A 72089-nucleotide genomic window follows, 5' to 3' on the forward strand; every position below is an offset into this window, starting at 1 on the left:
GGGCTCAGGTGCACCCTACTCGTGCCAGTATCATCGCTGTGAAGAAAAGAAATGATCGGACTCAGAATTGGCGGTTTCTGTGCCACTCATCCAATCACTATGCGGTATTTGTGAGAGGTTTGGATGATGCTTATGTGATCAACCACCCTTTATGAAAATATGAAATATTCCTAATGACACCTTACTCGGTGCGCCAAAAACGAGTAAAACTTTCCGTTAGTTTGTGGACACCTGAACTAACATTCTCCCTATTGAGTCCCCTACAGGGCCATTTTAGTGACCTCTAAATACTCAGATCCAAGTGATCTGGAAACATGTCGCTTAAGTGCTCTGGACCTGTGCCACGCGTCGTACAAGTGATCCTTGATTATGCCGCGAATCACTTAAGTAATCTGGGAATGTGCCGCGGATAACTTGAGTGATGTTGAACCTCACTGGTGGTCGCGCGCGCGCGCGCACCAGTGCTCTAAAACTGCCACATCTCACTCAAGGGATCTCTAAATGTGCCGCTTGGTTCATATTATATGAATAGTCTGGAAATGTCTCTCACACACACACGAGCGCACTAAAATAATCTACAAAATATGCATCGGGCCACTTAGTGTTAATGTATTGCAGACCATTAGGTACTTGTGTGCTGCGAGGCACCCAAGTGATCTCGAAGCGTGCTGCGGACCACTCAAATGATCTGTAAATGTGCCTCCAGCCACAAAGTAATCTGCAACTGAACTGCGTGCCACTTAAGTGAACTGGGAGTTTGCCGCGGGTCGCTCAAGTGATTTGGAAATGTGCTTGGGATCACTTAGGTGATCTCGATATATGCTGTTGGCAGCTTAAATTATCTGGAAATGTGCCCCACTTAAGCGATTTGATGTTCGTGGGCCACTTTTTGTTATTCGTCCTGGGCCACATGAGATAACTCCGAGAGCCATGGGTTAGCATGTGTTTTAAGGCATACTAGGTTCGTGTTTATGCTATTGACGACTGCCTCGTCTTTGAAAAAATATATTCATGAACATATATAAGCCATTCTAATCATTGTATCCTTCGGATGTAACGTAACTCCATGAGGTGTTACATCAAGAGTGTTCAACATTCAGCAGAGTGTGGGCCATTTCATTGATTTTGGAATGTGTCGCGGTCACTTAAGCTGACCTGCATGATGTCTGGGTCAATTGAGCACCCAGAAACTGTGCCGCAGTGATCTGTAAATTTTTCGCGGCTCACCTAAATGATCTGGGAATGTGCCGCAGCACACTTAAAGAATGTGGAACTGTGGCGCAGGTTACTTGAGTGATCTTTAAAAGTTTCATGGGTCGATTGAGTGCTCTGGAACTGTGCCGCGGTGATCTGTAAATATGCTGCAACATCTTTACTGATCAGGGTATATGCCGCGAGTCACTTGAATGACCTGAAACTGTGCCGCAGGATTTCTTGAACGATCTAGAAGTGTGTCGCTTAGTTCATTTTTACAAAATTAGGTTTGAAATGTGGGCCATAACAGATGACAGGGGCCCGTGGGCAATGGGCTCAGCATGCAATGTGCTACATTTCTATGGCACCTAGATAGGTTTTTTTCTTTTCTTTGAAAAGCACGGGAAAAAATGGATCACGATCATTAATTGGACTTTCAAGTAACAGTAGCAATTTGATATTAACTTCTTTTTAGTTATGTTATTTTACATTGTTTTTGATCCCATATTCTGTGGAAATGAAAGATTTTTAAATTCGTTAGAGAGAAAAAGAAAAAAACTGAGTTCCTTAAAATATCAATAGATAATACTATAATTAAAATACAGCCTCTGACAAAGTTCGGTGAATGAAGTCAGAACGGCCGATCTGGCAACACTGGCGAAGCAAAACGCTGCACATGCGTAGCGGCAGGTGTTGACCATCTGCCGCCACCGTTGTTCACTTGAGCGTCGTTTGTGTTCCGTGAAAGACTTGTTTTACAAAGTGCTTGTTTAGTGCGTTGGTTCTTAACTGAGAACAGGAAAATGAACGAACAAAAGATCAATTTAAAGTACCTGAGGGAACGACGATGAATGCTGCAAGGTACATTGAAATTTTGACCCGTTTCATGAAACGTCTACGCAGGGTACGACCTCAGTACGCACAACAAGGTTCATGGTTTCTTGTTGACGACAATGCTCGCCCTCACACAGCCAATATCGTCAAACAGTTCCTGGCAAAAAAGGGGGGGTGGGTGCAAATTGAACATCCACCATACTCGCCAGATCTCAATCCTCCAGACTTCTTCCTATTCCCACGACTCAAACTCGCTTTGAAAGGCAAGAGATTTGACTATGTTCCTGACATCCAACGAAACGTGACGAGGCTTTTGGACTCCATCCCAAAAGAAGACTTCTTGCAAAGTTTCCAGGACATGTGTATAGGAGATCTCAGCGGTGCATAGTAATGGGAGGTGACTATTTCGAAGGGCAGTAAGGTAACTTTCGTTAACATTTCATCTACGTTAATGTTATAGGACTATTCACAGAACTTTATTGTCAGAGGTTGTATATAAGGTGTGAAAAAATCTCAACGGTACAACATTTTTACATGCTATGATATAATTTGGCAACATATTCCATTTCTTCCCTCCTATTTTTCCTGTTTTTTGTCGATGGTGTTCCTATTTTTCCTACTTTTTTTTTTAAATTTTCACTTCTAAGCCTGAGATCGTATTTGAGAGCATAACAGCTGTGCTAGAATCTGGTGACTTCATATGAAAAAATATAAGCCGAAGCACAGATGGCCATTACGAAAAGGTATTTCGCGTAGAATTAACGATCGAAAAACAAATGAATCGCTCAAAAACGGCCTCAAAGCACAACCAATATCAATATAACCGTGTTTAAGGTTAAGAACACGGGGATATACATTTATTCTTCGCCGTTCTCTACAATCTCTCTAAGTTTGTGGATTTCTAGTTTCAAGCTTTCATTTGTCGAATCGAGCTTCAATCCCGCTTCCAGTTCAATGAGCCCTATTAGAGAGGAAGAGATACAAATTTCCATGATGGGATGTATTCAGTGATTGAAACAAAATCATATCTATTAAGAAATATTTATTATATCTTTATACAGGGTGGGCAAAAACTCCGTAGAAACTTTCAGAATTAATAAAAACCGGAGAAATAACCGAAATAAAAAACGGTTTTGCATGGTTAGCATCGCTAGGTCACGGGAATTTTTTTGACAGGGGAAAAAACACTAAAAACAACCGATAAGTGGCGCTGGTACGAGCGACTTCGGTGGAAATATGCAAATGAGACGGTTATAAGAACTTGCGCTCCTAATCCACAATCAGTTCACCGTTGTAAACCGTGTATGTGTACCTGCTGCACTATGCCGTTGCTGGACTTGTGACTCGCCTGCGATGTGTTACTCATGTGGAACACATACTGCTGTAATAAACGATTTGGAGGCATTCTTTTCGTTATTTGCGTATCTTTTTTTTGACTTGTGTACGTCAGCGTCACCTATCGGCTGTTTTCTTGAGTTATTTTTTTTTCCTTTCTTAAAAAAATTCCCGACCTTAGCGATGCTAACCCTGCAAACCGTTTTTTATTTCGGTTGTTTTTCCGGTTTTTTTTTAATTTTTAAAGTTTCTATGGACTTTTTGCCCACCTTCTATTTATCTGGCATTGTCTGAGGAGGGTTTATGGTTATGCCGCCCTTCGTCCATTGTAATCTAATTTTTTAGCCACAATTTGCTGCCCTGGGCTCAATCGCGTAGCCAGAAATTTCGTTCGGGCGGGGGGAGAACCAAAGTGGTAGAAAAATACATTTGGCGAACTTTTCCCCCTTTTTTTCAGTTGTTTTCTCACATTTCGGGGGGGGGGGAAACCAGACCCAAAAGTGACCCGCCTCTCGCTACGATCTTTCCTGGGATATAGCCTATGATCACTAAACCCCTATAAATACACTTCTGACTCTAAGGCCGGTCCGGTATTACCCTATAAAAGTTTCATAAAAGTTGAAAAGTTCAACCAATAAGAGCATCAATAACATTCTAGCAAATGCAATCGATCACCTTATTGGTTGCATTTTTCAAGTTTTATAAATGAACTTTTATGAAACTTTTATAGTGTAATTCCGGCCTAAGTCTTTTTTTTTTCCACTCTCGTGCTTGGACACCTTCTTGGTAGTCTTTTGGTTCCTCTCTCTCCACACACATGCTTACACATTTACCTCTTACTAAGAGCCTATTCCTTGCTCTCAAAGTTACTCTTTTCATTACTCCAATGCTCACAAAATCTCTATCAGTCATTGACACATGATCCACTGTTCTCTAGGTCACACTTTTGGTGATTCTCATTCTTGCACATGCTCCAGGTTCCTCTTCAGGCCTTAACCTCTTTAACCTTAACCTATTTGTGGCTACGAGTATTTCTTCCCGAAAAAAATGTGCAACACATACGTTTTCTTGCTAAGCTGTACACAAATGGGTTAATCACTCATGAGCTTACACAACGTTTTGGTCACTCACTGACCCAAGGAGAAGGGGATTCTCGATTTTACCGATTGTGGCTACGAATTTTTCGCCGCCCTTCCCATTCCTCAAACTAGCCGTCCTGTAAATACGCTTTTGGATATTGCTTATGAATCTGACCACAATCAAGCAATTGGGGATGATGTTTTCAAGTAACAGATTTTTCAAGTGAACGGATTGTGTGTGCTAGAAAACCCTTGAATGACACTTACCCTCGGCGTGAAGCTCGAGACCAGACAGCGCCTTTCCTCTACATATGTGGGATTTCGCACGACTTTCGGTGTCTTTAGGGTTAAGAGCTTCCAGAAGTTCTATTGCCTAGAATTCAAGGTCGCACTTTCAATAAACTTTTAAAAAATGGATGCATAAAAAGCAAAATAATAAATAAAAATATATAAAATTTCGGGCTCCTAGTGAGAATCCCATGAACTTATTTACTGAGTATTTCGCCGCCGAATGGGATTAAAATTGAGAAATTTATCATACACCTTGATTGTGTAGTTGCGAATGAAATATGTATTACCTTGGATGAATCTTCCATAGCTTTATGAAGATTGCGGAGCTTTAAGTGACAGAGTGCTCGATCCAAGTACATGCTGCGGAATGAAAATCATTGTATTAGTGCACCAATCGAGTGTCATAAATTTTTGTTATAAATTGTATAAAACTTAAATATGTACAGGGAGTCCCATAAATTTTTCAATAGTTTAAAAGTACATAATAAAAATGAAGGAATTGGTGTATTTGAATGAGGTTTGTGGAAAAAAAGCTATTTTCAAGAAAGGGGATTTTTTAAGTATAAAAAAACATCTTTTTTCTTTTTGTTGATATAGAGGACGCTGCACGAAAGCGAGACGAGAGTTATTGCACCTGAACCTTTGTTCAATCTCTTCTGTGTCTCGAACCACGGCCGGATTAAGATGTTTGAAGGCCCTAAGCACTTAAAGGATTTTGGTGCCCCCCCTCCCCCTTATACGTATATTTTACGCAATGTTGAAAATAAACAATCAGTGGAAAATAAACATTAAATGAAACTTTTTATTTCAGAAGTAACTAATCTAAGACCAGCAGTGGATCCAGAAGTAGGGTGGGGAGTAGTCACCCCTACCAAAATCTGGATAATATGGTAAAACTTGGCCTGTCCCGTAAAATACAGGACAATCCTGCAATCTTACACAATTAGCCACCCCTCCTGCCTCATCGCTGTGGATCCGTGACTGTGTCTAAGGTTGGATATATGATCTGGATATATTTCTGAGCACTCACTTTATTTATCTAAAAGCTTTCTCTTAAGTTTTCTAGCTCAGAGTCTTTGATAACATCTTTGAAACGAATGCTACTTACCACATTTGTGTCTGCACTTAGTAGAGATGAGCCATCATATATTTTTACATACTTTAATTAAGAAAAAAAAAAGGGACCCTCAATCAAAAAGGGTTTTTTTTCCACATTATTTGCTTCTGAACTCAAAGCATCTTAAATTTTCCTTTCAGTGTTTTAATTCTGGCTTTGAAATTACAATTTCAAATTTTATTTGTTTCCCCCATCCCCCAAATATTCGGCTTGATCTCTGTACTTTTCTTGATTGGAAATTCTTCTGAAAAATTTATTAAAAGATTAATTTTTGAAATTATGCAAGATAGAGACATGTGCATGTCAATTTTAACATTTTTTTTTTGAATTGCCAAAATGCACGTTTTCGAACTTTTTTTTTCATTTTTTAGATAGACCATGGATTTACTATATAGGGTGTGGCCTCTATTAATTCGCCCTTGATCTCATCAAATATTTGTCGTAGAGGTATGGTTCCAATTTGAAAAATGCTAAAAACGTGTCCAGAAACCACTCTGTTTCAGTTTTGAGATGGAAAATACAGTGTGTCACAAAATAAAAAAAATTGATTTCACATGGACACCCTGTCCTAAAAACCGAAATTAGAAAGCTGTTGGAAATTCAAAAGTCTGAAAAAAAAGTTGGGAAGGAACATCGTAAACTAAGGGACAACGTCTCTTTCCCTCATTTATGCTGTTCTTTCCCAACTTGTCTCCGATCAGGACCAGACTTATGGGGGGGTGCGAAAGGTGCGGTCGCAAAATTTCAGAGGCCCACAATTTTTTCAAAAGAAACCACCTTCTTTCTCGGCAGATTTTTTGAACATTTTTATTAAAATTTAATTTTTTTTTCCCGTTAAACCATCATTGATTGTGAAAAGAGGCTTTTAGTTTAAAGCCCCAACAATATTATTTTTAGCGTTATTAGGTATGGCAGTAATTTATTTCTAAAGAAAAAAAGAGTGTATGTTATGCAGGTGGTCGTATTCTTTATCCCAGAAAAAAGTCTCGCCTTTCTTTCTGCCGTTAAAGAGTACCTGGGCTATATTAAGGTGAATGTTTGTAGATTCATTCGGCGATGCTTCCACTATTGATGTTCCATAGTAGACTGTAGCATGGATATCTCTAGATCAGTGGTTCCCAACCTTTTTCAGTCCGCGTACCCCCCCCCCCCCAAATCCTCCAGACTCCTCCCCCCCTCCTCCAATCTTTTTCACCCATTACAGTTTTCGAAAAACTTCAAAAGAAAAGGTACATGTTGAATTAAATTAAATAAATTCATTATATATATATATATCTGCTTCCATAGCTTAGATGGTAGAGCATTCGTCCAGCAAGCGAGAGACCGGGGTTCGAGTCCCCGTGGGGGGACAGCTGTGGTGGTCGAGTGGTTATAGTGACGGACTCGCGATGCGAGGATCCGGGTTCAAACCCCACGGTGGTGGTCGGCTGAAGTTGGTTTTCTGTGGTTCCCAACTTCAAGGCGCAAATGCGAGCCGATCTCCCCGTTAAAAAGTCTCGCCACAGAGAGGAACAGTCCTACAACGATAAATCATTCAATCATAACACTTCACTCATAGTTAGAAAAACTGGTGGCAGATGGCAGCACTACACATAACAAGCATTACAGAGAAACAAAAAAAACTTCACGTCAGGTTTCCGCTGCACGTACACGCACATTCCCGCATGTACCGATTCGTTGGGGGTTCGGGGGGGGGCGAGTGTAGCAGTAGTAGGTAGGGCCTCCAAAAAAATGGCTCGGGGATCCATGATGTTCTTAAGTCAGCCCCCTCGTTGGGCAATTTGCCTGTTGTGGCGTTCTATTTGTATTTATTTGTATATATATATATATATATAGCTTTTTTTATTTTTCAAGTAAGCGAACAAATTAACACAAAGACTTGGAAACAAAAACTGACTAGGTTCACCATTCCGTCATTGGAGAGGATCTTCAGAGTGGTATGTGATGCGAGCTCTAGCAATTTCTCTTTTTTTTGGAATCAACAATGAAGCCGGTTCAAAATACTCTTCTTTGAAAAGATTAGATATTCACCGATCACCCATTTCCGGCACTGAAAAATATTTTTCAAACGAGGATTTTAATCCTTCCAAGTGGCCGACTGTTAAATTTAGCTCAGCTTGTGACAAGAAATCGTGAAGTGTTTCAAACACTTCCCAAAAAAAAAGGCTACTTCTTGCCGAAGTTCGAACAGCAACGTCAGGACTTAACCTCGGGACAACCACCTAACTTCAGTGTGCAAAAGCAAAGCGTTGTGAAGGATGTTCATGTCTTCACATAACAATTTAAACAACCTGTAGTTGGTAGGATTCACCTTGATATAAAATTGACAACCTTGACCGCTTCATCAAGAACGTTTTGCAAATTTGGTGACAACGGTTTCGATGCAGGGATCTGTCTGTGAATATAGTAGCGAGTCCATTTCATTTTGTGAGCGACTTCTGCCACGACGGCCTGAGTAGCAACCTTCCGGGGATTTTCCTTCATCTGTTGTGAGCTCAATGCGTTTTAACAATTAAATTCTTTTTTCAAGGAAATAATCATTAATTGCTTCAAATAAGTCTTTAACAGTCGTACGACCCCCTTCAATGGATGACAAATAAAAAGATTTACTTCGAATTCTCTTTTAAGTACTTAGCAATTATAAGTATCACAGAATATTGCGCAACGTCGGTACTTTCGTCGACTAGGATGGAAAAAAATTCACACCTTTGACATGACTTATGATTGTGCTCTCAACATCGTCTGACATGTCCTGTATTCTTCGAGACATTACATTATTTGACAGAGATATTGAACTCATTATAAGAGCACTTCCCTCTTCAAACATGCATCTGACAGCATATTTTCACCAATGGTGAGGTTTTTTCCTCTAAAACGCCGAAGACTCCATTCTGTACCTCCACTCCATTCGGAGCTGAATTCTTGCCTCTGCTCCATTCGCGGCTGAATATATTCACCTCTTCTCCATTCGCAGCTGAATATATTCACCTCTTCTCCATTCGCAGCTGAATATATTCACCTCTGCTCCATTCGCAGCTGAATATATTCACCTCTGCTCCATTCGCAATACGATAGCTATTGTAGTAGGAGGTCTCGGTAGCTTTGGCAGAATCACTTTTGGAAGATTCAAAATACGTTTTCACGTTTACAGGTGCACGGTATTTCATTTTGGTGTTTCGCTTCCGCACAGATCTAGTTTTTAGCCGCTGATCCATAGCGCAAATCACGTGAGTAGTAGGTGTTTAGTAGAAAAGTTGACGTAGAAAATAGTGGGAACAACATGCACACGCCTCAATACAAACGCCTGCAACAAAAGTTAAATACAACACGAATTAATTCTTCACTTTTATGCACAGCCCCGCATGTGTCAACAATCAAATCTAAAACGCCGAAGACTCCATTCTGTACCTCCACTCCATTCGGAGCTGAATTCTTGCCTCTGCTCCATTCGCGGCTGAATATATTCACCTATTCTCCATTCGCAGCTGAATATATTCCCCTCTGCTCCATTTGCAGCTGAATATATTCACCTCTGCTCCATTCGCAGCAGCTGAAGATGTCTGCCTTTGCTCAGGAACGGATCCAGGGGTGGGGGCGATAGGTAAGAACCGAATAATATTGGGAAATTTTCCTGTCCCGTAAAATACGGGACGATCCAACGAACTTACACAATTGACACATCGACCTGGATCCGCATCTGGCGGTGCCCTGGTCAAAATCACCGTGCGACCGCACGGCTAATGAACTGTCCCTAGTTAGAACACCGATTATGGTTTCTTTTCTGAATTGTTTCCAACTCTGCTTCAACATTACAAGAGGGTGCCAAAATGCTTGCCTGACACAACTGACCAAACCTCCAGTTGTGGCCCCGGGTCTACGATGGTCTTAAGGTGGCCTTGATGTACAAATGGGTAGGGGCAGAAAAGAGAAAGGAATCTCTGCCAGTGCGGGATCTATTTTTGGTGCCCCCGATGACGGTTTTCAGCTCAACAAAATTTTTTTTTACCTACTAACTCGGATTTGGCACACTTTCCTAGAGAGGTTCCCAGTGTGGCTGCACAGGTTGCAACGGCCTCTGTGGGGGCTGAAAGGCTTCAGCCTAGTTTCTTGTAATTTTTGTTTCTTTTTCATACTATAAATTCTTTATCGAGGGACCAGTCAAAAAATCTGGCCTCTAAGGCCCCCAACAAAGATCCCAGCCTAGCGACCCCTGCTGCAGGACGTGTGTGCGATAAATGCATCTAGTCTTCCCGCTAGGCTAGTACATCCTATAGATATTGTATCTAGGAAGTAATGAGCCCGTGTATACCGGGTGACTCGAAACGTTACTCCGTCCGCAAATAGCAGTTTTTTTTTTTGCCTAATGCAGCATTTGCCGCGAATTCACAATTTTAAGGGGAATTAAAATTAATTTAATACTGTAAAGAATACTTTAAGACATTCATTTTTAAAAATAATTTTGGCGTTGCTATGTACTTTCAAAATCAGAATTTGCCTTATATGGTGATGGCGAAGCTCAGGTACAAAAAACTAAATTCTTCATTCAGCTTTGCCCCTCATAAAAGCTTATAAACTAACCTGAAAGATCAAACCTCCAGTTCAGTTATTTTTTCAAGACCCAAGGAGACATCCAAAACAAAGAACCTCCAGACAAGCAGACGACAGGTAAGATCGAAAAAAGTGAATTTTTCCACACTCCACTTTATAGTAATGTGCTGCCATCTAGTCTCAAATTTAAAAGTGACTGATGTGGTGATGATGAAGTTTAAAGTAAAAAAAACTATATTCTTCATTCCGCTCAGTTCCTTATAAACAAAGGTCATAAACTGAACTGGAAATTCAAACTGAAAGTTCGGTTATTTTATTTGAGCATAAGGAGACGTCCAAAACAAATATCCTCTTAATGAGCAGACGACAGATGAGAAGTCGATTTGTTTGGGTCCCTACAAGCCAAGCTCACAAACAGAACTGGAAGCAGTAATTTTTTCAGGACACAAGGAGACGTCCAAATCAAGTGACCTGGAAAGAAGCAGACGACAGATTCTGAGGCTTGCATCGAGCTTATATTACTGGAGGGAGCATCCAGCCGCCGCGACTGCAGCGACATCAAATGCAAGGAAATCACTTGACTCGGTGAAAACAGGCGGGAAAGGGCGGGGCGGAAATTGCCCGTAGAAATGTACAGTTCGGTTTCTAAATATTGGGTTTTAAAGATTATTAAAGGATAGAGAACTCTTCTAAAGGTGAAAAAAATATCAAATTATTTATTTCATTAATACTGGAGAAACATTTCTTTCTTCAATTCTTGAATTTTCCTTTATTAATTCTGAAAATTTCCTTTATTATTTTTTGAATTTTCTTTCATTAACTCTGGAATTATTTACTTTATTAATTATTATTTCTTTCATTACTCCTGGAATTATTTCTTTCATCAATTCTGTATTTGTTTCTTTCATTAATGCTGGAATTATTTCTTTCATTGATTCTGAAATTATATCTCATTGATTCTGAAATTATATCTCATTGATTCTGAAATTATATCTCATTGATTCTGAAATTATATCTCATTGATTCTGAAATTATATCTCATTGATTCTGAAATTATATCTCATTAATTGTGGAATTGTTTCTTTCATTAATTTTAGAATCATCTCTTTTTCTTCATTCTGGAATTATCTTTCATTAATTTTATTATCTCTTTCATTAATTCTAGAATATTTTATTTCATCAATTCTAGAATATTTTATTTCATTAATTCTAGAATATTTAATTTCATTAATTTCATTAATTCTAGAATATTTTATTTCATTAATTTCATTAATTCTAGAATATTTTATTTCATTAATTTCATTAATTCTAGAATATTTTCTTTCATTAATTCTGGAATTATCTCATTGATGCTGAAATTATTTCTTTCATTTATTGTTTTAAATTCCTGTGAATGCCATAAGAAAATAACGAGAGATTGTGTTTGTTTTCACCGAGTCACGTGATTTTTTAGCAAATACAGTTTTTTATGAGACGAAAATTTTAGTAACATAATTCGTACATTTGCAATAATCGATCTTATGTAGAAAAAAAAATGATTATTTCTTTCCACAAAAACATTCGGACAATATGGATGATCGAACAAATAAGTGAAAATACGGATTATGTGGTCTTCAGATACGGTTACCAGATTCAAAACTGAAAAAAGGAGGACGCCTGATGCGAACCTTAGGCAGTGCCGTCTTAACGCATGCTTCCCCTACCCCGGGCCGTGCCCGAAGAGCCTCAAGAGAAGAGGTGCCTCAGAAAAACGAGACGTAGTTGAATTTTTCGAGAATTTTCCATGTAGGGCCTCCAAAAAATCCCTTGGCTCGGGGTGGGGGGGGGGGGGTGGGGAGGCTATGCTGCTATTACGATGATCCTGCCTGTCAGCCCTACTCTTGTGGGGGGTCATGGAATTCCAGTAATTGACTGGATCTTTACTTCAATTAATTTACATTATTAACACAAAAATAGCAATAAAAAAATTCTAAAAATGATCAGTCATCGAATTGCAACGTATATTTGATAAAGAGATGATGAAGCGTTTCAAAAGTATGACAAAAAACTGATGTCTGTTCAATAGGATTCGAGCCACGCTGAAGTGTCAGCAGGTGGACCACGCGCTAATTATTATTAATAATTTATGAATTTTGCAAAATTAATTTAAATGCCATTTTCTCTCAATGGATCGTGTTTGATTAATTATCAACGCGTTCCTGAAGTAATAAAAAAAAAATGAGTGTGTGTGTGTAATAAAAAATTCGTTTATTCTGAAAAAAAATTTCTCCTTCAAGATTTATGTTCGTAACTCGAAAAGTCTGTAAGTCTGGGAGCAACTACATACAATTTTTTAGAGGGAGTCGCAAAATGTTTTTGCATTGGGCCGTGAAATTCTCCTAAGCCCGGACCTGTCTCCGATTTTTTGAATTTAAATATCTCAGAGAACAATGCAGTTAAAAACATGTAATTTGTTTGTTGGGCTCAGAAGAGAAAGAGTAACAACTGTCTAATTGTAAGTTGGGGGGGGGGGGATCGTATATAAAATTTCATTTTTTATTTTGCGTATTTTCATCTTTAAAACTCCTACAGGATGATTTCTGGTCACATTTTGAGACTTAAAATTAGAACCATATACCACCATATATTATAACGGACGGTTGATGAGATAAAGGCTGTAGCAACACTCCAAGGAGAAACCATTGAATGTTAGAATGGCCACCATAATATTACCAATAGGCACGGCTGCAACTAGTCGGGGGGGGGGGGAAAGCAGGAGGGTTTGGTGCCCCGGGGGGGGGGCGCAAATTTCACTATTCAACCTATCCTTCAGCGTTACGAGGGGGATGCCTAAATGAGTGGTTGCCCCGGCTAACCAAGTATCCAGTTGCGGCCCTGGCAGTAGGTATCTTACTTCTGATGAATCACCTTTACATTGGGTATTTTTTCTTTTAGATACATTCTCAAGTTTTTAATTTACACCTGGTAGCATTTCTTTTACTTTTATAGATCACACTACACACTTGATCCACTAATGACCCACAAAAATCATGTCTTTATTCTGTAGAACTTGGTTTACTGCATGGGCCCATCTGGGCACTTCTGGCACCAGGGTATCAAGTGACAATTAGATCTGGTTCCGATTTTCAAGAGTAAATATGCAAGTACATAGGTAGGAAGTTTTAGCTATATAGGTAGTAGTGCCTCTCTCAGAAAAATCGCTTTGTATGTGGGCGTATGATAATGTTAAGACAGCTCTGGACGTACTTTATGAAATTGCAATACCATTAGTGTCTCATCTTTTGTGCCATCCTTTGTGATAATGATCTTCAACTATACAGTCAAGTGTTCTTAAATTTTTAGGATCTTCTATCGGATGATCGATGTTGAAAAAAAAATTACAAAAAAAAACCATTTGCTATCTTTTTGTGGTGCCCCTTTGGTACTGATGCTCTAAGCACTTGTTTATTTTGCTTAACGGTTCATCCGGCCCTGTCTCGAACATTCATAAAGCTTCAGTCGGCGATTGGTAAGCTGAGGTAAAACAACTTCACCAACAGTGCTTTGTGTCAACATCACACTTATGCAAGTGCCAGTAAGAAGAAAATTCAGGAATAAGCTGTTAAAATTACATCCTGCATCACAACTGCCTCTGATTTATATATTTCTCGTAATTTGCTTTCACGCAGTGTCCTCTATCGACAAAATATTGAACTAAATCCGGCTTCGCGAGAATAACTTTTTCGCAAACCGCATTCAAAAATATTCAAATTCCTTCAATTTTTATGAATTTTTTAACTATTAACGAATTTATGGGGCACCCTGTACTGTATTGAGTGATAAAAAAAACGCAAATTCAGCGCAAGAAAATCGATTCATTGAATGAAAAATCTACATGACGTACTGACACATTAAAAACACACATGATCCTCTTCGCTGTATGTCTGACCTCACGCATGTTTTCTTTGTAACTGTATATCAGTGTTTCCCCAAAGTGGGTAATATCGCTGGCTGAGGGCGATGGATATAGACCTCAATTATTACTTTTTTATTTCTCCTTGTAACTCAGTATTTTCTCCGGCACGACCACGCCCTCCGATATAATTAGATTATATCGCGTAAGCGACAGAGTCTCTAGTTGCGTGCTCGGTCTGTTCTGTTCTGTACGTATGATACGCTTCCCTTCACTATCTGTTATTCTCACTAAGCGACTTAAAATTTTTCTAAAATACATATGAATATATTTCTGTGGAAAGGAAATATTTTACTCAAGGCCCCCGGCAAGGGTGGGGCTGACAGGGCTCCAGCCCTGGGCCATATTTTTTTTGTTTTTTTCCGTGCTATAAATTCATCATGGAAGGGCCCGTAAAAAGTCTGACTTGGGCCCACCGAAGATCCCAGCCTAAGGGGCCCTGCTCCAGGATGTGGGGGGGGGGGGTGACATGATTTTACGATAATAAGTGAAACTTTCTCAAGCATAAGCAGTTACACAGACGTTTGATTAGTTGAAATAAACAAGTGAGCACTTTACTCGTATGATGATGGGCACATCTTCAAAGCCAGGTCATACGCACTAACTGCCGACTGGTAGTCTTCGTTTTGACAAAATTTCCTGGAAAAAGAGCACAAAAAAGAACGTCAAGTTTTTTAGATCTTCGCTCTGCAAGGATGAGAAGATGGTTTACTGACAGCAGCATCCGAGTCCCTAATGTGAACCTTTCTACATCTACTTAACGTACGTATCTTAAGCTCAGGACCCTGAGAAAATGCCCATATTGCCCTGTGTAGTTACGGCCTTAGGTGCGCTCCCATGATGCGCCTCCAAGAAATGAAAGATTTGTCTAAGGAAGTTAGTTTTTTGTGATCGTTATTGAAAAATGCAAGCTTACCGACATAGAATACGGGGTGCGTGCGAAGTAGCAGCTTTTCGAATTGAAACTGGTAAAAGCCATCGAGATGAATGAAGTAAAATTCTAAGATCTACCTATATAATTACAGTGGGAAGTGAAATATGGGCATGCAAAATCCCGGTAAAATCCCTACATGGAGATGCAGAGGAATATAATTATAATGGAACTTACTTTGCCTTTTTCTTGAGCCAGATTGGATTACGCTGCTCAGGAGGAAGATCAGATAAATCAGCTTCGATCTTCACCCTTAAAGATGTTTGCTTCGCCAACCACTTCAAAGGAAGAATGACAATTCATTAACAACCAATATATTGTTATGTAAGATTACAAAGGCCACAACAGGCAAATTGCCCAACTATTGAGAACTAAATCCAAAATAGAAGTTTCCCTAGTTGCTTCTGATACCTGCCGATGCCGAAAATTTATCGAACACCAACTTAAGAAAGCCTTTCTCGTATTGATCTCTAGCCAATAGGTTCTTCCTGTTGATACCAGGTTAATTGAAATCCTCTAATATGACAACCCCCTTATTCTTACACATGTAGGAAATTTCCTCATGGATTTTGGAGATGTAGTTCGGATCAGCGGGACTGAAAATCACTATTCGTCCAGTATGCAGGGGACGGAATGGTGTACTACATTGTATGTTAATGAATTTTCGGGGGGGGGGGGGGCAAATGACCTCAGGCCCCAGGTTCGAGTGCCTATGGTTCGGATCCTTATTCGGTGGATTATAACAAACTCCAACCGTAAGCTTGTGCCGCTTTCTGTTCTCAAGCTCAACCCATTGGAAGAGATTCCCGCCATTTCTCCTCAATGCAGGGTTTAATGAATGGAAAACTGCACGAAATGGTGGAAAATACGATTACCTCGGTCTCTTCTTGTTCTTTCGATTCTCTGGCAGCAGTTGGGAAAACCCTTGGACTGAAGTTGACCGTAATGCTTCCTCGGCTTCTTGGTGCAGGTACATTCTTGTAAAGATCTCTTTAAAAATTACCAATGATTTTATTATAATAATAAAAAGTATGACACTACACACAAACAATGTGAAGTTATTTTTATGCTCACGTGAAAAGTTGAGCTTTTTTTTTTTTACTTATTCATAAAAAAATGCATCGTAATCAAGGTAATCCTTTAGGCGTCATTGACGAGATATCTCGTGTTCATAAAATACTTTTACTTTACCGCTGACAAGCCCACACACCACATATTTTGTAAAGTTGATTTCTCAATTTAAAACTTTTCCATATACCCCTTAATTTGCACCAGCTAAAAATCGGAAGAATGCCTACTTCACACACATTAAAATAGATATGACATTTTGAAGGGAGGTTTAGGGATTTCTAATTGCCGCTAGTGAGTTAATACACAATCCGAAACGTATTCTATCTGGGATTAGTAGATACAGTGTACGTACAGTGGTACCTCGCAATTCGAAACTGATTGTCGTCATATTGCTATTATCGAACTGTGAAACTGTCGACAATATTCACAAATCTAAGGAAAGCAGATTAATTCGTTGTTGGGCGCTCCCCAATTTCATTACTCTTGACGAGAAGAGATGGAAAGTGTATCATAATATGCATATATTTACTTCGAAGTGAATCATTTCAATTCAATTAATCAGTAAAATTTTTATAATAACTCACGGAATCGATTCTTTTCCCATTTTCCCTTCTTTTTGCTTTTTCACCGAATTTTCCGCAATCATTTCTTCTATTTCTCGATTCATCTTCTCTTTCTCTTTCATCTTACAATCTTCTATCCTTTCTCTTTCCAAATTATCGATCTGACCCATAGAAACAATCGAGAAAAATTATCAGTAACTTGTCATCAGAGTTATCTAAATTTTGAAACAACGTATTGCATGTGCAATATTTATAGTATACAAATAGTATAGTATACAAATAGTATAGTATAGTATGTTCAATCCATAGCCAAAATGCCCTCGGAGTCACGTGGAATGAAATGGCCGGCACTCCCCTGAAGATTGAATAGCCTTGCTCTAGAATTCTATTCTTACCATGGCCACTTGGTCTCTTCCGAGTTATGAATTCCCAACTAGATGGTCAGTCTTATGTTTATACATATACTAGGGGGGCTCTGCCCCCCTTCCGCCTTTGGCAGCCAACCCCCCCCCCCCCACTTCTCTTCACAACATATCTTGTTTATTTCGTCCCACTTCATCAGCGTGCTATGGAAAGAGACGTGTGAAAGCACCAGCTTAGTGAAGAAGCGAATTTTAATAAAAATAATAATGAAGCAACAAAAAACCAATGAGATTCATCAAGCACCCCCAGAAACTGGAGCCCCAGATTCAATTCGCTGAATTTTAGTGGGGCCCACACTGGATATATCTCGGGCTACCGATGTGTTGCAAATTTTACAATGTTAAACAACAAAAATCAATGAGATACATCCAGGGGCCCCGAATTAGAACCTATCAACATTCCCATGGAGCACTGACCTGGAAGCTTGTCGGACACACCCCTGTAAGGGGAGAAAATTTTTCATTTTTTTTGAATTTTGCAACGAATAAAATCCAGGGCCCCACATCCAGTAGCGGGAACACAATACGCAGATTTTTAGTGGGGAATCCAGACTGTATTTATCTCGGTCTTCCGCTGTTGCAAATTGTATAATGTTAAAAAACAAAAAGAATCAGATTCATCCAGAGCCCCAAAATGAAACCTGTAAACATGGGGCCCCCGACTTGGAAGCTTGTCGGTCATACCCCCCCCCCCCCCATCGAGTGCCATGAAAAATTTTCATTTGTATTCGTTTTACCAACGAATGAAATCCAAGGCCACCAACCAATTACCCGGGACACCAATTCGCATAATTTTGGTGGGGCCCCAGACTGGCTTTATCTCGGGCTTCCGCTGTTGCAAATTCTACAACAGAAAAGAATGAGATTCATCCAGGGCCCCCAAAATGAAACCTGTAAACATGGGGCCCCCGACTTGGCGACTTGGAAGCTTGTCATTCATATTCCGCTGCGAGGGCCATGAAACATTTTCATTTGTATTCGTTTTACCAACGAATAAAATCCAGGACCACCCACGCAACTACCCGTGACCGCATTCGCAAATTTTTTGGAGCCCCCAGACTGGATATATCTTGTGCTTCCACTATTGCAAATTTTTCAACGTTAAAGCAGCAAGAAAACAATGAGATCCATCAAGGGCCCCTGGAAATGAAAACTTTTAACTTTCCCATGAAGGTATACGTACAATCCCCCACGGGTACCCCGACCCTGTGTGTTGGGAGCACTGTTGTTATATGTATATTATACATATTCATACATCTCGGCATGACCCCCCCCCCCACCCCCACAAGGGCAGGGCTGACAGGACCAGAACGATTCTTATCACTTTTTGATTTTTCACACTATAAATTAACCATAGAGGGGCCCTGAAAAGCTGGTTTGGGGGCTCGAAATCTAAATTCCAGTCTAAGGGCCCTGCTGTAGGATATGGGAGCCTCTCGGTTCATGCACCTAACTTGATCCCTACAGGTCAAGCGGTTCCTGATGTCCTCAGGTGTTAAATGAAAACTCGACCCAAAATCGTAACCGACTTCCGTAACACAAAAACGTAACAGATTTCCGTCACTCAAAAACTTCACCCACTTCCGTCACTCGGTTGCTTAGCAACAGGACTTTTTCGAGTTTGTGATTTTATATTATAGAGTAGATAACCACACTTAATGTTTAAGAAATGGAATAGGGATGTTTTAATGGACTTGGGGGAGTTGACAGGAATGGAGAAATGGGAATTAGAAGTCACACACACGCACTCAAAGTAAATGAACTTTATCGATGTTAGGAGGAATTCGGGGAAAACGAACAAATTTTGAGGCCCTATCTGCGCTTTGAATGATGTTAATGTGTTGATAGAAGCATTTCAAATGCCGAGAGATTGTTGTCAATCAACAGTTACAGAAATTAATTCACTAACTATAACAAGAGTCTTAAACCTCTTTTAGAATTTCGAGTACCGTGTTTGTACCATCATAGAAGGAAACGCACCTACAGTGTACGCCAGCACTGCCATATATATACTTTAGTGATCATATCGGCACTCACGAGCAACAGACTGAAAATGACAAATTTACTATTTTATGAGCTCTAAGACGATTAAAGGAAGGCAATAGTCAATACCTTCATCTGTTCGCGAACCGCTTTCCTGGTCGATTGGACTTTTTCGGACGATTTGACGTCAGCCTCGTGCCTTAGAGCCTTTTCCGTTTCATCCAATGCTCTTTGACATTGCTCCCTGCAGAACGTCTTGTCACCTTCGGAAAGATTGAATGCATCATTACAACTATCATTATCTAAAGGACGTCGCAGATAAACAGGGTGCATAGGTAACGGCATTTTACTGGCGAACAATTGATTCTAGAGCCATACTTCCAATTAGAAAAAATATCAAAACAACGTGTCATCAACTCAGATATGTCATTCATGTTGCTAGGGGTTGTATAGTTATCAAAATTAGAAAAAAACATTAACTTTTTCTATCGTCCCCGTGTGCCCCGAAACCCAGTTAGAAAGTTGTTGCCTTGTCTCTCCTGATGCCAACTAAAAAAATTCCAGATTTTAACTGCAATATTCGCTGAGATATTTGAGTTCGAAAAACGGAGGAAAGTGGGGGGGGGGGACCGCATTAAATGCGGGTGACACGGTTTATCCATGGTTAATATTGCCTTTTCTCAATCAACCTTTGAACCGCCTTATGACCCCATTAGAAGTTGGAATTTGAAAAGTCCCTCCTTAGTGAGTTTTTAGATCACAAAATAAAACACTGCTGACTGAATTTCATATTTACAGCCTCAGTGATTTCGGCTAAGTGATAATTACTCCATATAACCTTTGAACCCCCTCCGAGGATAAATTTGGAAAAAATCACTTCTTAGTGAGACTCTACATTACAAAACAGAAATGCTGATCAAATTTCATATTTGTAGCTCCAGTGATTTCGGATCGGTGCTGAATCCTCTTATGACCACCTTAGGGGGATCGAATTTCGAAAAACCCTTTGTTAGTGAGCTTTTTCACGTCATGAAATAAAACTACTGCCCACATTTCATATTTACAATTTCAGTGGTTTTGGCTCGAGGATGATGAATCAGTCAGTCAGCAAGACATGTGGTTATGTACAGGGTGCATAGGGTGACAGGGCATATGTCATTTTACTAGTGAATCATGGCAGAGCCGAAACCGCTGAAGCTTTCAATATGAAATTTGGTCAGTATTATATTTTGTGATGTAGGTATACCCACTAATATGGGATTTATGAAAATTTCATTCCCAAGGGGTTCATGAGGAGTTCAAATATTATATGCGGGGGGAGGGGGGGGGGGTCATCGCAATGTAATTTTCCGATTACCAAATCCACGCGAGCGAAGCCGCGGGTATCAGCTAGTTTTATATATGTTACTGCCAAAGCCCGAAATCGGCCAATTCCGTTAAATATTAACCCGGCCAATGTCCGAATTTCGGAAATCATTTACGAAAATTATTTTTTGTTGTTGTGTAAATGCGGTTTTTTCATAGTTATAATATTTATTTTTAAATACGATACACTTGCCAATGCAAAGACGAGAGAGAGAGAAACCAAATTTTATAGAAACACAGGTTTCAGGTTTCTACCATGTTTCAAATTGCAATAATCCGTACATTAAAACTGGTGTTTCATATTACCCGAATGTACTCTACGTATCATAAACATCGGGGTTAGTGACCAGACAAATGATAGGTACGTCAACTCTTGGTTACACGGCTATTAAGTAGGGTTACCAGACGCCCTCATTTTTTATGCCATTCCGAGTGTTCCCTTTCGTCCTCATTCTCAGAGGTTTTCCAGAATTATTATCTTTTATTTTTTTCGGGAGTGGGGGGGGGGAGGAACTGCTAAACAAATATCATCCTCACCAGTGTGTGTTTATATGTGTTTTCCTGCACATAGTATTTACACGCTTTGACCAACCACCCTCGAAATTCGGCGAAAACGTCCTCCAATCGCTCAAAGTGCCTCCAACCAGAACAGATGCTACAGTCCGAAAACAGCTCTGGGCGAAGAAAACTACAACATAAATTGTGCTGATAAACCATTGGTTGCTTTAGCAACAGATAATGCAGTGCACTGGGACTGTTGCAGTGTACTGGGTGGTTTTCTGTGGTTCCCAACTTCAAGGCGCGGATGCGAGCCGATCTCCCCCTTCAGAAAGTCTCGTCACAGAGAGCAACAGACCTACAAACAGTACAAAAGTAATTCAATCATAACACATCACTCACTTCACTTCTGAATTACAGATGGCAGCACTGAAAAATCAAATACAACACTACATACTACACTCAGACTGTTATATACACACACAGTTACACTTCCAGCACAACTCACTAGGTAGTAAATTGCCCATAGATGGTGATAGACCTGAGTTGTGCTCGCTTTGAAAGAAAGAAAGAAAGTGTACTGGGACGGAGGACTATCCAATGCCGTCTCAACAGCCGTAGCTTCACATTCTGTGAGCCAATCTCCCAGTTAAAAAGTCTTGCCGCTGAGAGCAACAGGCCTACAACGGTATACTAATCAATCATTACACTTCATGCATAGTTGGAAAATTTGATGGCAGATGGCAGAACTACACATAACAACCATTACACAGAAACAAACTTCACGGGAGGCTCACTACGCGTACACACTCACACACACACACATATTCCAATATGTGCCAATTCGTCGGCTCGGTATGTAAAGAACTCGCTTCTAATGTTCTTCGCCCGCATTCGAACCCGTGGACCGTGATGGTAACCTTCATCGCGGAAGCCGAGCATCTTATCACTGCACCACACTCACGTCCCACCCCCACATTCTACAGCTGAGATCTTTGTCGTGCCCCACGCCAAATTTTTCATTGGCCTCTGTGTGGGGGAAAAAAAGATAAATTATAAGAATCAGCCCCGGGCTGGAGCGCGTTGTCAGTTCCACTTCCACCCTTGTGAGAACCATGTTAACAACGCCACGGCACCTGGAAAAACTGATATTCCGGGGCACCTTACACCTGGCTGAAAATACCAACCTACCAATTTTCATACTTTCAAAATCACAGCACCAGATCTTATTTGCCATGGAGTCCTTTAATGTACCCGTTTTTCGTGTATTCAGAAATAAACAAAAGGGATGGAAAAACACCCGTGAATGTACGATTTCTTGAAAAATACCTACATTAAAAAGCAGGGGAAAAATGAGAAAAAATGAGGGGAAAAAAGTGGTTGTTTTTGGGAGGGGGAAAAAGCAATCACTATTCTTTGTTAGAACAGTAGCGTCATCTGTAGTGAAGACATCATCGAGGGTGCATATGAATGCGTCTTTCATTCATAAGTTTCGGAATCTGATATCCCTACTATTACGGCACAAGGGAACCCATGCATAAATACATTTTAAACATTGGCAACGGTATTACCCTCTACCTTTCCCAATCGGAAGTGAGGAATGACAATATTAAGTAGCCTACATCACTGATACCTGATTTTTCGTGCTTCAACGATCCCCATAATTTCTGTTCTTTCTTCAGCAAGACGAAGGATACTAACTCCGGCTCTATCCTGGCCACGCTGTTCTCACTGTCGACTTCGTCGCGTAGCACACATTCCCATATGTAAGGAGGGGAGCTCACCTGCAATATCGGTCATGGAAAATTCGGAACTAAAAGTATTATTCATACATACGTTTTTCATCATTAAAATTACAAGCTTTACAAATACAAATATTTTTGGCAAGCATCATATTACACATTGTTGTCGGGTTGAGTACTTTTACGCATTTTGCAATCTGTCACTTGATCGCGAGTCCATGGGCGGAGTTGCCCCCCCCCCCACTCGCCCCAGCGTCAAAGGTGGAGTCGACTGATGTAATGTATATATGTATATATGAATTGACATCATCATCGTGCCCCCCAGACTTCCAAGTCTGTCTCCGCCTATGCGCGGGTTACGTAAAAGTACAGTAGAATCCGGACTATCCGGCCTAATATGGTGGAAGGGTGGGCCGGATAACACAAAAACCAGATAGGCCGGAGTTCTATAAATTTTCTCTTGCTACCCATTCCCCCCCCCCATATCATAAAAAAAAACACCACTTTAATACCAAAAACTGCTCTTATTCATTTTTGGTGGCCCTCTTGGTACAGGTCAATACTTCGTACACAAATGTAATGTACTTAATACCTAAATGTATGCATAATGTAAATCTGTGTTAATTGCTGTACGGTACGTTTTAAAAATGTAATACAGAAAAAAGAAGTCCAAGGATATAAATATTGGTACGGAAAATTATGTAAATAGTTCTTATTTATGCATTCATTATGTAACTTTTCGCCCGTAAATAGTCCTGTGTTATGTAAAAATAAAAACTAACGCATTCCTTTATAAATATGGCCAAATTGACAACAAACTTAGTGAAGTTTGGCGATAGCTCCGATGATTTGGCGACGTCAAGGTGCCAAGAGACTAGGTCGAATAGTCGCAAGCCGGATAGTCGAGATTGTAGTGTACGCATTTAGTAGATTGCGGTGGCGAGTTTGTATCGCTTCTACATGAGATAGTACTATACTACGCAGGTATATATAGGTATATAGGTATAGGTTCTTACAACAATTTTACTGAATGACTGAATTCCCGCGAAATTCACGAAAAAACAACCGCTACACGCATGCGTATGCAGTGAAATATATACATACGAAATACATACATTGTGTTAACACAGTTGCGATGTCGGAAGAAAGAAAGGCTCACCCGAAGGTAGCTGTCACAAGTCAGCAAGGATATGTTTTTCACCTCTCGGCAGGGCACCTGAACTGAGATCTGGACCTTGGACGTTGTTTCGGACCAACGGACGTGTTTGTCTTTTATGAACAGCGGCATCTCCTCCCTCCTATAGGTTATTCACGATCGAAAGTAATAATCTCCGACCGCTTCGTGTCAAAACACAGAATGGAGATGTAAATAAAGAAATAGACTTTTTTAAAAAGACATTAGTTTACATCAGTTTCCATGGTGACTGTATTAGTAGTTGTTGTCATCGTTATTACGCGAATTTTTATTTTTGCAGTAGGACGGTCTAACCCCGTTGTAAAAAACTTCAAGGGACTGACAATTCGGCTCATTACATTCACAATACCTCCATGACTACATCCGATCTAATAAGAGAAAATTCTTGGGGGTGGGGATCATAAATTTAGTTTGTTTTATTCGGAGGTTCGGTTTGGTATAAGCCCGAGTAACAAAGTTAGATGTGTTATTTATAATATGGTACACTGATTTCATTTCATGTATCAACATAAAGGGTGTCCCATAAATTCGTAAATAGATTAAAAATTAATGAATTTTTTTAAAGGAATTGATATATTTGAATGCGGTTTGCGTAAAAGTTATTCTCACGAAGAGAGGAATTTTGTTTTTGATACAGAATGAAATATGTAGTTCAAATTTTAATCTATAGAGGACGCTGTACGAAAGCAGATCACAGAATTCTCGACCTTTCTTCAATCTATTCTGCGTCCGAAACGATGAAAAAGGTTCAGCCGGTGATCCGTGGCTGAGGCACAACAATTTCATCAGTAGTCCTTTATCCGCTAATGGCAACATCACAATGAAAAACCTTATGAAGCGCCAGTGACAGGACAATTCAGAAATGAACTGTTAACCGTTGACCCTGCATTTTATAGGACTCTGATTTGTATATTTTCATTGATTTGCTTTCCTGCAGTGCCCTCTATCAACAAAAAAATCTGAACTCCCCCCCCCCCCCACCAACAAAAAAAAAAATTCCTCTCCGTGAGAGAAAACCTCACCGCATTCAAATGTACCAACTCCTTAGATTTTTATGGATTTTTTTAACTGTTTACGAATTTATGGGACACCCCTGTATATACTGTAACTTAAGTAATAATATTACTATAAACACTTTTACGTTGACCATCACACCTCTCTCTCAAAACTATTTATTTTTTGAAGTCATAAAGCTATACAAAATCCATACTTTAACCAATGAAGTTTTTGGCGAAAATCATGGAGGATTAATGCCTTCGACATCCTCGTCCTCCATGTGTCACAGTGAGTCAAAGTCACGGACGTCCGTAGTAATGTCACACAACAGCTGAAACAACAACGTCAGCGATTACTCCATTGAGAGTTCGGTCGGTCCTTGAACACCTTACGGCAGTGGCGGCCATAGGAAAAAAATGCGTAAAAAAGTATTATTCAATAGGTGTGATGACGTATTTCGTAACGAAAGAAAAAGAAATGACAAAGAGCACAGACACGCGTGTATACGCCACTGTATAACGGATGTAATCATATGAATACACATGAAAATTGGCTCCATTAATATTTTATTAGTTGCTGTTTGGATTGAATTAATTATGAAAATACGTGGGGGAGGACCAAAGCCGCTGTATATTATTTTAATTCATAGAAATCAACGGGGATTCACAACCAGTGGCGTGCCTGGGACCGTCGTAAATCGTGTATGTGAAATTGCTGCACTCTGCTGTTGCTGGATTTGTGACTCGTAATGTGCTATTCCCTGCGGTGGTGGTGATGTGGAACACATACTGCTGTAATAAACGATTTGGAGGCATTCTGTTCGTTATTTGCGTATATTTTCTTTGATAAGTGTACGTTAGCGCCACCTATCAGCTGTTTTTTAAGTTATTTTCTTTCCCTGTCTTAAAAAAATTCCCGTGACCTAGCGATGCTAACCCTGCAAACCGTTTTTTTATGTCGGTTATTTTTCCGGCTTTTATGAATTTTTAAAGCTTTAACGGACTTTTTTGCCCACACCTATATATAGAACATACACATCATTTCACGGGAATCATGATGTCCGGTGATTTGATTTTCATGCAGCTACCTCTATCGACGAAAATTTGAACTAATTTTTTTTTAAATGCACGGAAAAAAAATCGACGTTGGTGAGAATAACAATTTTAGAGGAGAGAAATCGCATTCAAATACAAATTCCTTCAATTTTCTTTTTATGAATTTTCAAACGATTAACGGATTTATGGAACACCCTGTACTTCTGGGCTCAACGACGTAAGCGCCGTATTGATTTAACCACCGCAGCAGCTTAGAGTATTTTATATCTTCAAAAAGGGGTGGTTGATGACGTAAGCAACCTTCAAACACCCCCCTTGTCATCAAAAGTCAGCAAATCCGAAACCCCTCCCCTCGATGCTGAAGTAATACTTGAATGATCCCTTTTTAATGAGCCGATTAACCATCATGATATTGTTAGGAAGGGTAGGAATTTGAAGAGGCTTGGGATTCGCATGCAATTTCGACAGGACGAATCTGGTGACGGGGGTTCGACGAGAAGCCCCGCGACAGATTATTAATGTCATATTCATAAATTGGAGAAATTACAACTATTTACTAATAATTTACAAATGAACTAAAAAAAACTCACCACGATCTATAATTAGTTCCTGATGCTAATTAATTAATTGATAGTTATTATTATTAACTAATTATATTTAATAAAATTACTTCGAACAGTAAAATCCCCGAACTTATCAGTTCGTGACGCTTATAAATTAATTAGTAATGACAATTTTTTATAATAATTTCAAATTAACTAATGAATGACGTTGATGAATTAATTGAAGTTATAAGTGTTTAAGTATAACTTTTATCATGTCGTGACGACTCTCTATACTCGTGCTGATGCGCAGGTGGGCGCGCTTCGCGACATCTCACCTCTCCGGGGATGTCTGGACACTAACTATCGGTCTTGAGTACAAATGAACCTTGACTTAGCTGCTGACAGCATTATTATTAATTAATGATAATTTCAATTACTGTGTTATGAACGAATAAGTTCATATGGTGGGTTGGATTCATCAGTTAATTATTAACTAATTATAATCATTATATAACTACAATTATTAATTAATAATCGTCACTAACTCATGATGGTGGATAGATTCATTGAAAACGGGAATTTTTTAAAGCGTATTTCGGCTTTCAACAATTCTCCTTGGTAAAATCCAGGTTTTTTACGGTTTTTTTTACCGTTACATATCAATAACAATTTTAGTGCATGATTATTTTACAAAAAAATTATAATTAGGAATCAATTATTAATTAATTAATTTGAAAAATTTCTGTTTATTAATTAGCATAACTACTATTTTATCACTTGAACACATGACAGATTAGAAGAGAGATTTCGCTACGAAAAAGTACATTTCGACGGCTTTTTGACACAAGGTGGGTAAACTTTTTGGGCACACGATAATGAATAAAAAATTTTTGACAAACTTCCTCATTTGATAAGAATTTTCCCTTGGACTAAAATTAAATATAATATTATCAGAGTTTCGTCTCTTAATTAGGTAATCGGTGATGAATCTCTGCAAGCGTTGAAGAGAAAACACAGGTGATGACACACGTGAATGATCATTATAATGAGACAATCGTCCTTCGAGAACATTTTCCTGCGTTTTGACGAGAGAAAATCTTCAATTTTAATTGAGTTAAATTTTTTCAAGAGGCGATTCCATCTTTGGATTCGCGGATCTTTTTCTTTGTTTGGTTTTTTAGCAAATTAGTTTGGTATTTTAAAAATACTCTTTTGGAACTGTTGGCTCTCCCTCCAGATGTCTGGTCGGGAAATGGGTATATAAACACCGGAGCGCAACACTGCAGATCGACATTGATCTGTCAAGATCTCGAAGATGCCGTCAATGAAGGTGTTGCTCTTGTGCACAGTTGCCGTCGCCATTTGCTGGAATGGTAAGTGTCATTTACATTGTATTTTAATCGGTAACTGAATAAAAGTTTAATTCACAAGCTAATACACGAGTATCGGTGAAAATGTATGCCAATCGAACATAGGGCCGCTGTGGTGGTGGACTCTCATCTCGAGGTCTCCGGTTCGAACTACACCGGCACCACAGTGGTGGTCGGCTGAAGCAGCTTTTTCCGTGGTTCCAACTTCGAGGTGCAAATGCGTGCTGATCTCCTCGCTAAAAAGTCTCGCCACAGACAGCCCACAAATGGTATAAATATCCAATCATTACTTCTGAAATATAGATAGCAGCACTAAAGAAAATCACACATAACACTAGATACGCACTCAGACTGTTAGGTATACAAACTTACACTTCCGGCACAACTCACTAGGTAGTAGTAAATTGCCCATAGATGCCGATAGACCCTGAGCTGTGCTCGGTTTGAAAGAAAGAAAGCCACAGATTCTGAAAAACTGTGAAATATCTTGGTTCTAAAAATCCATTGAATTGGCTAAATTTTGTGCGCACCAGATGGCAAAATGTAGTAAGTCACTTTGACGAACAAGACACCAGAATGTGCAACACACAACTGTGCATTTCTACTGCTCTTCCTGTTCTTTTATTTTATTCATTTTTCATGTGCCTGTAAATTTTTGGTCACCCTGTTGATATATGTTTTTTGTGTGTGTTTTGTGTGCACAGATCTAATCTGTAATTATTCTGTTTTGTTTCGTTACAGAAGTCCACGCCAAAGGTAAGTGATTGTAAATTGGAAATATTCATACATGTTTCCATTTTCTGGATTCAACTTCATTTATTTGCTTGTAATGTCAGGGGCGGCTCAAGCTTACGTGCCACCCGGGTGCAAAGCGTCATGTGCCGCCCGTAAATACGACCCTGGCAAGAGGCTGACAGGGCTTTTGCCTAGGTGACTCTGGGATATACCTGATTTTTTTTTTTTAGTAATCCCCCGTACAGCATTTTTTTTTATTGAAAAAAATGTCCATGACCGTGAATTCATCCCGTTTTAAGGAATCGAGCCTGCATTTTGTGTGGTCCAGGATTATTTTATCGTTCTTAACTATACCGGATAACTTGATCCACATTACAGCTCTCATTGGTGAGCCATTACAAGTTATACTTTTCCTCTAAAGGGGAATATAACGATGCGATTTTCATTCAGAAATTTATTTCAATGGCGTTTCTCTCTGGTGCTTCAGAGACGGACAAGTAAGAAACTGAATTTTTCCTTTGCCTTGAATCTGCCGTTTGCCCCTTATGACAGAGTATATTCTTGTTTTCGGGTACAGTATTACGGCATCAGGTCCTGTCAGTTCGCTCGGGTTTCTCAAACATTCGTTGTCAAAGTATGGCTCAAAAGTCATATGATGTCATAGGTTAGTTTACGCTATTGTGGAAATTAAAAAAAAAAAATCGTATCAAACACTGAAGCCTAAGATGCCTCCCGGGTACACCGCTTAATTCTTTACCAGCCATAACGGCCGCAGACGACTTTACAAGCAAACAGCCAAAACGGCCGAATCTCGGGGTATGGGTACATAAAAGGTTATTGTGAAAGGGCAGGGAAGGATGATCCTTATCCTCTCGTCAGGGGCGGGAACGGGAAGGACAAGCGTAGACGCCCCATAAATTGGATTTAAAAAGCTACACTCAAGCTTCACGATGAAGTTCGCTGTTGTTTTTTACAATACAATATAGAGAACTGAATGGTAAGAAAGGATGGCGGGGTTAGGTGAGCAGTAAAAGTTTTGACGAGTCCATTTCAGAATGCAAAAATAGGTCATTTTCACTGACCTCCCAGTATCCTTCAAGAATCTGTAAAGGGTTAAGCCGCCACTGTGTGACTTGTTGATGCTTTAGTGATCAGCAGAGTTTCATCACAAAAATGAAACGTTTCATTCAAAAAAGTAATATAAAGTTTCACGTTTCATCTTACGGGTCACGTAAAACGTGATAAATTACCATTAGAGATGTTGAATGCTTTGTTAAAATGTGATTTGCGAGGAGGTTGTTCTCACGAAGGGGATTTTTTTTTGGTGCAGAAAAGATATATTAGTTCAAACTTTTGTAGATAGAGGGCGCTGCCCGTAAGTTAATCACTGGAAATGTAGAAATCGGACTCCTTCAAAAAATGAATTTTCCTGTAACTGGCGCTTTTATAAGGTTTTCATCGTGATTTTGGCATTGGTGGATAAAGCACTATTGGTGAGATATATCTAGAGACAGATATATCTATCTCTAGGAGGTGCTGCTTTACCTCAGCCACGAATCGTCGGCTGAAGCTTCACGAACATTTCGTACACCATGCATTTTATAGGACTCTGGTTTGCATATTTTTCCAATGATTTGCTTTAATGAATTAATTTATTGAATTTTTTCCTCTTTAAATACCACAAAATACTGGAAAAATAGTGTTCAAGTATTTAACTTTTTCAATTCACCAATTAATGAATTGATTTTAATTAATTAAAAACATTAAATATACCGAAGTGCTTAGTGGAAGGGTGCTCAGTCTTTAGGAAAGTACGCGGGACCACTTTATTCGTTTAAAAACGTATCGCGGACCAATTGGATCATTTGGAACTGTGTCGCGGGGTAGCATAAGTAATGTGGAACTGCACCGAGGGCAGCTTAAATGCTTTGAAACTGTGTGATCTGTAAATGTACCGCAGACTGCTATGTGGAACTGCACCACGGGCCAATTAAGTACTCCGGAATTGTGTCGCGAGTTACTCAAGGGATGTGCAAATATGTCGTGGGTCACTGAGTGAACTGGAAAAATGTGCCGCTTAGTTCACTTTTACAAAATTTGGTCCGAATTAAGATTAAATCAGAACTCCAAGGACCAGATTTGGCCCCCGGGATACGGGTTGAGCATGTATGGCTTATTGATTCAATGATTATTGATTCGGGATTCATAGTATCTTGATACTTATTGAAATAAAAACTGCGCTAATTTTACCGGAAATATTAACTCTAAAATGTGTTGATTATTGCGTGCAACTTTTTCAATGGCGCTCATTTTTTTCATTTTCTCAAATACAGTAAGTATTTGTTGAACGTATATTTTTGTGCATTTTCGATTATATGAGATTGTAGTCTTGATATTGCATTTCATGGTAAATATCGATTTTCGTAAGGAATAAACATTTTTAGAGTAATGTATAACAATGTCATAATATTTCTACCTTCAGCCTGTGAGTATAAGTGACTTCCATATGAACAATGATTTCTCTGATTACAAATGCATTATACAGCCACTCCCCGACTTACGAACGTTCGCGTTACGGTCATACATTTGGTGCTTTTGGCGATCTCTTATAACGATCTTGGCGATAGTTGCTTTCGATCAGACTCGCACCGTATCTCACTTGTGGCGTTTATTAGCAGAATTAACGGTAGTTTCGTTTTTAACGGAATTGATTGCCTTATTTCTGACTTTCATCTTGGAGCGATCTCGTCTTACGAACGATCCGACTTATGCACGACGTTCTGGACATGAAAGTATCATATTTGTAATGTGATGAGTGGCTGTACATGTGTAAAGCGGGAAGTTACCCGTCTGTCATTGTATGTATTCCGGTCACGTGATATGCATAATTTTTGTCGATAACACGTGGATCATGGTTGGTGCCTCAACTTATTCGCATCCGTATACATACGTGATACGGGACAGATATCGAATTCCCGATTTTGGTGTCGCAAATGGGTTAATTTTCGTATAACTATACATTATTCTAAGATGATGGAAATATCTACTAGACCATAGGTCTCCAACTGCGTTCCGCGGAGCCCAAGTGTTCCGGGAGAGCTGTTATGGAGTTCCACGGTAACAAAAGCTCCACGGCCAAGGAGTTTTGGCCCCCGCTTATTGCGTGAGGACCTATTGAAGACGTGGCAATGTAGTGGAAATTCCAATGCTGCCAAAGACGCCTACAGTCCAACGACGGGTCCGGTCCTATGAACTTCCACCGCCTGATAGGTCTTGTCAGGTTCTTGGAGAAGAATTTGCATCAAATGAGCGACAAAGCCAGAGGAGTACGCAAACCAAGAAGGGACACCGACCCGACCTATGTGCCATCAAGGCAATGTAGCAGTCAGGTGAGGGAGTGCGACTTGCGGCCAAGACTGAGAGGAGTTATTGACACCACATACCCGTCCACGCGAGAGTGCAGCAGCCAGGCGAGGACATATAACTTGCGGCCTAGACGACGGGGAACCTATGACTACTGAAGACCCGATACCGACAATCGAACTGATACGTGGAAGCTCGGCACTATAAACACATGGATGACAGTGATTAGCTGATTAACTGCGATGCGAAATTTTGTTCCAAGACCATCGACAATTATTTCATTAATTGACTATTGCTAAGTATATTCTTTATGGGATGGACTATACGCACTACGCCATCATCTGATAATCCTGTTTATAATTTTGATTGCCCATTGGCGTTTGTTGTAAGATTTTCATTATCTGTTATATGATATCATATTGACGATCGTTTTATTGCTGCTTTCGTCTGAGACAACAATGTTTTGTTAATAATAAAACTTTCCGGATGCGCCCATCCTTCGGGAATGCTTCGATATCTCTCTGAGACGGGAGGCGTGGTGTGTCCGGTCGTCAAAGGGTAGCAGAAGCTGTAAAATGTTTCATTGGATTGCAATAAAAATATCTATTTTGAAGATTAAAATTGTATTGAAAATAATGCATCTCTCTTTTCATTGATTTCATCTCAGGAGGGAGTAAGTGTAATGTTTTGTGTTTTTCCTGATTTATTGTTTTTATGAGATATCTTAAATTAAAATCATCATCATCAGGACCGCTTCAGCTGCAAAGTGAGGCCGGCCGTCCACTGGAAGCTGCTACGGGTGAAAACAAGTCACGTGCATGCGCAAGACTACTATAGCGGTTTTGTGCATACACGGGACTTGTTTTCGCTCGTAGTAGCTTCCAGTGGACGAGACCGGTCTTAGAGCTTAACATCACTCTTGTAAGTCGTTATTAACTCATATATATGTGAGCCATTCATTAATATCATTTATCGCTCCTCTCTCTTCAGATTGTAAGTATATCAAAGTATTTGAATGGAACTAGATACAAAATGAAACCCCGATTTGACGAACCCACTCGTTTAGACAAATTCTGGCGCTGTAACGAGTTTGGAAAAAAAAACCCTGTGCTATCGAATAATGGAAGATTCGTTCGCCTCAGAAAGTTTCCAGTGCTGAATTGGAGGTCACTGTATCGGGTTTCGACTGCATTCGAGAGAGATCTGATAACATCCTCATACATTTTATTTTTCTTTGAAAAAATTATGATGAATTTTCTAATGCAGAACATGTCATATCGAATGAATTCAAAGTACCCTTGTGCCATATTAGGGCAAGGGAGTGTTAGTCTGTCATACGTAGCATTTTACTAATTTTTTCTCTCTCCTCTAAATATGTAGGTTGTAAGTATATTTAACTGATACAAGTTTTTAAAGCGCATATGTACCGAGGGGAGGGGGAGGATAAAAATTTCAGCAATACTGCATTGACAGGCATCATCGTGTGTGACACGTGATTGAAGCACCAAAAAATCGACCACTGGAAAAACAATAAAACTGTGACGTATAAGAAATGCGTCGTTAAAACCGAAGTTAAGATTTTCAAGGTACTTGTTGACCCCTGATTTATATATTGTATACAGTCTCTGAAGTGAATGCCAGAAGTCCTTCCAAGCAAGCCTTCATTGCATTTTTAAGAATACGTGAAGCTTAGTAGTCATTCTTGAAGATACCAAAGTTTCTTACATATTTATAGGGATATACAAGCTTCCAGTACATATTTCCAGGGAGCAAGCCTCCTATGTTTTTCCAAGAACACTCAAGTGTCCTAGCCATTTCTAAGAATACCCACACTTCCTACATATTTCTAAGGATACGGAACCTTCCTTCATATTTTTAGAGGTATACAAGTTTTCAAAGCATATTGTAGCGCAGTGTTTCTTAACCTTGCTCACTAGCAAGCTTGCAAAGCATATTGTAGCAAGTAAGCTTACAAGGCACATCTTGTGAGCAAGCCTCCTATGTTTTTCTAAGAATACGCACGAGGTGTGCGTATTCATCTCCTAGCCTTTTCTAGAAAGCCTCAAGCCATTTGTAAGGGAGGGTATGAAAGCCTCCTAGCTACTAAGAATACACAAGCCGCCTATGTTTTTCTGAGAATATGCAAGTCTCTCAGGTTTTTATAAGAACACGCAAGTCTCTCAGGTATTTATAAGAATGCGCAAGCCTCCTAGCCCTTTATGAGGATTCGAAATCCTCCTACATATTTTATTTCTAGGGATACTCGAGATTTGTTCGTATTTCCAACGTACAAGTCTTTCAACACCAGAAGAAGAAATTAAAGCTTATGAGAGAAGCATGTTATATAATACCATCTCCAAATTAAAACAAGGCAAGGATGTTTAAAAAAAGGTTTTCGTGCATGGGCGAAACCGTAGAGCATTGTTTCCCAAAGTGGGTGATACAGCATCTTGGGGTGCGATGTAACGAGCCGGGTGGAGGTGAAAAGGTACTCTAGCAGCTACAGATACAGCATGGGATTCTATGGGTTGCCTTATTAAGGGGTTGAAGAGGGGATTTAGAAAATTCAACCTGAATCATGAAGTGCCCTTATCCACTTTCTTAGCATCGGGAAATATTTGATAGCTGATTCAATAAATGTGAATTTCCCATGAGGTAAAGGGTTTTTAAAAATATCTAAAACTCAAGAAAAAGTCGGAAATCATGACAAATAGTTCTTTCTGTCCATATATAAATATGCTAAATATAATTTTTTTTCATTTACAGCCTGTGAGTACGAATCCATGTTGATATTTCTATTGAATTCGAATATCATTAGTATCATATATTCAACGGATAGATCTGTTTTCAGTGTACTTAGTATCCAGTCGTGTGTTAAACGGATGGGACAACAGATTCCAGGTTACTGATATCATTGCAATCTTCCATTAATAAGGATGCAATTATTTCTTGCATTGGTTCTGAAACTAATTCCTTCATCAGTTGTAAATTCTTATTCATTCTGAGATAATTTTTGGCATTGTTTTTCAAACTGCTTAGTTGTTTCATCAGTAATAAATTCCTATTAATTCTGAAATTATTTCTGCTGTCAATTCTGAAAATATTCTTTCATCAACTTTGTTCTTATTTATTTTAACTATTTCTTTCATCAATTCTTATCAATTGTGAAAGAATTTCGGTTCAGAAACTAATTTTTTCATTTATTCTAAATTCTTATTCATTCTGAAATTGGTTTTTTTTTTGCAAAAATTCTGCAGTCATTTTTTGCATTGATTCTGAAATTATGTCTTCCATAAAATTCTCATGTAATTGTTAAACAATTCAAAACACAATTATAACAAACACATCTGAAATTATTTCTTGCCTTAATTCTGAATTTTCTTTCATTTCTGTATGTCTTTTTAGTTGTCGACTTATTGCCCCAAAAATTTATAGTTGGAGCTGAAGTGGACTTGGCTCCGAAATATTTGTTCTATCGTGTCGGGCACCTGAACTCGTAAAGACGACCCTGGTGATTTCGATGAAATAATTCTATTTTTGATGTGTGTTGTATTTTAACAAGCACACTGAAATTAAGTCATCAACAATTTCAAGTCTGAAATCCAATCATAAGTGTGTCCTGAATTACGATAACAATACTAATAATCGATAGTTATCGATACACGTGCATGCAAGCGAAAGTATACAAAATGGCTTGTTCATTAACAACAGCTTACGAGTTTCAGAATCATTTTATTCCAACTTTACATCTCGTTCCGTTTAGAATGTAAGTATTAATTTATTGTGTTTATTTGGAAACTGGATTCATTCTCAAAAAGAATATTCCCAAAGAGTCCCGCAGGGATACGGCATGGCAACCCTCTTTGCTGGTTAAATATATTCACGTATGCGTTCACGCGTCAACAAAATGTTGATACGTGATAAATGTTTTCGAGTCGAGCTGTTATTCTAAAAGATAGATGACAGAACCTACTGACATTTACACACAATCATGAGCGAGTAAGGACACTTGTCTGAAATTGATTGTCTGTGTCTGAAAAAGATGGCGCCGCCTACAACAACTAAACCTTAAACAAGCCTACTAGGGCTGGGAATATTTAAAAAGAAACCGGTCTCGAGCTATAATGGATTAATGATAAAGTGTACGTTTTATAAGAATGTTTTTGCTGTTCTATTAATAATACAAAAAAAAAAAAAGAAAAAATGTATAGCTGAGCCAGAGTTTGCAGACTCAGCGAAGAGACGAGACAGTCATTTCGATGCATGTCAAACGCGGGCCACATGCATAAAATACCGGTTTTTTTTTGTGGATCAAAAGGAAAAAATGTAACAAATGCTCTTCGTCTTTGGAAGGGTGGGACTTTCCAGAATTTTCTCTACGCGCCCTGCCAGTTCTCCACCAATCGCGCATCCGTGCGCTTAACCGAAACCGGCATGAGCTCCCGTTGCCAACAGAAGATTGTGCTGAAGACTTGCGCCATCTATCGTTTATAGACCGTAACAGTATATGGTTAGCCGATAACGACGACCCGACCATGTATTATCATATTGTTTTTATTTCAAAATAAAAATCTCCAAAGTTAATCCAGCCCCAACATAGGAACAAAGACTGATACAGTATATTCAATAGGTGATGTAGCCTGTGCCTGTTCTTGGTTGGTTTGGTATGACACCGTCAAATGAATAGGCATCCAAGATCAACCGCTCCAGAACCACGTACACGCATACTCTATGTTTGGCTCACAAATAATGCTGAATGAATGAACGCTAGAACACTGCCGCCGAACTCATCCCCTTGTCGAGATCTCTTCCAGCACAGCTTCTGGAACATTCACAAATATGCTGTAAAAATATTTGAATATATTATTGGTACAATCTAACAATTCAGTGAATCGTATTTACTTACGATCATAAAATGTCTTTGCACAGTTCGTAAGTTGTTTCCTTTAAAAACATTATTTTCTTCTTCACAATTTTTCAAATATGAATTCAATTTTTATCCTAGGTTAGGGGCTTTCGACGAATTCCACCTCTTCTTAGTGTAGACTTTTAATGGTCTCTTACATCTCTATGTTATTGAGAATGTTTGATGAAAAAATTCAAGAAATAACTATCAAAAATTTGATTTGATTCCATTTGTGTGTACGGTTTCTAAAACACACCAACACAGAGATAAGTCACGAAAAAAATGTAATTGGAAATATGTGTCTAAAGTTAAGGGTTGCGGAGATTAACAACTGTACAAAAGTACAGCTGGTAGTGGACATGTATTTTCTTGTCGACATGAAAGTCATAGTTGCTAATCAAATATCAAGTGAATGTGTTTTTTTCGTTCATTTTTAAATTTAGTTTGGTGGCGTTGGAGAAACTCTAGGAAATATGGTGAGTAAAATCTGGCTCGATCTGGCGACCATTGTCCTACTAAAATTAGCTTTTGACAGAGCTAAACATACTTGATCGAATTCTATACAATTATTATAAAAAAAAAAAAAAATTCAAGCATTCTTTAATTTGTATCACGTAAATTATCAATGTATATTGATTTATAATACAATAATCAATTTCTTCACAGGCCGGTAATATTGCGCAAGGGGTGAAGGATCTTGTAAGTATACAATACACATAAATTTTGATTCTTTTACTTATACTTAAAAAGAAAAATAACACCACAAAAATTACTAATTACTACAAAATTACTACAAAAAATACTGTTCAGTGAAAAATGTCATTGAAATAACTACCTAGTAACTGGTTAAGTTATCTATATCTATGATAACAACTGTCAGATGGCGAGCATTCGACCAACTTGTGAAAATATTCCGGTGCTCGCCAAACATCAGCAGCAACTCGTTGGAAGACGTTACATCCTCTTAAGCTGGTCGTCTATAGGAAGAATATTATGAGCTATTAGAAGTCACGCGTATGCGCAAGACTAATATCTACCCTTAAGTCATAATCGAGGCTACCATGACCTCGTACAATTAAAACCTGGCACACGAGATCCATGACCTCACCGTATTGTGAACCTTTCATCTGCTTGATCAGTGCCATAAGTACGGGAAAGCGCTAGGGGGTTTTCTTGTGCCTCGTGCACTGGTTCAGGAAGGGGCACTCCCCAGCGCGACCCAACCCGCAAGGGTAAAAGGCTTATATCCCTGGAGGGACAGAGCCTGGGCCGTGACTGGTTTGTCGGTCCAGGAAGGGAACTGAGTTTGCCCCTTTTCCGTTAAAAGGGACCCCGTCATTCAGCTGGGTTGTAATCTAAGCAAATGTCTGGCATCGATGGTGAGTGATATCTGAGTTAACTCTGACCACAACCCTTTAAGAATAAGTGTCTTTTGAATATTGCCCGATTACCTCCCTCATTCTTATCACGTGATCCTTGTATTCTCATAGTTTCTAAACGATACATAGTAAAAATGGCCTATCTTTTTTGAAACAGTGCCAATATTTTTCATATTTTTGTTTCCCCTTTTATGTTTTTCGTATAATCAGTCATTCTGTAATTAAACGTTGTTCGTGGCATCGCTGATGAAACCGGTTGACCAACGCAGGGCGTAAGTATACTGAAATCTATTCATTTTAGACACTTTCGTACATATTGTACATACGCAATAGACGATATTGTAATTTTTATAATACTATGTATCAGCATTTTTTACTTTGGAAATAATCTAATATTGGATACAATTCTAACCATCACTGCCCAGTTTCTGTTGTAAAAGGTCTGAATGGCCTTCTGATTTTGGATGGATGCAGTTCTTGCTTCGGCAGTACATGCACTGAAATTAGAAACGCTACAGAAAGTCTATTCAGATCAGAGTCTATCGTTTGATGTTCGTTCGAGACAACTGCTCAATAGCCTCCATGGTCTCTAGCGATTTGTTAACTCAAGCATGTCTGTCTATCTAGAGTATATAGTGGCAATTGTTCGGCTGGTACTCTGGTTCCAGAATACTGTTAACCCAAATTCATTAATTTTTCACAACAAAAAGAATCAGAAAGTTGCACTAAAAGCCTCACAAACCTACATTGAAAGCCTTACAAATAAAGAATCTGTATCTCAATTCGGTAGAAATGCACTTCGGTGTCTAATTTTTTGTATAGGGTGGTCCGGAATTTCACCGACAAACTGCTAGGTGATCGTAAACACACAAAAATAACTTTTAAAATGAATCCTTGGGTCGAAATACGAGTTCCGACCATCCGTCTATACAACTTTCAGGTTGTGACTCGATCCGAGTGCATTGGTAACTCGATGCTGCTATACTTTTTCATCGATTTATTGTACTGGCGGGTATTTTAGCCCACCTCTGCAGAAAGTCGCCAAAAGGGAATCAAAGATCTCGTATCCATCTGTTCCCGCGTCGAAAAAGAAAAAAAAATAATAATAATGGGAGAAAAATGCTTTTTCCTTTTCATATCAGGGTTTCCGTAGACCGATATTGCCACTTTCGCGCCAAGAATTTGGCTAAATACAGTCTTACCCCGTGCTATTTTAAATTCACCCCCTACAATATGTATCCCGAAGAAATATTCATTTTAAATTTCATTCTTTCCATCAGATGTATCTTGACGGATATTGAAACTTTTTTCTTTTTTCTTCATTGCAGAGAGGCGATGTTCGTGGAGTTTGGAACCAAGCTGTAAGTTTCCGTCGTTGACATTCCATAAAATACAGTCGAGCTTTTTCAAAAACAGAAATATAGAAAAAAATAAATAAATTTAGCATTTTTTTTTAGGCTCGTATGTTAATTTTCACTTGTTATATTCGTAAAGCATAAATAAATAAATAAATAATATATATATATATATATAAACTACACTATATATGCAAAGGGGATGATTACTCCATATCCCATGCTATGGAGTAATAGATTCAATTCGAGAGATCTCCCATAGCTGTCAGTTACTCGGAGGTCGGTAGATAAATGTTTGAAATACTAGTGCAAGACATGTATTATATAACAAACTAGAATTAGGTAGGATAGATTTAGAGATAGTATAGGATTATTGCGTACAGCAACAATGATATGAAACGATAGTTTTTCCTTTTCCTTGTTTTTTTTCTATTATCATTTTCGGTGTTTGGGGAGGGGAATCATTTATCAGTTCTCACCCAAACAAAAAAATAATAATAATATTCTTCTTGAATATAAGTAGCAATTTGTAGAAAGTTTAGTGATTTCTTCTATGTCAGGTTATATTAATGCGGATCAGGAAAATTTCAGATTTAAAGGGTTAAATCTGCTATATCTCAGTAGTTCTCAACGTACGTCCATACGCCCATCCTCTCATGCGGCCCTGGAATAATCTAAGGAGAAAACGGAGAATATGGTGACAAAAAAATGGAAACAAACAAAATATTTGATATATTCGTGTTTAATTAATTACTTACTTGCATTTGATTTAATTTTGTTTTCTATAGTTTGGAGCTGACGATAAATATCCTTCCGACACTACAAGCGGCAGCAAACAAGGTGGAGGTGGAGGACGTGGAGGTGGAGGTCGATCATCGAACTACGTCTATGATGTAAGAACAAGATTATTTTCTTTTTAATGAGATACAGTATCTGTTTCCACTAAAGTCAGTAGAAGTGATTGCAAGGGGAGTAATCCTTAAATATTTACTTTATTTCAATGAAGACCGTAAGTTTTTCCTTTTACCATAAAATATATATGGAGAGAACGAATTATAATTTGGAAATATTCCAAAATACAAAATGTGATTACAGAATCATTATTAGTGATTCCAGCAGAATCATAGCATGAGATTGCAGAATCATTAATAGTGATTCCAGCAGAATCATAGCATGAGATTGCAGAATCATTAATAGTGATTCCAGCAGAATCATAGCATGAGATTGCAGAATCATAGCATGAGATTGCAGAATCATTAATAGTGATTCTAGAATCATAGCATGAGATTGCAGAATCATTAATAGTGATTCTAGAATCATAGCATGAGATTGCAGAATCATTAATAGTGATTCTAGAATCATAGCATGAGATTGCAGAATCATTAATAGTGATTCTAGAATCATAGCATGAGATTGCAGAATCATAGCATGAGATTGCAGAATCATTATTAGCGATTCTAGAATCATTATTAGTAATTCTCGAATCACAGCATGAGATTGCAGAATAATGATATGCGATTCTAGAATCATATCATGTAATTTAAGAATCCTGTTATGGGATCTGAGAATCGCTCCCCCCTTCCCCGATATGTGATTCAAGTTTCATTATAAAGTGATTAAAGAATCGTAATATGTGTAATTCCAGAATCATAATATGAGTAATTCCAGAATCATAATATGAGTAATTCCAGAATCATAATATGAGTAATTCCAGAATCATAATATGAGTAATTCCAGAATCATAATATGAGTAATTCCAGAATCATAATATGAGTAATTCCAGAATCATAATATGAGATTACAGAGAATCTCATAACATGTTATTCATAAATCATTTGAAGCTATTTCAAAATATATAATTATATATGATACCAGAATAATTATACGAGTGCCTGAGTGGCGCAGTGGTAAGATGCGCGCGTCCCACTATGAAGGTTACCGTCAAGGTCCACGGGTTCGAATCCGGGCATAGAACGTCAGAAACAAGCCCCTTACCTACCGAGGCGGCCACCGATTAGATGGTACCTTTATTTCCCACTCCACTGGTTGGAAATTGCCATATGGCGATATATGACTGGAATTGGTGTGCGGTAAAGTAGAACAATTATACATGATTCCAGAATCATATTGTGGCTAACATGGGCCCCCCCCCCGGAACTTATTTCCTTCATCTGAAGCTATAAACCATGAGATCTCATTTTATCTACTAAACAGCCTATGTGCTTCTAACGAATTGCTGCATATAGAAATGCGCGGTGTATGTGTGGTGTACGAAACATGAAGTTGAGTTGTTTCTGAGGAATGCTGACATCATTCTTCCGGATTCGCAAGCACACAACTTGGCAGGTTATTGTGCCTGTTGTATAAGGAGGGCTGTGAACACATTGCGCCCGTATTTGCGATTCTGAACCCGCGTCTTCTTCGATTTGTTAAAAACCGGAATTTCACCTTTTTTAGCTTGAAATTCGGGTTTTCAACCAATCGGAGACGACGCGGGTTTCCAGAATCGGAAATACGGACGTACTATGTTCACACCCTAATTCATGAATCTGAAATGTAGGCTTGTGATTTGCTCTTTTTTTTTCTGTGGAAAAACTTTCTTTCCAACCGTACTGTATCAGCAACTTTTTTAAACGGTCGGCAAGGTGAAGCCATAGGTAATCCGTAAAAATACATTCACTCACTACGAATTGGAAAAAATAGATGGCAACGTGATCACCACACTGGGTTTGGAGGGACTTGGAAAGTCAGGGAAAGAGAAAAATGGTCGGGGGAAAATGTGAAATATTTTGACGAAAGTTCGGAAAATATGTTAATATTTGATAGAAACGTCAAGGGAAATTCTGTGTGAAGGGAAAAAACTAAAACTAGAAACACATTTGGAAGAGAGATTTTAAAATATATTTCTCCAAGGAGCTTTTTAGTTAGGGAAAGACAGTAAAATTTTTGAGTTTGTCAGGAAAAGGGTAGGGAAATTCCTCAGTTTTAGTCGGGGAATTCTTGAGCTTTGGTCAGCGAAAGCAAAATAAATTTGTGAGATTTTGCGTGGGAAAATTGTGTCAGTGAAGTTTTTGAATTTCGGTCAGGGAAATTTGTGAGTTTTTTGGGCAGGAAAAGTGAATGATAGAAATTTTTGAGTTTTGGTAGATCAAGTTTGGGAAATCCTTGAGTTTTGGTCAGGGAAAAAGTCAAGGAAATTTTTGAGATATTCGTCTGAGATTGTCAGAGAGATTTTTGAGTTTTGGTCAGGGAGAAAAAAGATCTAGTAGACTTTTCTTGGGAACTTTGAGACTTTTCAGGAGTACACCCCCCCCCCCCCCGAGTTTGTATACCGACTTCGTATGCAAATCAGCGGGAATATCCAGACTCAACAGAAGGGTGACAGTTGCAGAAAGTGCAGAAAGGCTGATAGTACCAGAGGAGGTGGAGGGAAGAGCTCTAGGATGGGGCCACCACCCAGCTAACGAAATCCAGGAGCAACAGGTCGTAACGATGGAGCGAGAAGAAGCCATCTCATACGAGGGAAGGACAATATTTACGGATGGGTCCAAGACGGATAGTGGAACAGGAGCAGCGTACGTGGAGTATCAAGGGGGGTGAAAGAGTCAAGTCCTGGAGAGAGCAACTGAGAGAGGAATGCACGGTATTTCAAGCAGAGCTGTGGGCGATCCGAAAAGCAATGGAACAACGGGAGGATAATTTGGAGAAGATGACCATATATTCAGACAGTAAATCAAGCTTGCAAGCTATCAAGGACCCTTTAACAAGACACGAAGATGCTAGAGCCATAAGAAGAATACTGAAAGAGAGGAGGAATGTAGCACTGATGTGGGTGAGAGGCCATGTGGGCGAACGTGGAAACGAGAAGGCAGATCAGTTGGCGAGGGAAGCGACGAAACTGGGGACAACGTCCCAGGAGAAGAAGATCCCTGCGGCAACGGTCAAAAGAATAATTAAAAGGCAGACAATAGTGGAATGGCAGAAGCAATGGAATGATCCAAAAACAAACGTACGGCTTATTCATAGAGTCATCCCAATAGTCCAGTGGAAAGAACGTTACTGAAGTAGGGAAAAGACAATCTTCTTCTCGGGCCATGGACCGTTTCCCACCAACTTCAAGCGTTTCAAAATTTCCGACAACGAGCAGTGTATATGCGGAGGAGTGGGGAGTCCAATTCACTTTGCCACGGAACGTGTCCACACCAGTCGTTTCCACTTAGTTAATCCACGGCCGCAATTGGAGAACGAGTGGTTTAAAAGAATGGCCAAGGATGATAAAGCACTCAGGAAAATTAAGGAACCGGTCGGCTTTTTGGAAGAGAACATGGAGTGGCTCCATAATAAGCGGACGGGAGCGGCAGATCGAGCGACGAGCCCACCTTCACCCAGGAGAAGGAGTGAGAGAATCAGAAGACGTCAGGAGACAGAACAGGAGACGGGACGACAGGGAGAAGAAGAATGGACTGAGGAGGAAAACGACGATCAAGAGGCAGACGATCCAGGCTCCGACTCCCAATGAGGACGAGGCGAAGAAGGAGGAAGTCACGAATTAGTATTTAATTAAATAAGGGCGAAAGCTGTTCCTTGTAGGCAAAGGTCGCGAGGCAGCTCCCTTGAAACCATGCCGGATGAGCGGCTGGACTTTGAGGGCTGGGTGACGGCTGGCCAGGCGTCAGGCAGTTGAATGCACACAGTCGCTTTCGTGACCCGGGGTATTTGGGGGGGGGGCACACACACACTCATACTTCCGGCACAACTCAATCGGTTGTAAATTGCCTATGGCGATAGACCGGAGTTGTGCTCGATTTCAATGAATGAATGAATGTCATGATTAACTAATAAGTTAATTTAAATACTTCGGTAAATTAAGAAAATGGATGGTATAATTTTCATTTCAATTAATAATCATACTTTGATATTTCTCCAACAGCGTGTGAGTATTAATAGAAATTCAAGCTCTTAAGCAATTAGAATACAATTGATCGATTATTTAAATTAAGCTCTTATCATATCGATAGTTGTGATTTACCCATGTGCTATCCACATTCAACAGCCTGTAAGTATATACTACAACTGCGAACACATTGAAAGTATTCTGAATACTATAAAGTGTTCTTATTCGATATAATCTTTGGCTATTGAAACGTAATTCAATGGCCGATATTTCGGATATGATTTGACATTTAAATTGTTTTCGGTTTTATTTTATTTAAATTTTTGAACTAGACGAGGGATTCCCAAACGGTGTGGCATGGTACTGCAGGACTAACGTTTAAGTCAAGGATGTTCAACCTTTAGGACAGTGCGGGCAACTTAATTAAGTGATCTGGGGTAGCGTCGCAGGTTACTTGCTGTAAATGCGTCGCTGGTCACTCAAGTCAGTGTTTTCCTCATCCACCGGGAAGCGACCCGGTACCGGGTCATGACGCCAGTCAAACTGAGCCCATGGGTGATTCACCGTTTCATTTTTCCTATTCATTTACTACTAGTCGAGTGTGTGACCGGACAGGGCCACAACTAGATAGTTTATCAGCCGGAGCAAGCACTCATTTTCGCACCCGTGTAGTGTAGAAGGATCAGTTAAAGCAGGGATTATATTACGGGTCGTGACCCAAATTTGGGTCACCGGGGCTTCAGAGATGGGTCGTACGATTCTACTTATGTAACCAGAGATTGTTGAGATATGGGTCACGACCAAAACTTGATAAGCATGATTCTCAGAAATGGGTCATACGAATGCACTTATTGCGTCACTGGTTTCACTAATTTTGAAAAACAAACAGTTTTTTACGGGTCCCTAAGCTGATCTTGTTGATTATTTTGGGTTGCGGCTGAAAAAAGTTAAGAACCCCTGAGTTAAAAGGTGAATTCGGCACTCCCTCTGGTCCAGCACAGGGGCACCAGACCCACCTGCTGCAGCCTAGTTGCGACCCTGTGACTGGACCTTTCACTTAATGCATGGGTCGCATGGGTTTCTGTAATGGGTGGTACAAATGAACTCGCACCCAGGGATTTTTGGGCTATGGGTGACGACCCAAACTTTATTCGCATGGGTTTCTGAAATGGGTAGTTCAAACTGACTAACAGCCAGAGGCTCTTCAGCTATGGATCACAATCTAAGCTGGATTCGCGGGGGCTTTCGAGATTCATCATACAGATACACTTGCGGCCAGAGATTCCCGACTTGTGGGTCAGGACCCAAATTGATTCTCAAGATCTTCCGAGAGAAAGATTGTTCAAATTCACTTACAGCCATAAAGATTCTTCAGCCATGGAGAATATGCGCCATGACACAAACTTGTTTCACAGGTTTGTTCGAGAAGAGCCACGACCCGATCTTGATTTTCACGGGATTCGGAGATGGGTCGTGCGAATCCACTTACAGCCAAGGATTCTTAAGCTATGGGTCGCGTTCCAAACTTTATTCTTAGGAGCTTCCTACAGAAGTCAAACGAATCAATCCAGTTGTGAATGTACTTATAGCGTCACTGGTTTCAAAAAACAAACAGTCCCATGGGTTGCGAAAAAATGATCTATTTGTTTATTTTGGGCCACGGCTGGAGAAGGGTTAAGAACCTCTTGTTTAGATCATCACGAGAAACTTTTTTGGTTATTAAGAAATCGATTCTCCACAAAATACTGATACAATATACAAGATATACTGAGTTATAAATTTCATTCCCGAGCCTACCCCCGAACGTTGAAACGTTGGGCAATACCTTCCCTTGAATGAATCCGAATTTTTCTAGTATGACTTTTATTCACATGTACTGATGCTCCGAATTTTTAATAAATATATGCATTCATATAAATACAGAGAGTAAGTATAGACTATAGATAATCAAACATAAGATTCTTGAGGAAATACAATGTTTTACATGATTTGTGAGCGGTTTCATATTCGTTGTAATTCGTATGATCTGAATCACGTGATTCGATGCAAACAATACGATACGCACAGCGATAAACGTAGGAAAAACTAAATTAGAGAAAATCAATTTGATCAGCGTGTAAGTATAATATTTATTTCGATTTGGTGTTTGACAAAATAAGTCGGGATAAACCAAAGTATTTTTCAAGGATTACGTGTCATAAAAAGCCTGGAGCAGTTCTTAAACAGGGGCTCTTGAAGTGATTTCAGGGGTGGGGGGGGGGTCATGAGATTAAAGCAATTAACTTATTTTTACATCCCGGTTTGCTAAATATTATTCTGTAACCATCTCATAGGCAGTAAGGGGCCCATGGAATGAGTCTTACTGGTGCAATGGATACCATGGGCCACAAAAGGTTAAGATCCCTTGGCCTATAGAGTCTAGACCTTTCAGAAAGGAGAGAGTTACATGTCTGTAGCAGGGGCCCTGAAATTTTTTTTTTCTTCGAATTTTTCACACTACATACAAGAATCAATTTAACAAGTGACAATCACACACAGGTGAAACCTCGATAAAACGTTACTCTGCGGACAGAGGGAAGAAATCGTTGTAGAGGGGTTATCGTTATACATCGAGAAGCATTAGTTTAACATTAGTGTACAGACATTACCGAACAAGACATTTGAAAAAATATCATTGTAGAGGGATTTACCGTTGTAGTGAGGTTTCACTGTATGTGAAGTTATTGTGAAGCTTGATATCTTTGCCGGGGATTTTTGCATGGGCAAGTAGGGCATTTGCCCGAGGGTCCTCAAAATACAATCTATTCGCCGACCGGCTAAACTTCGACCTTTCTCGTGGAGACCTGTGTATAGCGGATCCCCACTCAGGTATACTCCCCATAGATTTGAGAGGTACCCGCAATCACATTATCTCCATTTGTGTTTTCCACATGTGGCACCCGAAACCTCTCTCTCGGTGATCAAATATCAGTATAAAGCAATATACTGCGCATTCCCAGATCACTTGAGTGATGTGGAATTGCACAGAAGTTCACTCATCGTCTTTTTAATGTGCCGCTCAATTAATTTGGTAAAATTAGGTTTGAGGTTGCGAGCCACATCAGATGACTAGAGAGCTAAATTTAACCCAGGGGCTATCATGGGGTAAGGCATGTATGACTCAAAACCTTCCATATCCCTTGGGAACCGACTGATGGTACCGAGACAATCTTTTTTGAAAAGCCAATATATATTATACATTCTTCGAGGCAGTAGATATGGGGACCTAAACATCATTATCATTAGCAACCACAGTATTATTACTGTCATCTTGTTAGTATCAAAGTTCTGATAATAGTATCACGTCCGTATTGTATAAATAAGCACAAAAATAATTAACAGCCAATAAATGCTGTAAATCAAGAGATTGTGTCTATGATCCATACTTTGGATGTAACTTTCATATTAATGACAATCTTGTCAATGGTATTTCGTAGTCAAACCGCGTAAGTACCGATTCTCTCATTATCGGCCGATAAATATAGTATGTATGTAATAGATATTTCATTAAGATCGAAAGAATACGTTGCGCATCAAAATGACGTATGAATAGCTTGTAATGTCACTGATTGGATGCAAAAATTCGATTTCAACAAATACAGCGAGTAAGTACATGTATTAAAATGTAACTACATTATGAAGGGTATCAGGAAAATGATGATTTTGAAATCTAATAGCAAAAAAATAAAACAATTCGTGACAGAAATGCACTAAGTATTTATTTAGGAACCAGGGAATTTCTAATAGTTTTTCTGAATAAGTACAAAAGTTTCAGCGATGGTTGATAATATGGTGAGATGAGTTTTTTCCTTCCTTAAAAAAAATTAACATCTCAAGTAATAAATATCTTCACAACATCCAGTCTTCTGTATATCTTGTATTAACAAGTGGAGAGCGACATTCATGTCATAATATGGTGTTAATAGGATCTATAAATTGCATTCAACTTTGAATATATTTACTATTTGCAGCTAGAGGCATAGACATGAAGAAAAAATTGGGGGGGGGGGGGGCTGAAATTTGCTGGTTCGTCCCGTATATACGGGACTCAAGCGCGTACGCATGAGACGAAGGATACATTGCATTGCTTTTTCAGGAATTATTGGGGGGGGGGGGGTTCAAATGGCCTCACCTCCTAGGTTCCGTCGCATATGTTTGTAGCAACTCTCCTTTATATGATCGCATAACGAAATTCACGGCATTTTTCGGATACCCTGTACAAAGTGTATGAGTTTAGTTGTAATGATACTTAATTTTACGTGATTGGAAATTCATTGACGATCCATTTGTTTACTCAGAGAGTAAGTGCAATTGTTTATTAATCATTCGAAGATATGCTTGTCATTTTGAAGTACAGGGTGAACCAAAAGTCTTTTCCAAAATTTAAAAAATAAAGAAAGAAACTGAAGTAGTAGAAATTTTTGCACCAAATTCCATATCGTATCGAATTTTATATGGAAAAAAAAAATGTTTGATTGAGAAACTGTTGCCCATCCACAAAAAAAAAATTGAATTTTTCATTCAAGTTTTTTTTCTCCTTGAACTTAGTGATAAGATGAATTCTGTTTATTCGAGTTCAGAATTTTGATTTCCTGAAGACGCGTCGAGGACTTCATATTATGAACACCTACCGGTGAAATTTTGAACTGAAACTTTTAGGTGAATAAAATAACATTCGCGACGTGAAATCTCCTTCACATACCGCAGATTCTTACGAAAATTTATTCAGTGATTTCGTAAATTTCTGAATAGTCCTGTGACTTCTTCACCCCATGAGCCTATCATTTATGTACCAGGACGGCGGGCGTTATACAGGGTAGTCAAGAAATAATTTTGCCGATATACGAGCCCCTAACGGCCGTAAAAAATCAACGAATACAAATGAAATTCGAGAAATATATAGGTGTTTTAAAGTATTCACTCAAGAATGAAAAGGAACAAAACTCTAGATTTCGTGGTTACTGTCACAGCAACGAAATTTCAGAAAATTCAAATGGCAACACTCACTTTTATGCATTGACCAGTGATCGGCGCAGTGAAAAACCATGAATGACGTGGGAACGGCGCTTTATGCACCATAAACGAGGGCGCAAAGCACAAACTTAGAAGATCTCATCAAGGGGTTCGGGTGCGCTAACACCCTCGGTGGAGGACTTCCTGCGACAGTATCGCGATCTGCATTAGTTGTTTCCACATGTTTGTTTGTCTGCGTCTATCGCCGCCGTTTACAGTGCTACCGTTCCGACGCCATTCTTCGTTACTTACTGCCCTGATCACTTGGCAATGCATAGAAATGAGTGCTGTCATTTTGAATTTTTAGAAATTTCCTTGCTGAAACCGTGACCACGGCCCTACAACCAACAGCACGGCATGGAAATCAACCAGGTGGAATCCTAAATCCATCAAGGAAAGAAGAGAAAAGAGATATTGAGTAATTTCAGTCCTACACATTGGCGAAATTAATAACTAATTTCAGGAAAGCTTTTACAAATTAAATCATCGCAAAATAGTGTGTTTTTCCTCGCATTTTGCAAAACATATTCAAGAACAATGTGGCACACATGAACTTAAGTTAATACGCTATTATGAAATTCAGCGCGTAAGTATAAACTCTCGCATATAGAGTAATTAATAATTATAATTAGTTATTAGTATTATTATGCATTTAACGCACGCCCGTGGCGTTACTTTTTATTTAAATTTTGTTTCCTTAACATTTTCTGAAAATTTAATCAAATTTACACTTTTATTCATTATTTGTAATATTTATTGGGGAAAAAAAAATTCAGTAAAGCATCATTGCAGAAAACCGAAAGCAAAAATAAGATTTTGAATTGATAGATGGCAGCACTTACGCAATTTTTAAAAACTTTCCGGTGCAAAGTGAGCACAAAAAGGCACTTTTATTCATAAAAACAGAATTTCATGCAGTTTTCGCTTGATCGCAACAGATCCGAATATCGATTGCCACGCCCCTTACCCCACAAGGGTATGACTGACAGTTCTGTAGCCCTGAACAATTATCGTTTTTTTGTTTTTACTTGCTATAAATTCAATATAGAAAGAGCTAGTGAAAGGTCTGGTTTGGTTGTCCATGGAGGGGGGGGGGGCATGTCGATTGCCAAATATAGGTTGGCGATTCCTATTTATTTGAAGTTCGCCACTGATAGCAATAATTATAATAATTAGTAATATTTTATAGATAGCAATAATTATAATGTGCTTCAAAAGAGTTACTTGAAGCTCTATCTAGGGTAAGTTACTGGCAATACCCTGTGGAATAATCACCTAATATTTGTTTTATATAGCCTGTAAGTATTTCAGTACAATATTTTCCATTTCCAGGCCCGAGTGCTGTATTTAGGCTTCAGCGGACTGTTCGGCACGACTTATAAACCAGGCTACAATTATGTGAAAACACCGCAAATCTAGCAAATTCTTTTGTTTTTACAGCTAAAATCCTTTTATTCACAATTTCTAGTTCTATAAGACATTTTTTCGTTGGTAGAGGGCACTGTTTTTTTGGCATGCTGAAAATATATTATTATGATGTAGAAGCTCGGACATGGAGGGAACTGAAAGTTGCCAGTCGTCCCGGTATACGTGACTGGAATCTGTACGTAAGAGGGAGGATTGCGTTTCATATTGCATATTTATTAATTATTTAGAGGCTCACCCCCCTACAAAATTTATTAGGGGATCAAATAGCCACGCCCCCCCTATTTTGCGGCGCCTATGCTCTGATGAAACATTCCTCCTAGGTAATCTAGGGCGATTATTTCCGGATGGTGTTACGCAAGTGATTGATGTACCTATCTCTTCTCTGAATTCATACATCTTTCTGAAGTATGCCAGACATAACAGTGCAGTGCCCTCTAGTAGCGGAAGAAATGCACGAGCACTTGAAAAGTTACACGTGCTAACACAATACATGTCAAGTAAATTGTTTTGTAACGTGTTTATTTAATGTGTGACAGACATGTAAGTGCAACTCTATACAATCCATTACTCGTCGGATCATGAGAAATTTCGCTAATTATTCATCACAAGTAGGTGGCGTTGGAATCGGAAAGATGTAATACTTCGTGCTTAACGATGCAGCCAAGCGTAGTCAATAAATCGGAACACAGAGACGTTTCGTCTGCTTTTATCAGACGCGTAGCCGAGGAGGGCCCATCTTTGATTTATTGGAGCCTTGGGTAAATTTTGTATTTGTGGGTGTGGACCCTAACTATACGGTTCAAGATATTTAGCTACCCCAGTGTTCCTTAAATTGCGCAATATTTCCCCTTAAATGGGGGGGGGGGGTTAAGAAAGACCAGTGTGAAGCACACAGCACGGGCCACATTTGGCATTCCACAAAGCCCGCGGGCCACCAAGCTATACCACACACGCTTCCAAAGAGCTCGGCACGCTCGGCTCGGTGTGTGCGTTGAAGACCCCTGCAATATAAGTACTACTGTTTAGCAAGGTGTAGGGCCCTGAGAATATTTTCATTTTCCTGTGAAAATAATAGTATGACTAATACTCAAAAAAAAATTGGGTTTAGTCAGTAAATGCATTTTGTTTGAATATGGTGGACATTCTTAATCATGGGGTCTGCAACTATGTCCCACTTGCCCATGCGCAAATCAAGTATAGCGAGAAATGCTGTAGACCAGTGATTCCCCACGTGGGCGTTAGCGCCTCTTGTGGGACGATGGAATGTTCCAGGGGGCGGTAGAAGCTACGGGTATAACATAGAATCCTATATGGATTAAATTGCGTTGGGGGCGATGGGGGAAAAAAATTCTGAAGAAGGGGGCAAGGGACAAAAAAGGTTGGGAAACTATAATGTAGACGAATGTTAATGAATTATTCCGTGTAAAAAAAACTTTTTGTTTTCCAGATTACTACTACTACGATGACTAAGCATGGGAGATCGCCATCATGCGTTTTGGCTCCCGCGCTGCACGTCGTCGTACAACTTGGAGTCGGAATTACCCTTGAAGATGATAATAATGATAATAAATACATGCATTATTTTTGCTCGATCTTTGTGTTGTCTGCATCTCTTTATTCAAAATAAAAAAAATTTCTGTAAGATTTTCTAGATTTAAATAATTTCTTAAGACCCTACCAGATTTTCCCACGAAGCTTGCGTGGGGAAAATCTGAAAATGCCTTGATAGAGGCCAGAAAGTCAAACTTGTTCGTAATTTTGCTCTTATAAATAACTGTAAATACGTTTGCGATCCCACTATCAACGATCACACACTATATAGTACTAACCCTTCTTCGCCTTCCCACTCCTCTCCCGGAGCACTCGCATCATCCACCCAACCCCAAAATTTAAAAATAATCTTCATGGTGGGAACCAAAAACACTCGAAGTTTAAGAAATAAAGTTAATTTTCTGCAATCAATCTTGCTTAGTCATAATCCCTACTTCCTTGCAATTACAGAATCATGGTTTGACAATACGATTTTTAATTTCGAAATTTTACCGCCTGGTTTCAAGGTTTTCCGAAAAGACAAACTCCCGGGAAAAGGGGGTGTTGCACTAATTTTCAATAATTCTATCCCTTTTTAGATTCTGACCTAGAAATCGTTGGAACCGAATGGCGCCAACCTAACTGTTTCCCACTGGCATTATTTTCTATCTATATACCGGCTTCCGATTTTCACTTGTTTGTCCAACTCCAATGAATCCTTGAAAGTTTCCTTAATACACATTCCCTTCCGGGAATCTCCCGGGAATCGACTGGAAAAATTTGAAATCGCTGTCTGGTAACCACCGAATCAACAATAAAAGTCTTGGACATCTTCTATAAGCTTAATCTTGTCCAAAAAAGTTTAGTACCAACAAGAACTACTGTTCACTACGGCTCCACCCTCGATCTTATCACCACCTCTAACCGAATTCAAATTCTTGATACTTACACCTTTGAAGGTTGTTCAGATCACAATATATCCCATTTATTGATTTCTCTCTTCATTACTCTATCCCTTCTTACAAACTCGCTCCCAAACGTAACTTTAACAAAGCTCCAATTACCCTTTAATACAATCCATTCTTCGCTCCCTCTTTCAATGATTTTCTATCAATATCCCCCCTCCAACGATACTCATATCCTGTGATCAACTTTCAAACTTATTATAGACAAATGCGTAGCTACAGTCCTGATAAAATAGTTTCAGCTAAGTTTTTCCACAGTCCTTGGATCAATAGAGACATCATTCACCTTAAGAGGAAATTCCGGCTTGCCGCTTTCAAATATAAATCCAACAAATCTAATATGCACTCAAATCCTCAATTTCTACCTGCACTCGGAGTCTCAAGAACCTCATCTCTACCCAAAAGTCCAAGTACCTATCCCACTCTTTACCAAATCACTTAAAAACAAACCCTACCAAATTTTGGAACTTCCTCAGACCTGAATCTGTTGGACCCACTTTTCAAAATCTCAAATAAAAACGTCTCGTGTCCTTCGGATATTGCTACTAAGTTCAATTTGTCCTTCTGCTCAGTTTTTTCAGTTGATCCCACTCCATCGCAATACTCATTCGTCGATTTTGTCCCTGACTCTCAAATTCAGTCCTTTTCACTAAAGAAGTTATTTTAAAGTTACTAAAAAAACTGAAATTCTCATTCTGTAGGCCCCGATGACATTCCAAACTCCATTCTCAAATATTGCGCGGAAGAAATCTCCTAGTATCTTCGAATGTTATTTAACGTCTCACTAAACACCGTCACCCTCCCCACCGATTGGAAAATCAATAAAATTATTCCCATTCACAAAACCGGACCCATCTCCGACCCCCTTAACTTCAGACCAATATCTATTACTTCATCCTGTTGCAAGATTTTCGAACATGTTATAGCAAGGGAAAAACAATCCACGCTCATTTAGACTCCATTAACTTTTTCTTTCCCACCCCAACACGGCTTCAGACGATCCCTTTTTCTACTACATTCCAACTGTCCCTTTTCATCCATGACCTTTGCAAAGCCATTGATAACAAGTTACAAACCGCGATATCATCATCTTGGATTTTTCTAAAGCCTATGGTAAAGTTCCGTACAATCTCCTTAAACTTTCAAATCATGTTCACATTATGTACTACTCAATGATTAGAAGCTTTCCTAAAACATCGTAAACAATTCGTTCGTTTTAAAGATCATGATTCACCTTTTGTCACTGAATTCAGGTGGTACTCAAAACGGAGCGGTTCTCTCGCCTTTATTGTTTTTAATATTTATGAACGATCTCCCCGAAACCCTCAACTGCACCACTAAATTCTTTTGCTGATGACTGTGTAATCTACCGCGCAATTAATCACAAGTCTGATCAAGAAACTCTCCAATGTGATCTTGTTTACATCTCAGACTGGTGCTCATTTTGGCATATGCCAATCCATCTAAGGCCGGGATTACACTATAAAAGTTTTGCAAAAGCTCTTTAATAAAACACGAGAAATTCAACCAATAAGATCACCGGTTGAATTTTCTCGAATGTAACCGATGTGCTTATTGGTTGAATTTTTCCAGTTTTATAAAAGATCTTTTATCAAAATTTTATAGTGTAATCCCGGCCTAAAACATATTTATGAAAGTTACTCGTATGAAACTCTTCCCCTCGAATTCTCACACTCGATCAATAACGTAACCATATCCCGTGTTTCTCAATTTAAAATATCTGGGTGTCATAATCTCGACTGATCTCCGTTGGAATAATCATATCGATTATGTCTACCAGAGAAAAATGTCTCAACGAACTTTTTTTCCTTCGCCGCAACCTTAAACATTCTACTCGTGATACGTCCCCGACTTCTCTGCTACCAAACTTATATGTCTCCCGTTCTTTCTTATGCAGCCGAGGTCTCGGACCCCCACACCTCTAGTAACATCGACAAACTTGAATCTATCGAAAATAAATCTGCCCGGTCTATTCACGACTGCTGGTCATCTAGTTAGGTTCCTGCTGGTTAGTTCAGTTTCCGATCTTAAACTCGAACTTAATCTCCACCCACTCACCGACTTATCTCCGGCTTAGCCAAATAAAATAATATTACAAGATTATTCATGGTCATTTAAATTTCGATACGTCCGGCATTTTGTCTAGCTCTTCCTATGTTTCCAATAGACTTGACCACCACAAAAAATTAAAACCTATTTTTGCCCCTACACAAATTGTTTTAAATTCAGTTTCTTTCCCAATACCATAGTTGAATGGAACAAGCTCCCCCTCTACTATTGTTAACTCCCCCACGATCTCCGATTTCTTGACAAACGTTACAAAGCAGCATATGTGTACAAATCTACCCCGTCCTCTTGTATAGGCCTTGAATGGCCAACAATATTGCATAAATAAATAAAAATAAATAAGTAAAACCGTTCTCAACTCACGCTCCCCGGAATCAGAAAACCCTTCTCATTAAACTTTCCTGACACGGAGACATGACCGAAGAAAAAATTGCTACCGCAGGGAGTCCCCCATCGAAGGGTTAGCGCACCAATCTCTCGATGAATATACGAAACCAGCCTGCCGTTCGGAATCGACAATAAATTGTAGGTCCTGGTCTAATTAGCCCTCGTGTGCAGAAAATGACCGTGGTGCGACAAAAATATGATCAGAAAACCACAAACCCACCCAAAGTAAAATCGAACCTTTCGCGATGACAGGGCCGTAACTAGGGTTATTACCACCCGGGCAAACGCTATTTTGTCGTGCCCACAACTTTAAAATTCGATAACTCTATAACGGTGTTCTTTGCTCCCACCTAAAACTGCTGCCCCTAAATTTTACCGCCAGGAGCAGTTGCATCCCCTCTCCCACCCCCAGTTCCTGCCCTAGTGATGAAAAGACAATTTCTTTGCATTAAATGAGCTTACCTTGGGCTCCACTATTGCTTCCTCGATTGCCCCGACATAGTTAAACCACTGACGGCCCAGCTCATTGCAGAAGGGTGTCATAATTATCTAGGATGCTATTCACGTGTTAAATTAATGGGACCCTCAAGTCGAATGCATTTGTTAGATCATCTCAAGACTTTAGACCTGCTAAGGTCGGGGTAAGACCCGACCGTAAAAATATTTTTTACGTAAAAATTTCACCTGTAGAATTATCACACACATCTGCAAGAATGATATGCAAATTTCTGGAAGCCACCAGATGATGCCGATAGTACGTCACAATGACGAGAGTGTAAGGGGTATATAAGGAATGGTGGCAAAGAAGTAAAATTGTTCACAAGAGTTCTGTAAGGCGCTCAGTGCCATAAGCGAATAGTTATGACAAAGAGGACGCATGTGGATGATTTTTTACGTGGTAGAATTATCGGCCGCCTGGAATGTGGGCACCCTTTTAAGCCGGATTTGGTGCTCCTTCTAGAGGGGGCAGAAATCACTTCTCCTAACTTTTTTTTCGCCCTGTCTACCTCAGACTTGGCGCCCCTCTTACAGCGGGCACAAATAATTTTTCCTAATTTTTTTGCCCTTTCACTTCGCCTTAGGCACCCTTCTAGAGCACACCGAGCTGTCCGTGGTTGAACTAATAGGAAAGTTCGGCGAGTCGGGAGACCGGTCAGTGATCGGTGGCACTAAAGTGCATGGGTTTTCTCGTGTGAGCACATTTTTCTTTCTCCTCGTGTGCCAGGTAGGAACGAGGCCCACTTGCAGGATCTCCATTTAAATGGTCAGCAATTCATAGGCTTTAATTCATTCATTGTTTTTTTAAAATATTTATTCAATATTTTTTTTCTCGAAATACTGTACTGTATTGGCGATCCGATTCTGCGTTTTTAATAAAAGTAATACAAATGGGGAAAAAAGAGGCATGAAAGGCCTCTGGATAAAAATCTTTCTCACATCAGAAGACACCTTCAATTCCTGTAATACTCCTCACAGCACAGGAAACACTTTGGCTCTCGTTAGTAGAAGAATTGGGTTATAACTAAGGGTGATTCCTCCATTGTTTTTATTTTTTACTGCACAATAAAAGAGAAAGAAATTGCGTCTCCCCCCAATATCTCCTGCAGGGGCAAACGAAAAGAGCTCGAGAGAGAGAGCGTGTATTTTTATCTGACCAAAATCGCTATGTACTGCACGTATATAGGTGCACTGCCCATCGATTCTTTTCTTATTCACATTTCTTTTCGAAAAATAACCGTAATGTTATATACACACAAACCTCCAATTTTTGTCACATCTCGGTCATTTTTCATGTATATTTATAGTTATTTTTTTAAATAAGTACCTTAAACATATTTTTTTCTAGTAGCGTATATTTAACGCGTTCCGGCCGCCCTTCTCATTTCGTGCCCGGTGCAACTGCACCGGTCGCATTGCCCTAAGACCGCCCCTGTATTACCTTCCTATTTTACTCTATGCATGAGACATGGATTTACTAACTGTTTAAAATGTTCCAAAGTACAACATTGGGCTTTACACCTACAAACATGTAATGCTCCTTGAAACAGGGTAAAATTACAAAGACAAAGAGATACAAATATGACTGGAAAAATGATATACACAATGAGTAGTTTTTATAAATATAAATCTAGTAACCTAATAATAACCTATAAATGTGCAACTAGTTCGTTTGCCAATAGGAGTCTCTTGCTCCTTTTTTTTTGCCATTATCTGGGCTATTCTCCAAATTTTTTTTACAGTTCATAATAATCTTTTCTCTAATTTTCAAAAATTTCTTCTCATTTGTTATTTAACTAATTTTTTTTTGATTAGTAACTCCTCTAACAACATTTACGTATATACTAGCACTATCCCATTTAGATGTACCCTAGTATCCTATCTAGATATTTCGCATTAGTCAGAAACGCTATTTAATTTTTTTTACTAGATTCCAATAGTGCTTTTTTGCACTTTTCATAATTTGAATTTAACTGCCCGATAATTTTATCGGGCAGTTAAATTGGGGGGATTCCTGCCGAAAATACATTTCAAATTACGCGTCATCTCACCACGTAGAGCCGTCGCGCCACACAGTGGTGCATATGGCGAATTTAGGAGGAAAAAAAAATATTTCCTCGAAAACTAATGCATATTTTTGGAAAATTCTTTTGGCTTCGCATGAAAAATAGGCATTCGCACAGTCCAAGAAGCATAATTAAATGATAATAGCCTTCGATAATTTTAGAATCATTTTAACGCGCTTATACCCTGTTTTCTATTTTTTGGTATGTTTTGCATTTCAATGCCGTAATAACTTATTTCTAATTAATATCTTTAGTATTCATTGATGTTTCCTACTTCTTGGATTGGCTGTACTCAAAATATCAATGTATCAATGATATTTCTGATATTTAGAACAAATAATGTGAAAAACAAAACCCCGATAACTCACCATGTATTGAATTAACAGGTCCGCAGACTTTTTAAAAGGCAAGCTCAACCAACCATTAGCGCTTATAACTCTTTGGGCACACGATAATGATTAAAATTTTTTGACAAACTTCCTCATTCGATAAGAATTTTCCCCTTGGACTAAAATTAAATATAATATCAGAGTTTCGTCTCTCAAATTAGGTAATCGGTGATGAATCTCTGCAAGCGTTGAAGAGAAAACACAGGTGATGACACACGTGAATGATCATTATAATGAGACAATCGTCCTTCGAGAACATTTTCCTGCGTTTTGACGAGAGAAAATCTTCAATTTTTAATGAGTTAAATTTTTTCAAGAGGCGATTCCATCTTTGGATTCGCGGATCTTTTTCTTTGTTTGGTTTTTTAGCAAATTAGTTTGGTATTTTAAAAATACTCTTTTGGAACTGTTGGCTCTCCCTCCAGATGTCTGGTCGGGAAATGGGTATATAAACACCGGAGCGCAACACTGCAGATCGACACTGATCTGTCAAGATCTCGAAGATGCCGTCAATGAAGGTGTTGCTCTTGTGCACAGTTGCCGTCGCTATTTGCTGGAATGGTGAGTGTCATTCATATTGTATTTTAATCTGTAAGTGAATAAGTTTAACTCACAATCTAATACACGAGTATCGGTGAAAATTATTTGCCATTAAAACAGAGGGCCGCTGTGGTGGTCGAGTGGTCATATTGACGGACTCGCATGTCGAGGTCTCCGATTCGAACGTTACCGGAACCACACTGGTGGTTGGTCGACTGAAGTTGCTTTTCCGTGGTTCCAACTTCGAGGTGCAAATGCGAGATGATCTCTGATATAGGTAGCGGCAGTAAAAAATCAGACATAACACTAGATACGCACTCAGACTGTTAGGTACACAAACTCTTACACTTCCTGCACAACTCATTAGGTAGTAAATTGCCCATAGATGGCGATAGACCTGAGCTGGGCTCGGTTTGAAACAGTCAGATTCTGAAAAATTGTTAAATATCTTTGTTCTAAAAATCCATTGAATTGGCTAAATTTTGGGCTCATCAGATGGCAAAATGTAGTAAGTCACTTTGTCAAAACTTCACGAGGGCAAATTTGTAAACAATGATTTGCAAAAATGTGATACAGTGAAAATTTGACAATTTGAAATTTGACTCCGTTGGTTCCTCATAAACCGAAAGAGACGGACGAAATTTCGTCCCCTTTCAAAATTTTGACGAACTTTCAGAATGTGAGCAACTAAATTTTTTTGGGAAAAGTGACTTGAGAGATTTTAACATCTGACCACAGAATTAAAACTTTCTTTCAAACCGAGCACAACTCAGGTCTATCACCATTTATGGGTGATTTACTACCTAGTGAGTTGTGCCGGCGGTGTAACTGTGTGTGTATCTAACAGTTTTAGTGCATATGTAGTGTTGTGTTTGATTTTTCAGTGCTACCATCCATCTATATTTCGGAAGTGAAGTTAGTGACGTGTTATGATTGAATTTGCGCTGTTTTTAGGTCTGTTGCTGTCTGTGGCGAGACTTTTTTACGGGGAGGTCATCTCGCATTCGCGCCTTGAAGTTGGGAACAACACCAACAAAACCAACTTCAGCCGACCACCACAGAATTAATACTGCGTTCTTTATCGAACCTCGCTTTTCCCGGCATGCCGGGAACGGACAAGAGCCCAGCCGGCGTCTCTCGAGTTTTACGGCATGTCGGCTGATGCAGGGATACGGTAACCAAATTTGAAATTCTGTTGGAGACTGAAAACTTACTATTTTCCCAAGCACAGCGCAACAACTGTACATTTATACTCTGCTCTTCCCGTTCTTTTATTTTATTTAGTTTTTCAAATGTGCCTGTAAACTTTTGGTCATCCTGTTGATATATGTTTTTGTGTGTGTGCAGATCTAATCTGTAATTACTCTGTTTTGTTTCGTTACAGAAGTCCACGCCAAAGGTAAGTGATTGTAAATTGGAAATATTCATGCATGTTTCCATTTTCCGGATTCAACTTTATTTATTAACTTGTAACGTCAGGGGCAGTTCAAGCTTACCTGCCACCCGGGTGCAAAGCCTCATCTGCTGCCCGTAAATACGACCCTGGCAAGAGGCTGACAGGGCTTTTGCCTGGGTGACTCTGGGATATATCTGATTGTTTTTTTGTCTTTTTAGTAAGCCCCCGCACACCATTTTTTTATTAAACAAAATGTCCAATTCATCCCGCTTTTAAAGAATCGGGCCTGTATTTTGGACCAGGATTATTTTATCGTTCTTAATTATGGCGGATAACTTGATCCACATTACAGCTGTCATTTGATGATCCATTACAACTTCCATTTTTCCTGTAAGAAGGAATATAACGATGCGATTTTTATTAAGAAATTTATTTATTGGCGTTTCTGGCCCTCCAGAGACGCGCAAGTAAGAAACCGAATTTTTCCTTTGCCTTGAATCTACCGTTCCAGATAAATTACTGGGTTTGGGCACGAACATGCCACACTTGCCTCTTATGACAGAGTACATTCTTGTTTTCTGGCACGGTATTACGGCATCAGGTAATGCCAGTTCGCTCGGGTTTTTCAAACATTCGTTGTCAAAGTATGGCTTAAAAGCCATGTGATGTCATAGGTGAGTTTATGCAATTGGAAATTTAAAAAAAAATCTTATCAAACTGAAGCCTAAGGTGCCACCCGGGTACACCGCAAACTCGTTTAAGCCGCCACTGTGTGACTTGTTGATGCTTTAGTGATCAGCAGAGTTTCATCACAAAAATGAAACGTTTCATTCAAAAAAGTAATATAAAGTTTTACGTTTCGTCTTACGGTTCACGTAAAACATGATAAACTACCATTAGAGATGTTGAATGCTTTGTTTGAATGTGATTTGCGAGGAGGTTGTTCTCATGAAGGGGATTTTTTTTTTTTGGTGCAGAAAAGATATATTAATTCAAACATTTGTAGATAGAGGGCGCTGCACGTAAGTTAATCAGCGGAAATGTAGAAATCGGACTCCTTCAAAATGCGTGATATACGATTAACAGCATGCTGTTACTGGCGCTTTCATAAGGTTTTCATTGTGATTTTGGCATTGGTGGATAAAGCACTATTGGTGAAGTTTCTTTACCTCAGCCACGAATCGCCGGCTGAAGCTTTACGAACGTTTCGTTCACCCTGCACTTTATCGGACTCTGGTTTGCATATTTTTCCAATGATTTGCTTTATTGCATTTTTTCCTCTTTAAATACCACAAAATACTGGGAAAATAGTGGTCAAGTATTTAACTTTTTCAATTTACCAATTAATGAATTAATTGTAATTCATTAAAAACGTTTAACACCGAAGTGCTTAGTGGAAGGGTGCTCAGTCTTTAGGAAAGTATGCGGGACCACTTTATTCGTTTAAAAACGTGTCGCGGGACACTTGAGGGATCTGTGAATGTGTTGCGGGCTACTTGGGTGATCTGGAACTGTGCCGCGGGGTAGCATAAGTAATGTAGAACTGCAACGAGGGCCGCTTAAATGCTCTGAAATCGTGTCACGAGTTACTCAAGGGATATAATGTGCCGCTTAGTTCACTTTTACAAAATTTGGTCCGAAGACGTAGGCTAAATCAGATAACTCCAAGGGCCAGATTTGGCCCGCGGGTCATGGGTTGAGCATGTATGGCTTATTGATTCAATGATTATTGATTCGGGATTCATAGCATCTTGAGATTTATTGAAATAAAAACTGCACCGACTTTTACCGGAAATATTCACTCTAAAATGTGTTGATTATTGCATGCAACTTTTTCAATGGCGCTCATTTTTTTCATTTTCTCAAATACAGTAAGTATTTGTTGAACGTATATTTTTGTTGCATTTTCGATTATATGAGATTGTAGTCTTGATATTGCATTTCATGGTAAATATCGATTTTCGTAAGGAATAAACATTTTTAGAGTAATGTATAACAATGTCATAATATTTCTACCTTCAGCCTGTGAGTATAAGTGACTTCCATATGAACAATGATTTCTCTGATTACAAATGCATTATACAGCCACTCCCCGATTTACGAACGTTCGCGTTACGGTCATACATTTGGTGCTTTTGGCGATCTCTTATAACGACCTTGGCGATATTTTTTTTTTATTCATCAGACTCGCACCGCACCTCGCTTGTAGCCTTTATTTGCAGAATTAACGGTAGTTTTATTTTTAATGGGATTGATTGCCTTATTTCTGACTTTCATCTTGGAGCGATCTCCTCTTACGAACGATCCGACTTATGTACGACGTTCTGGACATGAAAGTATCATATTTGTAAGTCGATGAGTGGCTGTACATGTGTGAAGCGGGAAGTTACCCGTCTGTCATTGTATGTATTCCGGTCACGTGATATGTATAATTTTTGTCGATAACACGTGGATCATGGTTGGTGCCTCAATTTATTCGCATCCGTATACATACGTGATACGGGACAGATATCGAATTCCCGATTTTGGTGTCGCAAATGGGTTAATTTTCGTATAACTATACATTATTCTAAGATGATGGAAATATCTACTAGACCACAGGTCTCCAACTGCGTTCCGCGGAGCCCAAGTGTTCCGGGAGAGCTGTTATGGAGTTCCAGGCTAGCGAACGCTCCAAGCCCAAGGAGCTTTGGCCAGCGCGAGGAACTATTGAAGACGTGGCAATGTAGTTCGAATTCCAATGCTGTCAAAGACGTCTACAAAATCCAATGACGGGTCCGGTCCTATGAACTTCCACCGCCTGATAGGTCTTGCCAGGTTCCTGGAGCCAAACTTGCATCAAATGCACGACAAAACCAGAGGAGCACACAAACTGAGAGGAGACACCGACCCGACCTATGTGCCATCAAGGGAATGCAGCAGTCAGGTGAGGGAGTACGACTTGCGGCCTAGACGACGGCGGACCTATGACTACTAAAGACCCTATACCGACAATCGAACTGATATGTGGAAGCTGGACACTATAAAAACATGGATGACTGTGATTAGCTGATTCACTGCGATTCGAAATTTTATTCCAAGATTATCGACAATCATTCGATTAATTGACGATTGACAAATTCTTTATGGGATGGACTATACACCATCATCTGATAATCCTGTTTATAATTTTGATTGTCCATTGGCGTTTGTTGTTTAGATTTTAAGTATTTGTTATATTCGTTTATAAATATATGTATTATTTTTTCCCGCCTTAGTGTCTGAGGCAACAATATTTTGTTGTTATGTAATATAAAGTTCCGGATACACCCATCCTTCGGGAACGCTTCGATATCTCTCTGAGATGGGAAGCGGGGTGTGTCCGGTCTTCAAAGGGTAGCAAAAGCTGCAAAATGTTTCACTGGATTGCAATAAAAATATCTATTTTGAAGATTAAAATTGTATTGAAAATAATGCATCTCTCTTTTCATTGATTTCATCTCAGGAGGGAGTAAGTGTAATGTTTTGTGTCTTTCCTGATTTATTGTTTTTTTAAAATATGTTAAATTAAACATCATCAGGACCGCTTCAGCTGCGAAGTGAGGCCGGTCGTCCACTGGAAGCTGCTACCGGTGAAAACAAGTCACGTGCATGCGCAAGACTACTATAGCGGTTTTGTGCATACACGGGACTTGTTTTCGCTCGTAGTAGCTTCCAGTGGACGAGACAGGTCTTGGAACTTACCTTCACTCTTGTAAGTCGTTATTAGCTCATGTAAGCCATTCATCAATATCATTTACCGCTCGTCTTTCTTCAGATTGTAAGTATACCAAAGTATTTGAATGTAACTATATAAAAAGTGAAACCCCGATTTTTGATGCCCAAAAAGAACCTGTGCTATCGAATAATGGAAGGTTCGTTCTTCTCAGAAAGTTCGGAATCGGAGGGCATTATCGGATTTCGACTGTATTCGAGAGATCTGATAACAACATCCTCATACATTTTGTTTCTCTTTGAAAAAATTATGATGAATTTTCTAATGCAGAACATGTCATATCGAATGAATTCAAAACACCCTCGTGTTATTACGGCAAGGGAGTGTTATTCTGTCATATGTAGCATATATTACAAATTTTTTCCTCTCTCCTCTAAATATATAGTTTGTAAGTATATTTAACTGATACAAGTTTTTAAAACTCATATGTACCAGGGGGTATATAAAAATTTCAGCAATACTACGTTGGTGGGCATCGTCTGCGGCATCATCGTGTGTGCCACGTGACTGAAGCACCAAAAAATTGACCACTGGAAAAACAATAAAAACTCTGACGTTATAACAGATGTGTCGTCAAAACCAATGTTGAGATTTTCAAGGTACTCGTTGATCCCTGACTTATTTCTTGTATACAGTCTCTGAAGTGAATGTCAGAAGCCCCTCCAAGCAAGCCTCTAATGTATTTTTAAGAATACGTTAAGCTTAGTAGCCATTCCTGAGGATACGAAAGCTTCCTACATATTAATAAGGATATACAAGTTTCCAAAGCAAAACACATGTAATGAGCAAGCTTGCAAAGCATATTGTAGCGAGTAAGCTTGCAAAGCATATTGTAGCGAGTAAGCTTGCAAAGCATATTGTAGCGAGTAAGCTTACAAGGCACATCTTGTGAGCAAGCCTCCTATGTTTTTCTAAGAATACGCACACCTCCTAGCCTTTTCTAGAAAGCCCCAAGCCATTTTTAAGGAAGGGTATGAAAGCCTCCTAGCTACTTCTAAGAATACACAAGCCGCCTATGTTTTTCTGAGAACACGCAAGTCTCTCAGGTATTTATAAGAACACGTAAGCCTCCTAGCCATTTATGAGGGGTTCGAAATCCTACATATTTAATTTTAGGGATACTCGAGATTTGTTCGCATTTTCAACGCACGTCTCCCAACACCAGAAGATGAAATTAAAGCTTATGAGAGAAGCACGTTATAAAATACCGAATTGTATAAAACAAGGCAAGGATGTTTCAAAACAGATTTCCGCGCATGGGCGAAACGGTAGAGCATTGTTTCACAAATTGGGTGATACCATCTTGGGGTGCGATGTAACGAACCAAAGATGGAGGAAGAAGGGTACGCTAGTAGCTACAGATGCACCATGGAAGCTATGGGTTGGCTTATTAAGGATATGAAGAGTGGATTTAGAGAAAATTCAACCTGAATCATGAAGTGCCCTTATCCATTTTCTTATTATCGGGAAACTATTTGATAACCGTTTTCAATAAATGTGAATTTTCCGTGATGTAAAGGGTTTTTAATAATATCTAAAGCTCAAGAAAACAATCGGGAATCATGACAAACAGTTCTTTCTGTCCATATGAATATGCTAAATATAATTTTTTTTCATTCACAGCCCGTGAGTATGAATCCATGTTGATATTTCGATCGAATTCGAATGCCATATTAGTATCATAGATTCAACGGATAGATCTGTTTTCAATATACTTAGTATCCAGTCGCGTTTTAAATGGATGGGACAACAGATTCCCATTTCGGTGGGGGAAGAGTTTTCTTCCAGTGATCATCGTATCGTCAGATTTCACTGTAACTTTTCCTCGGGTAAGGTTGATAACAAAAGACTGGTTCCTTGTTTTCGGAGAACTAACTTTGATGTTTTGCGAAGAAGGTTAGCGGAAGTTTTCAAAGTCCGGTTGGAATCAGTAGGGGTGGTAAGTCAATGGGAAGAATTTAGTACGAAGCTGTCCTCTGTTTTGCACGACGTCATACCCTTTGTTCGAAAAAAGCGTGTTTGTACATCACACCCTCTATGGTTCACGGATAGCGTGCGGAACCTTTATCTTGAAAAGAAAAGAGCATTCAGAGAGTATAAAAGTGGACGAGGTGACCTATCATTGTTTACTGATAAAAGAAGACTGTTGAAGAAAGCGATAAGGGATAGTAAAAAGCAAGTTGAATCTAGGTTGGCAGATAACATTGGCTCTGACCCAAAATCATTTTTTCGATACGTCAATAATGGATGTAAGGGGACAGTTGGCCCCCTCTCGATAGGAGGCTCTAAGGTAGAGAGCAATGTAGGCATGTGTAGTGCTTTCAATGACTTTTTCGCGTCGGTTTTTAATGGAGATAATGATATTCGATATACGGGTGTTGCATGGGGTAATAAAACGCTCAACGATATTCAAGTGGAAGACGTGGAGGTCCTAAATCTTCTAAGAAATGTATGTGCAAGCAAAGCACCAGGACCAGATGATATCTATCCCAGGGTTCTCAGGGAAGGTGCTAATGAATTGTTGGGGCCAGTCGCACAGATATACAGGAGTAGTGTTGCTGAGGGTATCGTCCCGAGAGATTGGAAACTGGCTAACGTTGTTCCGATATTTAAGAAGGGTAGTAGAGAAGTGGTGTCTAATTATCGTCCAGTGAGTTTGACGAGCTCCCTCTCGAAAATTTTGGAAATTATCATCAAAAGGCAGTTTGTGAAGTGGATAGACGAGAATAATGTATTGTCGGATAATCAGCATGGGTTCAGGAAGGGGAAGTCATGTGTGACTAACCTCCTTTGCTTCTATGATTACGTGACTAAGGCTTTGGGTAAGAGCAAAAATGTCGACGTTGTTTACCTTGATTTCCAGAAGGCATTCGATCGGGTCCAACATGGCAAACTCTTGAAGCGTTTACACGAGATCGGAATAGGGGGCAACTTGCTGAATTGGATAGAATCGTGGTTAAGAGATAGGTCGCAACGAGTTATGGTGAACGGGGAATTCTCTGGTTGGACAGACGTCACAAGTGGAGTTCCTCAGGGAAGTGTCCTTGGCCCCATACTTTTTTCACTTTTTATCGACAAACTCGATCAGGGTATCGATGGAATTACTAGCAAATTCGCAGATGATGTGAAGCTAATGGGGGTAATCGGAAATGAAAGCGATAGGGAGTTGCTCCAGACCAACTTAAACAAGATTGCAGCATGGGCAAATGAATGGAGCATGACGTTTAGCGTAGATAAGTGCATTATCGCTCATTTTGGTTCGAACAACCCACGGTTCTCTTACGAGTTGAATGGTGTCACTATCCCGGATGCAACTAGAGTCACCGATTTGGGAATTCTCATTGACGAGCGACTTAAGTTTTCTGAACATTGTTCAGCGGTTGTCAAAAAATCGAATAGAATGCTTGGTCTCATTTTCAAAAAGGTCTCTTCGCGTTCTCCTAAAGTCATTCTTCCGCTTTTTCGAGGCTTAGTTCGTCCTGGACTGGAGTATGCTGTAAGGTTTTGGAGACCATACCTACAGAGGGACATAGACTTGGTTGAAGGGGTGCAGAGAAGAGCTACGCGTGTCCTTATTGGCACACGGGGCTTGAGTTATGAAGAAAGACTTCATTTTTTGAATATGTTTACATTGGATGAACGCAGGTGTCGAGGAGATATGATCGAAGTGTTCAAAATTTTCAATGGGATGGATAGGATGGACCATGAACTTTTAGTACACCGCCAATCGACTGCTTTTACAAGGGGACACCAGTATCGATTGGTGAGGGACAATGCAAGGTTATGGTGTCGCAGGGAATTTTTCTCTAATAGGGTTGTTAATAAATGGAATAGCTTACCCCCGGAGGTAGTAAATTTTAACACAATTGACACGTTTAAAAAGAAATACGATAAACATGTTGGGGTAAATCGAGAAGCTATCCATTCTTAGAATAAGACAACCATAAGTATTCTTTATGGGCATTGTATAATATTTTACCATGTGTATATATTGTTTGTAATTTGTGTTAATTGCATTTTTAATTGGGTTGCTGTATTTTTGAAACATATGACAACCATATTTTTATGGGCATCTTTTTATCAGCCACCTCGTTGGGCATTTTGCCTGTTGTGGCGTTGTATTTGTATTTGTATTTGTATATTATTGAAATCTTCCATTATATCCGCAATTATTTCTTGCATTGGTTCTGAAACACATTCTTTTATCAATTTTATTTTCTTTTCCATTCTAAAAAAATTTCTTACACCTGAAATTATTACTATTTGCTTAAATTTTTAAATTCATTCTTTCACTGATTCTGAAACTAATTCTTTCATCAGTTATAAATTCTCATTCATTCTGAGATCATTTTTGGCATTGTTTTTCAATTTGTCAAACTACTTAGTTCTTTCATCAGTAATTAATTTCTATTCATTCTCTAAAATTATTTCTGTTAACAGTTTCGAAATTATTTCTTTCATCAAATTTTTTCGGAAATCCTCTTTTTCTTATTTATTTTTTAACTATTTCTTTCATTAATTCTTATCAATTGGGGAACAGTTTCGGTTCTGAAACTAATTCTTTCATTTATTCTAAATTCTTATTCATTCTTTCTGAAATTGTTGCTTTTCGCAAAAGTTCCGCAGTCATTTTTTGCATGGATTCTGAAATTATTTCTTTCATAAAATTCTCATTTAATCGTAAAACAATTCAAAACGAAATTATAACAAACACATCTGAAATTATTTCTTGCATTAATTCTGAATTTCCTTTCATTTCTGTTTTGTGGGCACATATTTATATTTTGGGCAATTTTCAGCGTTTCAGTGAATTTCTGTATGTCTTTTTGGTTGTCGACCTACTGACTCCAAAATTTATAAATGGAACTGAAATGGACTTGGCTCTAAAATATTTGTTCTATCGGGTCGAGCACCTGAATTCGCAAAGACGACCCTGGTGATTTCGATGAAATAATTCTACTTTTATTGATCTGTGTTGTATTTTAACAAGCACACTGAAATTGAGTCATAAACGATTGATTTCAAGTCTGAAATCCAATCATAAGTGTGCCTTGGAATACGATAATAATAATAATAATAATACAGTCAAACCTCGTTAGTGCGTCACCCGGTTAACACGTCACTCCGCTTACCGGATCACTGTTTGGAAGTCCCAATTATCCTCAGGCAGGAATTGGCACAGCTATGGCTTACTCCGTTTTAACGAGTCACTCCGCTTATCAAGTCATATTTTTGCTCTCCCAAGAGTGACTCATTAACGAGGTTTGACTGTAATCGATAGTTATCGATACACGTGCATGCAGGCGAATGTATACAAAATTTCTTGTTCATTAACAACAGCCTATGAGTCGCAGAATCATTTTATTCCAACTTTACATCTCGTTCCGTTTAGAATGTAAGTATATAAATTTATTGTGTTTCATTTGGCTGGATTCATTCTCAAAAAGAGTATTCCCAAAGACTCCCACAGGGATACGTCCTATATAAGTTGCTATATTTACATAGCAACCGTCTTTACGGGGTATATATTCAGTTATGCTTTCACGTGCCAACAAAATTTTGATACGTGATAAATTTTTTCGAGTCAGAACCTACTAAAATGTACACACAACCATGAGCGAGTAAGGACACTTGTCTGAAATCAATTGTCTATATGTGCAAAAGATGGCGCCGCCTACAACAACTTAACCTTCAACGAGCCTACCAGGATTGGGAATATTTAAAAAAGAAACCGGTCTCGATTTACGGATTAATGATAAAGTGTGCGTTTTATAAGAATGTTTTTGCTTTCCTATTAATAATACAAAAAAAAAATGTGTATAGCTGAGCCAGAATTTGCAGACTCAGCAAAAAGACAGTCATTTCGATGCATGTCAAACACGGGCCGCATGCATAAAATACCTTTTTTTCTTTAGATCAAAAGGAAAGAATGTAACAAATGATCTTTGAGCGTTGGAATTTCAGATTTATAACCTTTTTTACCGTTAAAATTCAAAATTATGAGTATATAGAGTTAGAAAATTTCAAGTTCAATCACGCCACCGGATACAAAGCTTCCGAGGGGCAGTATCCAGCCCCACGGGACACGAGCTTGCTGCGACTCCTGAGGTACTTTAGAAGTTTGTTACTGTATCAAACGTCTATAAGCTGTTAATTAATTTTACAAATTTAGTTTCGTTAATTTTTTCTCTACAATTCTGTAACCGAGGCAAATAGATGACTTTTTTGGGAAACACTGAGATATTTCTTTAAAATATGGGCCACCTGGCAACACTAACCCACACAAAGTATCTATCATTACACATTTGTACCCAATCTGGCGATTTCTCTCTTTCATTTTCAGAAGATTGACGGTGACCGACATGGTATATTGTTAGTCGATAACGACGGCCCGACCATATGCATTATATTGTTTTTATTTTTAAATAAAAATCTCCAGAGTTAATTCCAGCCCCAGCATAGGAACAAAGGCAGATACAGTATATTCAATAGGCCATGTGGCCTGGGCCTTTTCTCGGTTGGTATGGTATGGCACCATCAAATGAACAGGCATCCAAGATCAACCCCCGAACTATGTCTCACAAATAATACTGAATAAATGGACGCTAGAACACTGCCGCCGGACTTATCCCGTTTTCGATATCTCTTCCAACCCAGCTTCTGGAACATTCACAAATATGCTGTATAAATATTTGGATATATAAATATTGATACAATCAATTCAGTGAATCGTATTTACTTACGATCATAAAATTTCTTTGCAGCTCGTAAGTTGTTTCCTTTAAAAACATTATTTTCTTCTTCGCGATTTTTCAAATATGAATTCATTTTTTATCCTAGGTTAGGGGCTTTCCCCCCCCCCCCCCCCCCGATATCACTCACCACGGATTCCCCCTTCTTAGTGTAGACTTTTAATGGCCTCCTTACATCTATTTTATTGAGAAATGTTAGATGAAAACAATTCAAGAGAAATCACTATCGAAAATTTGATTTGATTCCATTTGTGTGTACGGTTTCTAAAACACGCCAACACAGAGATAAGTCGCGAAAAAATGTAATTGGAAACATGTGTCTAGAGTTAAGGGTTGCGGAGATAACCACTGTACAAACAATTTGGTACAGCTGGTAGCGGACATGTATTTTCTTGTCGACATGAAAGTCATGGTCGTTAATCAAATATCAAGTAAATGTTTTTTTTCGTTTATTTTTAATTTTAGTTTGGTGGCGTTGCAGGCACTCTAGGGAATATGGTGAGTAAAATCTGGCTCGATTTGGCAA

At 39.1% G+C, this 72089-nt stretch overlaps 2 protein-coding genes, 2 long non-coding RNA genes and 1 other non-coding gene across 6 annotated transcripts; 3 read left to right on the top strand and 2 right to left on the bottom strand.

The window, feature by feature from the left end:
• Nucleotides 1–2850: 2850 nt before the first annotated feature.
• Nucleotides 2851–24411, bottom strand: LOC149081377 (dynein axonemal assembly factor 4-like). Of its 2 annotated transcripts, XM_089238196.1 has the most exons (10): nucleotides 24085–24411; nucleotides 22817–22967; nucleotides 19450–19583; nucleotides 16937–17076; nucleotides 16157–16271; nucleotides 15459–15559; nucleotides 14909–14989; nucleotides 5021–5093; nucleotides 4710–4815; nucleotides 2851–2989 (listed from the first exon to the last, which is right to left on the bottom strand). In XM_089238196.1, exons 1-10 carry the CDS (start codon nucleotides 24211–24213, stop codon nucleotides 2886–2888), a joined length of 1134 nt encoding a protein of 377 aa, XP_089094322.1. In that variant the 5' UTR covers nucleotides 24214–24411; the 3' UTR covers nucleotides 2851–2885. The 2 variants fall into 2 exon arrangements, with proteins under 2 accessions (XP_089094322.1, XP_089094324.1); XM_089238198.1 differs by lacking the exon at nucleotides 14909–14989 and having other exon boundaries at nucleotides 24085–24267.
• On the top strand, nucleotides 7128–7201 carry TRNAA-AGC (transfer RNA alanine (anticodon AGC)). Its single transcript has one exon. It is a non-coding gene; the product is annotated as a tRNA-Ala (tRNA).
• LOC149081379 (uncharacterized) lies at nucleotides 11076–28854 on the top strand. Its single transcript, XR_016193447.1, has 3 exons — nucleotides 11076–11093; nucleotides 27954–28089; nucleotides 28828–28854. It is a non-coding gene; the product is annotated as an uncharacterized LOC149081379 (long non-coding RNA).
• Nucleotides 28855–35872: 7018 nt separating this feature from the next.
• LOC149081380 (uncharacterized) lies at nucleotides 35873–40711 on the bottom strand. The gene is made up of 3 exons (XR_016193448.1): nucleotides 40583–40711; nucleotides 37926–38067; nucleotides 35873–37026 (listed from the first exon to the last, which is right to left on the bottom strand). It is a non-coding gene; the product is annotated as an uncharacterized LOC149081380 (long non-coding RNA).
• Nucleotides 40712–43182: 2471 nt separating this feature from the next.
• LOC149081381 (uncharacterized) lies at nucleotides 43183–43899 on the top strand. The gene has a single exon (XM_089238199.1). It carries the CDS (start codon nucleotides 43366–43368, stop codon nucleotides 43885–43887), a length of 522 nt encoding a protein of 173 aa, XP_089094325.1. The 5' UTR covers nucleotides 43183–43365; the 3' UTR covers nucleotides 43888–43899.
• Nucleotides 43900–72089: the final 28190 nt, after the last annotated feature.

The sequence above is a fragment of the Pholcus phalangioides genome, unplaced genomic scaffold (genome assembly GCF_987345545.1).
Source record: "Pholcus phalangioides strain wild (caught in Gottingen) unplaced genomic scaffold, Ppha-v1.0 ptg000010l_1, whole genome shotgun sequence".
Classification (NCBI taxonomy): domain Eukaryota; kingdom Metazoa; phylum Arthropoda; class Arachnida; order Araneae; family Pholcidae; genus Pholcus; species Pholcus phalangioides.

Coding starts and splice junctions, on each gene's coding strand:
- LOC149081377 (XM_089238196.1), bottom strand. CDS start 24,213: ATGCCGCTGTTCATAAAAGACAAACACGTCCGTTGGTCCGAAACAACG. Junction 19,584..22,816: donor GTTGAAGCACGAAAAATCAG/GTATCAGTGATG, acceptor ATCTTTCCGAAG/GTGACAAGACGTTCTGCAGG. Junction 2,990..4,709: donor TCTCGAGCTTCACGCCGAGG/GTAAGTGTCATT, acceptor CCTCTCTAATAG/GGCTCATTGAACTGGAAGCG.
- LOC149081381 (XM_089238199.1), top strand. CDS start 43,366: ATGGGTCCAAGACGGATAGTGGAACAGGAGCAGCGTACGTGGAGTATC.